The sequence below is a fragment of the Malania oleifera genome, chromosome 1 (genome assembly GCF_029873635.1).
Source record: "Malania oleifera isolate guangnan ecotype guangnan chromosome 1, ASM2987363v1, whole genome shotgun sequence".
In the NCBI taxonomy this organism is placed as follows: domain Eukaryota; kingdom Viridiplantae; phylum Streptophyta; class Magnoliopsida; order Santalales; family Ximeniaceae; genus Malania; species Malania oleifera.
The window spans coordinates 5,037,371-5,109,459 of record NC_080417.1 but is presented as its reverse complement, the minus strand read 5'-3'; the positions used below and the strand labels follow the sequence as shown (position 1 = coordinate 5,109,459).

Sequence of the window (72,089 nt, the reverse complement as noted above, 5' to 3'; positions counted from 1 at the left end):
ACACACAGTCTCCATACTGAGCATACCTCCCCAATGGCATCAGTAGGAACTTCATACACACAATCTCCTTACTGAGCATAACTCCCCAACGGCATCAGTAGGAACTTCACGCACACATAATCTCCATATTGAGCATACCTCCCCAATGGCATCAGTAGGAACTTCATACACATAATCTCCCTACTAAGCATACCTCCCTAACGGCATCAGTAGGAACTTCACACACACACACACAATCTCCATACTGAGCATACCACCTCCCCAGCAGCATAAGTAGGAACTTCACACACACACAAACAGTCTCCATACTGAGCATACCTCCCCAACGGCATCAATAGGAACTTCACCCACACACACACAGTCTCCATATTGAGCATACCTCCCCAACGGCATCAGTAGGAACTTCACACACACACACACACAGTCTCCATACTGAGCATACCTCCCCAATGGCATTGGTAGGAAAGGAATACCACCCACCCGCAATTATTGTGCGGTGTTGACATATCATCACTCATATTTCAGTATATCTCAATTCAATTTAATATAAATATTCTCATCATTTTCTATGCACATTTCATCATCTCATAATAATATATATCATATTTCACATATTTCCATATTTCCCAAAATACTCATATCAGTAATTTGTACAAACTCATTTTTCATGCAAATAATCTCTACTCGCTCATAAATATCACATTTCATTATTTTTCACTAATCACATCAATCATTCTCGTTTCAATATTTTCTCAGAAAATACACATCGTTATATTCCACATTTTACAATATAAGTCACATGCTACACAGTTTTCATTTAATATTCATAATTTAATATTACTCACATGTCACATAATTTATCTAATATTTATATCATAACATTTTCAGGGAAAATACCATATGCTCATTTTCATATATAAATTTAAACAGTAATTCTAAAAATACTGTTATAATTTATTCCCTTACCTAACTTACTGAGAGTCTTGTTAGAACCCCAAATCTCACGCCCTTGGCACCCTAAATTCAAATCCTGCAATTTGCATTTTTCTCAGATTAATTAACCTATTTTACCAAAATAATACACATCTAACCCTCTCTAGGCTCCATATACCTCAAATTAACATTTAAACAAATATTTAACACCCCCACTTAATTTTATAAATTTTACTTGCGGGTTCCAAAATTACACCCGCGACGCTCACCTGAGCCCTAAATACAAAAAATCCTACTTCAACTCTAGATGTTCAACATTTTAGCATTTTTAAATTAATCCTAATTAAGTAAAAATAAGCCCCTTAATAACCCTCGTACCCCAAATTTTGGGTTTTGCCCACAACGACCCCGCCATGAGAATTTCGTCCCTCTAGACTTGTAAAGAATCACCCCTAAATTCTCGTGGTAGTGTCTGTTCGTCAATCAGACTTATAATTTGTAAGATATTAAAGAAAAAATGAAAATTGGCTTACCCCAGGAGATACATCTACGCCGCTCCTACCACCGATCCGCTCCGGTAGAAATGACGGCAGCGGAGAATGGAGCTCAACAATATTTTCTTATTCTCGATCGGGCAAGAATCCACCAAAAAATTGAGGAGAGAAGGAGAGAGAATTAGAGGAGAGAGACCTGCGTAGACTAAAGAAGAAATTGAAGAAGGGGGGGCTCTCTAGTTGCATTCTCAAACTTCAAGCTTCAGGATGTTAAGTTTATATATAATAATAATAATAATAATAATAATAATAATAATAATAATAATAATAATAATAATAATAATAATATATTTAATTAATATTAATAATAATATATTTTACTAATAAAAATAAAAAAATTAATTATTATTTTTAATAAATCCGATTAATTAATTAATTTTATTTATTTATTTATTTATTTATTTATTTATTTATTTATTTATTTATTATTATTATTTTTGGAATCACTCTCCTAATTTTCTATATCCCTTTTTGGGATTATTACACTAAGTACCCCCAAAATCTAATACGCGCGCTTGAAGCATATCCTCTAATATTTGTATCGTCCTCTCACTCTGCCCATCTGACTGAGGATGGAATGTCGTGCTCAATGATAAGTGATACCCTAGAGCTTCCTACAAGCTCTTCCAGAAATGTGACGTAAAATTTAGGTCTCGATCTGACACAATCGATACTAACACCCCATGAGAACGAACTATCTCCTGAATATAGATCTCTACCAAACGATTAAGGGAGTAACTGATCTTAATATGCAATAAGTGAGCAATCTTAGTCAAATGGTCAACAATCACCCAGATGGCATTCTGGCCATGCAACGCCATCGGCATTCCTGACACAAAGTCCATAGATATATGATCCCACTTCCACTTTGGGATAAATAACGGCTGCAACTAACATTTCGGCCTCTAATGCTCAGCTTTTACCTGTTGGCACGTCAGACACTGAGCTACATACTCGGCGATCTCTCTCTTTATACCACTCCACCAGTACGACTCTCGCAGATCTTTGTACATCTTCGTACTACCTGGATAAACTGTATAAAAAGATCTGTGAGCCTCCTCTAGAATGGTCCTCCTAATATCCACATCGACAGGAACACATAATCTGGAATGGAATCGCAAAGCGTCATCATCTGCAACACTGAATTCCTCCCCCTGACCATTCTGCACTCTATCCATCACCTCTGCTAATTTTAGGTCTTCTTTCTGAGCAGCTTTAATTCTTTCCTGCAGAGTAGGCTGCACCACTAAACTGGCAATGTGAGCCTAAGAACCACTTTCAACTAACTCAATGTCAAGTCTCTCCAGATCCATCATGATCGGTTACTGGATCTCCATAGTCGCCAATACTGGTTTCCTGGATTTTCTGCTCAATGCATCAGCTACCACGTTTGCTTTCCTTAGGTGATAACTGATGGTACAATCGAAATCCTTAATTAGCTCTAACCACCTTCTCTGCCTTATATTTAATTCCTTTTGCGTGAAAAGTACTTCAAACTCTTGTGGTCGGAAAATATTTCACACCACTCGCCATACAGATAATGCCTCCAAATCTTCAATGCATGTACTACTGTAACCAGTTCAAGATCATGAGTAGGGTAGTTCTTTTTATATTCTTTCAACTACCTGGAAGCATATGCCACCACCCTGCCATGCTGCATCAATACACAGTCAAGTCCTTTCAAGGACGCATCACTGTAGATAGTATAATCCTCACTGCCTGATGGGATGATCAATACCGACATTGTGACTAGCCTTTGCTTCAACTCTTGAAAACTCTGCTCACAACTGTCGTCCCACTCAAATCTGACATTCTTCCTCGTCAATCGTGTCAAAGGCCCTGACAAATCTGAGAATCCCTCAACAAAACGACGGTAATACCCAGATAACCTCAAGAAACTCTTGATCTCTTGGACATTCCTCGGTCTAACCCAATTCATTGCGGCCTCAACCTTACTAGGATCCACAGAAATACTGTCTCCACATACAACATGCCCCAAGAACACGACGTTCTCAAGCCAGAAGTCACATTTACTGAACTTGGCGTGTAACTTCTTCTCCCTGAGCATCTGCAGAACCAACCTCAAGTGCAACTCATGCTCCTCATGGCTCTTCGAATAGACCATTACATCATCAATAAAAATAACAATGAATTGGTCTAGGTATTGATGGAAGACTCTGTTCATCAAGTCCATAAATACCACAGGAGCGTTCATCAAACCAAATGGCATAACAAGAAACTCATAATGCTTGTACCTGGTCCTGAAGGCCGTCTTTGAGACGTCTTCTACTTTCACTTTCACTTGATGATAGCCGGATCTAAGGTAAATCTTCGAATACACCCATGTACCCTAGAGTTGGTCAAAAAAATCATCTACATAGGATAGAGGATATTTATTCTTGATTGTCACTTTGTTAATCTCCCTATAATCTATACACATCCTCATAGACCCGTCTTTCTTCTTCAAAAATAGAACTGGAGCTCCCCACGGGGATACACTAGGTCATATGAAGCCCTTATCAAGTAGATCTTACAACTAATTTTTCAATTCTGCTAACTCCGTTGGTGTCATCCGGTAAGGTACTTTGGAAATCAGCGTTATACTTGGAAGTAGATCAATAAGGAAATCTACCTCACGATCGAGTGGCAAGCCAGGTAACTCATTTGGGAAAACATCTGTAAATTCTTTTACCATAGGCATGCTAGCAAGTTTCATTTCATTCTCTGACATCTCCTTTACAATAGCCACAAACCCCTAGCAACCACTCATCAGTAGTTTCCTCGCCTGAATTGTGATGACCCAAAATATATATATATATATATATATATAATTAAAGTATAATAATAATAAAATAATAAAAATTGTCATTGAGTTAATATCAATACAGAAGTGTTTTTCTGTAGGATCCTTGATTCCATGTTTGATGTCTAAGAAAGACCTTGTCTAAGCGAGTGCTCAGAGACCATTACGGCTCAGTCGCTCCCTGGAGGTCGACCTGGTCAAAATGAAATTTCATAGGATAAATAGGATAGACACTATTTGTACACATAAATAAGTATATATGCATAAAATAGTGTTTTGACAAACATAATTTGTAAAAATACATTATAAGATGATAATAATATAAGTATCGTATGTGGGGCCCACAAGACATTGTTTATATACGTAAATAAGTACATAAAATAATATTTTGACTGATATAATTTGTAGAAATATTTGGTAAAATAATAATAATATAGGTATCCTATGCAGGGCCCACATGAGTCCCGAAACTATGTGGAGGTTTACACGAGTCTCGAAACTGTGTAGGGCTCATAAAATCGTATGAGGATTATTAGAGTTACGTAGGATCCGTTTGAGTCTCGAAGTGGTGTAGGGCCCACATGAATTTTCAAAATTCAAATTTAATTCTTTTTCAAAAATAAATAATAAAATAAATAAATACTAAAAATAGTTAAAAGTAATAAAATGATAATAATGATTAAGAAAAATAATAAAATAATAAAATAATTAATTAACTAATTAATTAATTAATAAGGTAAGTAGTTAATTAAAAATTTATTTAATGGGAATGGTGGCAAGCACTCCCACATGGCCTCCATCCCCATCCCATACTCAACCCATACCTTGCCCATTCTTTAATTTTAAAAAAAAAAAATTATAATTTCACCCATCTCCCCACACTTTTATAAATTCCATTTCTTTCCCAAAATTTTCCTATAAATAGGGAGCTCTCAACCTTCATTTTTCACAATAATTTTCTAAGGAAGAGAAGGATTAGTGAGTGAAAGAATTTGTGGTAGAGAGAGAATTTTTGAATAAGTTGTCACTCACCCACTCTTTTCGATCTCATTGCTTAAAGATAGTTTTTGTGTTCGTAGCACACGGTAAAAGAAGAAAGTAAGTAAACTTTGATTATATTAGTTTTTTTTATTTAAAATTCATATCCGAGTTTATTTTATAAGTAAATTTCAATTATGTTAATTAGTTCAACAAAATTTCCATGAATTTATTTTTACGCGTATTTAATTATACCAGTTCTATCTTTAATATACTTGCATCTATTTTTGGGTTAAGAAATGTTCTAATCCCCTCAGATAAATTTTCAGCATTTCTTTCTATTCAAAAATAAAATTATATACATTTTTAACACAAAAATTGTGTGACATGAGTTTATTTCTACGTTACATTTTTTTTATAAAAATATGAGTAAAGATGAGATTTTCACGATATTATTTTAAATTACATAAATTATAATAAGATGATTTTAAAACCCCTTATGGCAACAAAAGTTCAAAGTTACAGATGTTCGGTACCGCAGCTTAAATTTTATACGGATCAAAGTGCACCCACACTGTTTACAGAGTGGTTATTTATGTTAGTGGATTTCTCCTAAGTGCACACCTGGTTCCGGACCAGGACTTAATAAGGAAAATCTCACTTAAAGTTTACGTACGTTGATTTAGTTTGGTCGGCCAGCCAGCTAAATTTAGTCTTCGGACCGCACAACCCAGTCATGGGGGTAAACATGACTTACGGTAAAAAGGCCTAAGGGTGGTTTTTATAATATATGTTTATACATATTTAATTACGTGTACAAAGTTACTGATGATTTGAAGGAAAAGTGTAAGTTTACGTGAAAAGGATCATTTTAGTGCTTAAATGACGATCTAAGGAAAACGTATAAAGAAAAGTATATGTATGTTTATCATTAAATATTTTTACAGTTTTAAAGTTAAAAGTTTAATTTAACACTTGTAGTATATGATTGTAAAAATTTACTGTTGAAATAGATGACAAAAGTTTTATATAGAAATTTTTAAATTTATGTTTATTCCAAAAGCAGTCTTGAAGTTATAGTATTAAATATTGTTTTACGAAATTCTTTAAAAGCTCATTTTGGCTACACACTAATAATAATCTTATTTACTTACTGAGCGTCGTCTCACTCCAATCATATTTTATTTCAGATAACTCTGAAGGACATGTCGAAAATCAAGCTTAACAAGCATGCGGGTGGGGATTAGAAAAAAAATAAAGATTTATTAGAAATATTAGTATGGTTTCAGATATTTATGTTTGTGTAATTTTTCTTTTTTCAAAATAAATGATTGTAATATAAATAATTAGCGCTCTGGTTTAATAAAAATTGAGTTTATTTGCTTCCGCTGTAAATTAGTAGTAAAAAGTTAATATCCCAGGCCCCTCGGGGTCAGGGTGTTACATGAATAGTTGAAACTAGCTGAGGCGGGGATTGCACCTATGATCCTACAAACCTAAATTTCACTTTTTCCGGAGGTCTGAACATCACTTCTCGTGCTGGGCAATCTATGCTAGCAAAACTAGCTGCTAGCCAATCCATACCAAATATGACATCAAACCCGTGTATGTCCAGCACTATAAAATCAGCAAACAAAGTCTTCCCTTGGATATCAACTAGACAACCTAGGAGCACCCTACTACACCTCATTGTCAACCCAATCGGTGTAGATACCAACAGTTCAGTGTCTAACAACTGTGTTTTTGCTCCACATAATCTAGTACACCCCGAAGACACAAACGAGTGTGTGGCACCTTAATCAAACAATGCAATAACTTTAAAAGAAAACATAATAATCATATATGTCACCACATCACCTGTCGTCTTAGCCTCACCCGGCGTCAAAGTAAATACCCTAGTTGGAGCCATTCCTTTACTGGCCTTCACATGGCGCCTAATAACCTCCCCGGTAAGGTTAGGGAGCTGCACCATGTGCCCCGGTCTACCGCAGCGATAGCATACCATTCCACCTACCCGACACTCTCCCTAGTGTCTCCTACCACACATCTGACAGGCTGGAGGACCCTGCCCTGCCTGCACCTCGCGTCCTCCAGTATCCTATCTCTGTCCTCTGCCATGATTTCTTCTCCTCCACTAACCTGGTCTATGACCCTGTTGATAACCTATAGATGCAGATCTCTTCCTCTGTCCCTGCTCCTCTGCATCCAACCGCTCACCAACCTCTGCCAAGGCTGCTCTATCGACTAGCTAAGCAAAATTCTAGATCCGCGACACTACCACTTGCTTGAATATACTCCTCCTTAAGCATCTCTCAAACTGCCTCGCTTTCTTTACCTCATCAAGGACAATGTACGGGGTGAAACGAGAGAGCTCGATGAAATGTGCCACATACTGTTGGATGGATAATTGTCCCTACTTCATACTCAATAGCTCTTCCACTTTAGCCTCCCTGACAGTAACTGAAAAATATCTATCGAAGAATAACTCTTTAAACCGGCCCTATGTCATGGCTATCAGAGTCACCCTCTATTGCTCCAACAATCTCACCACAGTCCACCACCCCTCGGCCTTTCCTGTCAGTTTATAGGTGGCGAAGAGGACCTTCTGCTCTTCCGTACACTGTAGCACCACCAAACTTTCTTGGTCTCCTGCATCCAGTTCTCAACGGCTACAGGATCGACTCCTCCTAAAAAGGCTGGAGTATTCATCTTCGTAAACTTTTCGATAGTGCACCCATGGCCAACTGAGGGACCACCCTGGTCTTTGGAACTCCTAGTGATCTTAGCCATAACCTGAGCCACGCTACATAATACAATATCAGAGTCGGTCCCAGCTGCACCGGATGGCCCTGCTCCATCGCTGCCATTCTCATGGGCACTACTTCCTCTTGGATCCATCCTAAAAACAACAAACACAACTTAGAAATCATATCCTTATAATTTACCCGCTTAACCTAGCCTCTTATCTCAACACTCTCAACTTAGTTCTAATCCCCAGTTCTACCATCTAGGAACACAACCCGACAGTAACTTACTATGATTTTCCTGAAATTGTCACCCCAGGAAAAACAAAGAAACTACCATGGAAGTCTTGCCTCTAGACTGTAGAACAAAACCTTAAATCATTTCCTATACTTTGGTATTGTTTCCGCTGCATTCTAAAGTCTACAGAACCTAACAACCTAGGCTCTGATACCAAACTGTGACGACCTACTTAATTTCCACATATTTTTTACATATAATATAATAAAACCAATATCACCAAACTCAGCCGATCATAATCCACCTAGATCCGTGGGTACCAAGGATATAACAGTAACACAATGCGGAAGCCTAAGCAGCAAGAAACATAAAATCATAATATCATAAATACAAAATCATTCATCACAATACTAGAGTTACTACAACCACTGTATTTATATACACACAGTACACAACCTAAAAGATATCTTAGGACCATCCCACAAAACACATCTGACCCTATCAAAACACTTACCCTTTTGGAAGGGCAGATCAACAGTACTAGATCAGCGGGGCTTTACCCACTCTCCTATCAGGGGCTCCTTAAATGTTTATAAAATTTTAGGGTGAGACACCTCTCAGTAAGGGAAATAAACTAACACTAGTGTGTGGCAACATGAGCATTTATGTGGTATACATATAGTCATAAACATAACCAATAAAAATGTATATATATATATATATATATATATATATCATTTTTGGGAAAAACATACATAATCAAAACATGGCAGAACATAATGGTTTCCATAGCATAATTCATCTCATATAAATAATAATACAAAACAAACATCCCTAAAAGGTTAGCCGGTTGTTGTCATGTATTACCCTCATATGACTGGGTTGTGTGGCCCAAAGACGGGACCTGACAATGGTTGGCCGACCACTACCAAGTTAAAAGTATAGTTTGTAAATCCGATGGGTCTGCCAGACCTGATCCGTACACTAGGGGCACTCACACACTTCTTAAAACTATATCAACCATCCAATCTCACACCACTCCGTACAACAGCGTTAACACAGATATCATGATCATGATGATCATGGACATGAAATTAGGAATAGCTTCCCAAGAGGGGGGTGAATTGGTTTTTTAAAAAAAATTCCTTTAGAATTAGTTCTTTTAAGTTGTAAATCTTAGAAACAATCACAATCAATCACAGCAAGATCAAACTCTCAATTTATGTAACAATATATGTGAAAATTTGTTGTACTCAATATAAGCAATGTATCACAATTATTATTTTTCCCAATGTTCAGTTTTTAAAAAACTTTCATATTAATAGGTCAAGGATAATCAACCAACTTAGTCCCTTTCGATTTCCGCAATCAATGCTGATTTATCCAAAACGAATTACCTTCCAGTCTATTTAACAACCAAACATTCAAAATTGAAATTTAAAGCAACCACGCAAATTATATCCTTGAAAAATAAAGAATAGAGTAGAGAAAGAAGAACACAAGGATTTTTACAAGGTTCGGCTTCAACACAGCCTATGTTCTCACCCTCGGCCAAACCTCCAAAAGATTTACTATTACCGTTCCTTTATCACCTGGAACAAAAACAATTACAAGCACTCCTTGGGTAAGGCTAGAGCCCGCCTTCTCCAAACAATCTCCCCTTATTTGGTCCAACGATTCAATACTCAAATCGTCAACAAGCCCTATTATAAAGATAGAAAAACAATACGTACAAGAACTTACTCCTCAAAGAGCTGATTAGTACAAATTTAAAACACTTATGCACTTTAGTAAATTTAAAATATGAATTTCAGAATGATGCTCTTAGAAACTTATCACCGTGGATATCTTTCAATGAAAGAATTAGCAACTTAATGATCAAACACAGTGAGATTCAGCAAGAACTTCTCTTAATTTCGAGCAAGGATGAGAACAATATGAAGCACTTTCAGAAATTCAAAATGAGAGAGAGTATGACAACAGATTGTGAGTTCTTAATGATCTTGGTGTTGAAATCAATGTGTCTAAGGGGTATTTATAGATGTATAAAACCTTCTTGCTTGTTCCCCTAAGGATACTCCGACTTGTTTCCATATATTAAACTTATTTTAGTTTCCAAATATTTGAATTTAAAAAATTATACCCGTTGGAAAACAGAAAAATGCCGCAAGGCAGACAACTGTGAAGTCCTGACAATCGCCTGTTCTTTTAATATAACGATAAAAATCATAGGCAGAAAGGTGGCAGTCGTCTATCTCTTAAGTGGCAGTCATCTGTCACAAGAATATGAGGTGACAGTCATCTGTCCATAAGGTGACAGTCGTCTGTCCATGTGTAATTTTAAGCCTTTCAGTAAAATATAAGGTGGACAGTCATCTAGTGAAACCTACACAATCTTCTCACTTTTCACTGACAGTCGTCTGTCAAAACCTTGACAGTCGTCAATCATGCTTATGTGTTTCAATTTTAAGCCTATAATTTAGCCAGTCATCTTTCTATTAACAAACAGTCGTCTGTCAACTGAATGATTTTCTTTTCTAGTCACTTTTTTATTTCTCTCTCATTGTTACTTGGAATATAAATTTGTTTTAACTTTGAAAACATGTTCTAAGTCATTATCTTAAGGTCTCTAAGTCTATTTACCTAATGAGCTTCAAAATGAAAAATTCATACTTAAATAAACTTAAAGTACTTACAAAGGTATTGTCCTAAGTGCTCAAAAATTCTTCTTTGCTCTGAACTTTCTTTGTTGCTAGTCTCTGATCTTTCATAATAATCTGATCTTTCATCTCTTTAAATCCTCTTGATATTTCTTCATTAAGTCAGACTTTGAGCTCTCATGTTGATTTTCTTTAATCATCATGCTCTTATGATCTTTAAACTTTGATCCTTTCTACATGAGTACTTTCAATATGGATTCCTAAGAAAACACAACACTCAATAGAAGCATGTTAAGTCCTACTTGTTTGTTAGCATCAAAATGGAGTATTAAACCTTGTAAGGCCAACAGGACACATAGCAGCGTACCATGCAAGTGCTAGCTTAGTTCAAGCCAACCAGGTTCTGATAACATATAACATATACTGAAACTGTGATACATGGATATTTCATACCATTAATTATCACATCAATCATATCATTTTGCATATATACGTATATCATGAAAATCACCGGCCCGTATGCCGGTATTTCACATTTTACCATAGCTCAGCCCATACACCAGCAAATCATATCCATAACTCAGCCCATACGCTGTCAAATCACATCCATAGCTCAGCCTATACGCCAAAAAATCATATACATAGCTCAACCCGTACGCTGGAAAATCATATCCATAGCTCGGCCCGTATGCCGAAAAATCATATACATAGCACGCATATACGCCGGCAAAATATATCCATAGCTCAACCCGTATGCTGGCAAATCATACACATAGCTTGGCCAGTACGCCGGCAAATATATCAAAATCTCAACCCATACGCTGGTTTTCCTTTATAAAAATTCTTATCATTAACACATTCCTAGAAAACAGTTTCTCATTATAATTCCTACTCATGCCACACGAAATAGGTTTTTCATATATCTAACATACCATCATTTTCAGCAGTATTCCCAAATATAAATTATATATAAATATATTTATATTCCCTGAAATCAAATGCTATAACATTCTACATACTTTTCATAAAATACTAGCTTAGTTTATCCCCTTACATGAGTCTTGAGAAGCCCTTAAAATAAACAGCCCCTCACCAGCAGGGTTCCCGTTCAACACCTTGAAACCGACATTTCCCAGAACTAAAGTTCAATATTACTACGCGTACTACAGTTTCTACAACTGTCAAATAACCAAATACTAAGTAAAAAGTCTTACCCTGGATTTAGGATGGTTTCCAACTCAGCCCCATCGACGATCCACTCCGGCAGACTTGCAGAGAACTTTCCCAGGAGCGTCATGGTGGCCTCAAATCATCGAACCGGGGAGAATCCAGCCCGAGATCGTAGAGAGAAGGTAGGAGGGGCGTAGAGGAGAGAGAAGGAGGAGTTTCTGAGCAGGTTTTCGGCTAAAAATGAATTTTTCCCCTACTTATACAGTGGCCTTCGTCGACGAGTCACGTCATCTCATCGACGAGGTCATAAAAAATACTCATCAACGAACTCTCTCCTCGTCAACGAAATTCATAATCCCTCAAACCCTTGCTCGGTATTTTCTCATCGACGAATCCTGTCCTCGTTCACGAGCTCCTCTTATACCCTCGTCGACGAATCCCCTGTGTTCATCGACGAGGAGTTGAAAATTTCCTCAGGTTATTAGAGTCCCTCTCTTATCTTCTCTTCTACCAATGTTATAATTAACTTATTATGAATATGTTTGTTCCTTGATTTATCATTTGATATACCACTCATCTACCTTAATATGCACATCTCGCCACTTCTACTTTTTTTATATGTTGTTTTTTGTCCAAAATTTTATTAGATATAGCATAACTAGTCTTGTAGGCGTCCGATAAAACTTTTCTTTTAATTTTATTAGTGTTCTGTTATGGCACATCACACCTGAAGCAATCCTCCATTTTGTCCAACCTACTTTAAATGTATGTACTATATCCTCTCCTCTTCAATTTCTCTCTCTACTTACATAATAGAACCAAGTTATTAAAATCTATTAGTGTTATTGATTTCTTGATATCAAACTAAATATTCCTCTGCCCAACCGGGCCAATTCAAGTGGTAAGGGCGATTTGTGACTTTGGTGACCCCAAGGTCACGAGTTCAATTCCTCCTTGAGGCATTACTCTAGTGAATTACCATGAGTTTGTTAGTGAGCGGGCGGCTTTCACCCCTCAGTTGGTGCTGCACCATAGTGTCCAAAGTGATGCGATGATGGTTGGAGTTCTCGGTTTATTAAATAAATAAATGTTCCTCCTTATATGGTTAAAGTTAAATTTTATATATTCTATTTTTCTTTTTCTTTTTTGCTTGTTTTAGTACCTTAGACTTTAATTAAAGGTTTTCCAACATATATTTAACATTTTATAAGTAGACTTATTAAAAAAAAAAAAAAAAAGTTCAACAAGCATGCCATTTATAACATAATATACATTATTCACAATATTAAGTCAAAAACATTTTGAGAAATTAGTCATTTGGCGCAGTTCTAACTATTTGAATCAAAGTTTTATTTTTACATTCAACAACTTTTTGTTAAGGAGTTTTATTGCATAATCACTTCGAAAACTGACAAATTAATTCTTTAATTTTATATTCCATTCAATAATCACCTCTTGTGCTAACAATGCAATAATTCATTTTATTTTGTAACTTTTAGAAAAAAAAAATGATAATGATAAAGGGTATAAAATGTGTCTCTCTTTTAAATTAAAAATATTATTCATGTAAAAGGGGAATTGGCTTAATCACAAAAGTTTCTTACTACCAAAACTAGTTGTCTGCTAGGTACAAATAAATATTCCAAATGCAATATTCAAAAGGTCTAGAAATAGATTCAACATTTTAAAATTTTAACCTAATTTTGTTTGTTTTTCCTCTTAAACAAGCATCGCGCATGATATTTTTATTAAAATTTTATCTAATAAAGAAAAATATACGATGATAAAGTTATGGCACTCCTAGTTAAACGATCAAAATTTAAGTATTGAGGGTTGTGACTTTTCATTTGAGATAATACCTTGGTATTTAAGTGGCGAAGGATCGAAGAGAGAGAGAGAGAGAGAGAGAGAGAGAGAGAGAGAGAGAGTTTTGGGTTTCTTAATCACTAAGCAATAAAAAATGATATTTATAGACCCTTGACCCGGTCAAATTCATCGACGAATGGTGCCTTCGTCAACGAGCCACAGAAGGCTCTTTGTCGACAAACCTCTTCCTTCGTCGACAAACCCTAGTCTGATTTTTTTTTTCCCTGTTGGCCAAGATCTCTTCATTTCCAAGGCTCTGAATTTCGGCGATGAACCTTATAATGGCATTCGTCGACGAGAACCTTGGCTTCGTCGACAAAGGTTGCCAAATTTACCTTTTTACCCTTTTCTTATTTATTTCCTTATTTTATGGGTTTGGGTCTCTAAACATCTCTCCTAAGACAAATTGCGAAAAAATAAATGGTTGATTAAGGAGGATCAAAACTCTAAATTCTTCCATTCAACTATCAATCAGAGGCAGAATAAAGGTCGTATAGACCGTATGGTGCTGAACGACGAGAGGATATTGGATGGTGCGGAAATAATATATAATGAAGCTGTTTTTTTTTTTTTTTTTTTCAGAATCTCCAGTGGTTGAACCTTGTGATCTCTCCAAGTTAATTCAAAGACAAATTTCAAATGTTGACAATAATTTCCTCTGCGCCAAACCGACGGAAGAAGAAGATAAAAAAGTGGCGTTCTCTATTCTCAAAGAAAGCAGTTTGAGACCATATGGATTTGGCTCTAATTTTTATATATATTGCTGGGACATTGTGATAAAAAGATGTTTTGGATGCGACAAAAAAAAAATTTTCAGTGCATTCCTCTGTCTAGGTTCTTTTCCTCTTCATTTATCGTCTTAATTCCGAAAGTGAACAATCCTTCTAACTTTGCTAAATTCCGGCCTATTAGTTTATGCTCTGTGGCTTATAAAAAATTTTCCAAGATTATTGTTTTTAGACTAACTGAGGTTGTTGATAAATTGGTCTCGCATGAACAAGGTGCTTTTATTCTTGGGCATAGTATTTTTTAGAATATTACTCTTGCACAAAAATGGTTCATTCTTTGCACAAAAAAATGGTTGGTGGCAATGTGATGGTAAAACTTGATATGGCTAAGGCTTATGATAGAGTAAACTGGAATTTTCTTCTTGAGGTTCTTACGATTTTTTGTTTCTCTAAGAGGTTTTGCAAGCTCATAAAAAATTGTGTGGAATCCCTGTGATTTTCCGTTATGAAGAACAGAACCTTTAAAGGGTTTTTTCAATCTACTAGAGGCTTGCGACAAGGGATCCACTTTCTCCTTATTTATTCATCATAATGGAGGAGGTTTTGACAAGGTTGCTTAGAAAAAACTATGAGACAGGTCATATTGGACAATTTAATCATCTGATTAGGGCTCCTTTGGTTTCGAATTTGCTATATGCAGATGATATTCTTATATTTGCAAATGGTGGGAAGATGTCCATTAGAAATTTGGTTCACACTCTGAAGATGTATGAGAAGTGGTCGGGTCAAAAAATCAGTAAGACAAAGTCAGCGTTATTCCTTTCAAAACACATCACTTCTGCTCGAAAACGTGATCTATTGAAAATTACGTGTTTCATGGAAGGTAAATTTCCAGTTATGTATTTGGGTGCGCCTTTGGTTTCTGGAAAATTGATTGCCAAGACCTTGGAGCCTCTTGTGGAGAATATTAGAAAGAAAATTGTATGGTGAAAATCTAAGTTGCCCTCGTAAGGTGGAAGATTGATTTTATTAAGACATGTGTTGTCTAGTATGCCTATACATTTAATGTCTATTATTAATGTTTTGCAGGTCACATATTATCGCATTAACTCTCTTCTTGCTATTTTTTTATGGGGAGAGGTGAAAGGTAAAAGGAAGATTCATTGGCGCTCTTGAGGGAAAATTTGTAAACCTACATCGGAAAGGGGTATGGGCTTGTGAGATCATAAAGAAGTTCAGAAATCTCTTCTCATGAAATTTGCCTTCAGATTGCTCACTTATAACAATCTGTGGGCAAGTTTTTTCAGGGCTAAATATTGCAGAAATGATCATTCATTAATTAGGAATTGGAGACCTAGACTCTCAGTTCTAGAGATCAATTATGGCCACCATTCCAGAAGTTATGGATAATGTTAAAATTTTGGTGAGAGGTGTGAACTCTTCTTTTTGGTTCGATAGGTGGCTGACATCAAGCCTATTATTTGTGAGCACTGAAGATATTTTAAACAAAAAGTAATGTATTAAGGATTGCTGGCTAAACAAAAACTAGAACTCTGATTTATTACTGGAATTGGTTGGTGGTAATAAAACAATGGAAATTTTGCAAAATGTGCCAGCTGGTAAAAGTGGGTAGGATATATTCATTTGGAAGCCTGCCCCTGACGGCAATTTCTCTACAAAAAATGGCATGGGAGGCAATAAGGAGCAGAAGTGATAATTTTGTGTGGAATGATTGGTTTTGGCATTCTTTATTGCCCAGAAAAATCTCAATGTGCTTATGGAAAGCCTAGTTCAGATGCTTGGTAGTAGATGATAGAATTCAGGTCAAAGGAATATCGATGGCATCGGCATGTGATTTTTGCGTGTAAAGAAGTTAGGAAAACACTGATCATATTCTCTCTTTAGGCGAGGTGGCTTCAGAAGTTTGGCGTCGGGCTAGTGTGGTATTGGGGATTCCCATTCCAGTGGTTCCTTCCCTGGAAAAACAGAATTGCAAATTGGCTCCACTATGCTCGAAAATTGTCTATTAAAGGTATCTTAATTGGGCTGATTCCGTGTTTGATTACGTGGTGTCTTTGGAATTGAAAATGCAAAGCGAGAATGGAAGGAGTTTATTAGAGTGCGAATTAAATGTGGAGAAGTGTTCGATACTGAGTTAGTTCTATAACTGAGAGCACAAATTCTTTTCAAAAATTGAAGATGTCGGACATTAAGATTTTGAAGGAGTTTCAAATTAAGCATCAAAGAGTTTGCGTCAGGCCTAGAAAAATTATTTCGTGAGTTAAACCTCCAACAGGGTGGATAAAACTAAATTGTGATGGGAGCTGTAGGGGCAATTGGGTACTTTAGGAGGTGGAGGAATTATTCAGGACTGCCATGGTATGGCAAAAGCAGCTTTTTCAAGCTATTTTGGCAATGGTACAAGCAATAGTGCGGAGTTAAAACCAATATGGGAAGGAATTCGTTTGTGCAAACAACTTGATTATTTTAATGTGATTATTGAAAGTGATTCGCGAATTGTAATTGAGTGGCTTCAAAAGGGTAGATGTACCTTGTGGCATCTTTGGGATTTTTGGGAGGAGCTTGTGGCGGAGCTAGAAGAAGTGAACTTCATGGTGATACGTCAATATAGGAAAGGCAATAGTGCGGCTGATTTTCTTGCTAAAGAAGGAGAAATGGGAAACGATGTCATCTACGAATAACAACATATTTTATCACGTTATCTAAAAGGTATACTTCGGATGGATAGATTGGCTCTCACTTCCTTTTGTCGTTAGTTCATTTTTCGAGCTTTGTTTGATGTTTTTGATTTGTTTAATGTTTTGGGAGGGTTTTATTTTCTTTATATGTATTCTCCCTTAATCAAGAAAGTTTTTTACTACCAAAACTAATTGTCTGCTAGGTATAAATAAATATTTCAAATGCAATATTCAAGAGGTCTAGAAATAGATTCAACACTTTAAAATTTTAAACTAATTTTGTTTGTTTTTCCTCTTAAACAAGCATCGAGCGTGATATTTTTATTAAAATTTTATCTAATAAAGAAAAATATATGATGATAAAGTTAAGGCACTCCTAGTTAAATGATCAAAGTTTAAGTATTGAGGGTTGTGACTTTTCATTTGAAATAACACCTTGGTATTTAAGTGGAGAAGGGTAAAAAAGCAAACTCATTATCCTAGTGGATTAATCGAGTATCCTAAGGACCTCGGACATCATCGTTTCAAAAAAAAAAAATTATCTAATAAAAAAAAATATATGATGATAAGGAGTAGCTCAAATCAAATCTAATCAATTCCTTGCTCCAATGATGATAAGGGATGGTTCGAGCTACACACAGTCAAACCCCATTGAAATGATGAGTTTAGAGTGGCAGAAATCAAAATCAATCAACTCCAAGTACAATAGTATAGAGGGTTGACTTAAATTAATCCTAATTAATCTTTATTTATATATACGACAATAAGGAGCGACTAAAATCTAACTAACCTCTCAAATCGATGACTAAATTAGAATTAAGGTAATTATAAAAGTTGGTTCAAAAAGTTTGAAGCTAAAAATTTGGTACATAAACAAACCATAAGCTAAAGAACTGCTAATTAACGACACAACAAACAGTTCTTTGATTTTCTTCATATTCTCGTCGTATGTATGGTGAGGTATAGCTTGGAAGTCAAAATTTGCAATAAAATAAATAATTTCTTTAGAGTTTTGTTTAATCTAATTTATGTTTTTATTTTGTTCATATGTGAAGCAGTTAAAACAAGCATACAAATGGAAGTATTATCTGTTCAAGTCCAATAATTTGTCCTTTTAGTACTCAATGTCTCACATATAGTAAGCTCCTTCAAGGGGTAAGGTTTTAGGTCGTAAATAAATCTTGAACTCGCCGGTCATTATCAATTCTTATCTTTACATTTGTTGACTTGAAAAATAAGTGAATAAAAAATTAAAAAAATAAATATTTAAATGTTATTACGAGCCATTTTTTTAATTAGGGTATTAAAAAATACCCTCTATTTCGATTAGGACAGCATGCAAATCATCTTATCTATCCAGGATCGAACAAACCCTATCTATCAATTAATTTTTACCCAGAAAAAGAGTCCCGGAGAAGGAACAGTTAGGGACAAATTTCATTGGTAGGATCAATGCGTGAGGGATCTTGCTTCCCCCCCTCAACCTGCTTTTAATATTATATAGAAATATAAAATGGACCGTACGGGCCTTTTTCACCTCATCATATATATTAACGTCTGGGATATGCAGAGGACAACTAAGATTGCGGGGTCAGCGCGAACCATTGAGTCCTCGCATCAGGCAATGTCTCCTGCCAAAAATTAAATTTGCAATTGCACCCACCCAGAGGAGAGAAATTGGATGATTTCTTGAGAGGTTAAATTTGCAATTGCACCCCTATCGCTAATTGTGGAGCATGAACACGCAAAAACATGTTGCCAACAAAGAACAAGCAGCCTGGTAGTGGAGTTGCTTAAAGAAATGCTTAATCCAGTTGGAAAGTATGGTTTGTGTGAGTTGACCCCAAGATTAATTAGAGTGAGAGTGAGAGTGAGAGTGAGAGAGAGATTCTAATAATTGGTGGGTGGTGTGGCTCGAGACTAATGATATGGGATTATGAAATGAAATGACTTTTTGTTTTGTTTTTTTGCAGTTTTATTTTTCCAGAACAGAAGAAAAAAGAGGGAGTGAAATGATTTGAGATTAGATATTAGGGTCTCTCTTTGACCCTGTCTCTGCCCTTCTCTCTGTTTTTAGTGTGGAAAAAAACAGAGTGGGTCCATGACATTGACATGGACAGGGGCTCCACTTGGCTTCTCATGTCATCGAGACCTTCAATTGACCTATATTCATACGGTTTAAATTTCATTATAAGAGAGGGTTGGTGACATAAGAAACAGGGGAGCTTGACCTTGCATAGGCCACAGCCCATAGCCCATAGGCCATACCCCTCATCCTCATCTCCACTAATTAATATTAATTTGTCACTTTTCACACGGTTGTATCATTGTCTCATCCCCCCTTACAGAATCCAAAATGTTAGCGTCACATCAATGTCATGGGCCTCATGCCCTAACTGACCCTATTGCCCCTCTTAAGTGCTCGATGACCAAACTGCCCTTCCATTGCTAAATGCCCAAATTGCCCTTCTGCACCTGCGTTCAATGACCCCACTGCCCCTGGCCGTCAGTACAATTCCCCCGGAGGCCACATGTTTGGCAGAAGGTGCGTTGGGCGTAGGAGGAGGCAAAGCAGGGTGGGGTCAGGGTGGGTGTGCGTGGATTTTGTGCCTAGTGAAGTGAACAGTGCTACATGCATGCATGGACACGAAGAAGGATCGGACGAGACGAGACGAGACGAGACGCGTTGTCATGACTCGTGACTCATACAATATGACAGAATGGGGGAGTGTTTGGTCGTGGGGATAGCGTGGGCCAGGGGTCCGACACTAGGGTGCGGCCCTGGCTCGGCCGAATCCCCAAGCTTATGCACCGTGTCCCCTCCTCCCCACGCACTTCTCCCCATTGCCCATCCCCCCCTCTCTCTCTCTCTCTCTCCCTCTCTCTCTCTCTGCATGCAGAGAAGATAGGCATACGTACATCTCCCTAGAAAAGACATTTCATAAATGGCCTTATCGTGACAGGTGCAGGGCATGCCATTTGCTTACACATTCAGTATATGTCCGTAGATCCATCAAAGCTCAAAGCTCAAAGCTCAAAGTTCAAAGCTCCTCTGTATTCTTTGCTTGATGAGTTCCATAAATCTAAACTGAAATATCAAAGTTGAAGATGACTAAAGAATGGTACAGGAGTTGGTTCATTACCTCAATAGATTAATTGAATATTTAAAGAGCCTCAAACACCATATTGTTTCAAAAAATTAAAAATCTCTATTCGTGATGTTAAAAAACTTAAGTGGTGGAATTAATGTACAGAATATGTTTCTAACTTATTGCTAAATTTTTGTGTTCAAGTATACAAATTATCACATAATAGGAATGAAAAAATTTTATCATTTGTATTATTATAACTCCTACGAGTAATAAATTTTTATTATCATTTTTTAAATGTAAAGTAATATTATATTATAATAATCTCTCTAATTAATTAATATAAACAGAATTTTTTATTAGGTTGTCTTTTTGTCTCATTTTCAAAACCTCCCAGACCATTTTTTTTTAAAAACAAAATTGGTAAATATATAGTAAAATTATAATATAAGTACTTTTAAAAATTAATAATTAATTAAGGAATTATTGAAATTAAGTAGTGGAACAGGTGTTATAATTACAGTAATATATTTGTATTAAAATATGAATCACAATAGTTATGATACATACAATACATTATAACAAGTTCCTATAAGATTTCTAGTATAATCAAGAAATTTTTCATTTAATCTATTAAAGAACATTATTATCTTCTTTGCAAAGTTATGATTTCATTTCACTCTAATCTTTTTTGTAAAGTTAAGATTTCGTTTCACTCTAAATTTCTCGCCACCTTTTTTCCTTTGAACTTCTCTTCACTCCTTTTCTCTTTTGTTCTTTCTATTCTAATAAAAAATACAAAGCAATAAGTGGAGAGAGATTTTTCCTCTTCTCTTCTCTTCTTTCCAATTCTCTCTAACACTAGTACTAATTAATTGTACATCTAAATAATTATTTATTATTTGTAGCCAAATGATTGCTTTTAACTTCATTCATTCCTCCTCAAATTTTGGTATTAATTATCAAATGCTAATTTTAATATTGGTCAGAGCCTTCCCAGTTCTACCGGTGCTTTCGATCAAACAAATAAGATTTATCCCTTACAAATGTACCCTAGAACAAGGTTTAGGGTTTATGGCTCTATCATTTAATAATTTAGAGCTTGACAAACTAAATGATAACCAAATTAATAGACACACAATCGAATCTTAAACCTCCAATAATAATAATAATAATAATAATAATATTAATAATAATAATAATAATAATGTGAGATGCTTGGAGTGATTATCTTATCATGTGCATGACTGGTTTGGGTTCTTTAATTATAAAGCAAGGGTAGACCCAAGAGCCATGGATTGCGGGAAATGCCCTCAACAAAGTTAAGCATCATTATGCTGTTTGTCTTATGAAAATGATAGAATTCTAATTAAAAAATCTTAATTAATAATTACTTTAGTGAATTATTTATAGTCCACAGTTGTTTAAAATAATATATATATCTCTTGTGACGATCCGATTTTTCTACCATTTTTTTATACAATAATAAATAATAACATTTCATCATTTATCACATATCCCTGATACCATATATCAATATAGGCCGACCCGAAATGGGATACCGGGCATCTGACTATCAATACACACAAACTATGCAGCGAAATACGTAAAGTGTTTGGGTTCCAAAATACAATACCAAAGTGTTATAACCTCTACACACATACATATACATCCCCTAAAAAAAATCTACAAAATACTCTGGGAGTCATACAAAACACATCCCCAACTCAAACACGCTTACCCTGACTACTAGGGTACTATGGTCTCCTCTCCCTCGAAGCTCTCTCTCCTTGTCTGTCTTGGTTTCTTGAAATGTTTAAATTCTAGGTGAGACACCTCTCAGTGAGTCGGAATAAATTATTCACAGTATGTGGCAATGTGGGTTTTTCTTATTTCATAACACATTTATTTCAATGATTATATCAACTAGGAAAAATATACAGATTTGCACTCATAATCATATATATATATATATATATATATATATAACATAGTTTCATAAGTTTTCATATCATTTCTCATAATCATATATCATATGCTTTCATAAGCCTTTGTTTTCATACCATTTCTCATGTTCATATTCTACCTCGTGAGTATCCTCCAGCATATAGCATAACACGTCTGTAACTCATGACTGTTCATTCTCATTTCATTCCCCATATTTGTATTCTAGCCCATGAGTATCCACGAGCATATAGCACTACACGTCTGTAACTCATGGTTGTAGCATATCCATACAAAATGTATTCGTATACCTCATAACATCATTTCTATATATATGTATGTATCTCATTTCATTACATTCCTAGTATAAAGCAGTTATTTCATATTCCTCATACCACACAAATTTAATCTGATAATTATAATATAATAATCACAAGGAAAATATCCATATTCTTAATTTCACATACTTTAATCAATCAACCCATTAATTTCCCAAAAATATATGTTATAATTTATTCCCCTTACTTGCTTACTGAAAGAGTTCCTGCGAAAATCCTAAACTCACGCCTGTGGTGTTTCAGAGTTCAAAAACTTTGAAATCATTTCTTCCCGGTTCAATCAACTCAATCCCATAATAATATTCACATTCACATTTCCAAAGCCCATATACTCCAAATAACCAGTTAAACTGTAAAATAACTGATAATTCATCTCCCTTACCTCAACTTTGGAGTGGTTCCTGAAAATCTCAAACCAACAATCTGCTCCGACTAACTTGCTTAGGGTCGCTCCCTGAACCCCGTGATGACGTATGATCGTCGAATCAGACTGAAATCGAAAAGAAATCGAAGAAAGAAGGGAGAGGGTGTCCATGGGTTTCTTTAAAGAGAGAGAGAGAGAGAGAGAGGGTTTTAATTTTGTTTAAATAAATGAGGCTGTAGGGTCTCCTTTATTAAGCACTGCCAGACGAAACCGTCGACGGTTTTCTTGTGGACTTCAAAATTGTTGACGGTTTGGTCTTTAATCGAACCATTTTAACTATTTTACCTATTTACCCGACTTCGGTAACACATAACCATCGATGGTTTTTCTTAGTTCCATGAAATCGTCGACGATTTGGTCTACACCAAACCAAAAGTCCTCTTTTCTTTATTTTCTTATTAATTCAATTTTTCGGGTCTCTACATATCTCACTCTATTTTATAAACTTATTAGCTATTGGTATTAGGGAGTTCATAGTTTGAGTTATGAGAAAATTGATATAAATTTGGATAGAGTATAACATAAATTTGTATCTAATTGTAAAGGAATTTGAATTCGGGTTCAAAATCTACACTCCTAAGTGCAATATTTTTTATTTTTTATTTTTTGTACCTTATTGTTGAGGGTCAATTGTGAAAATCATTGAATAGGAATAAAACAACAATTCTTTTAAAAGAGATAAATAAATATATATATATATATATATATATATATATATATATATATATAGATAACATATGAGATCTAATTTTTCAATCACATTTTATTTAAATTCAAACAAATTAAAAATTAAAAAATTGAATTGCAAATTTTTGAACATTGGGTAAAATTGTCTTTGGAAGCATGAATCTTTAGTCTTGAAGGTAAATTTATCTAAATTTACATAAATTTAATTTTAAAATTTGAACTCAAAACTCCCAAAAATTAAGTAGGTAAGGATTCATTTGCATTAAAAATTTGTTTGAGAAACGAAAAAATAATAATGATAAAGAAATTAATTTATATTGTATTTTATCTATATATGTTAAATATTATTATGAATGAAAATCTATTCAAATTTGACTAAAATTTTGTTAAAAAAATTAAGTTAATATAGAAAGTGTAAAATAAAATTTTGTTTATTGATTTATCACACATTTTATTTTCTTTCTCATTCTTAGTACTGATGAGGACCAAATCCATTCAACCATATGTGACCAAGGTCGAGGGTAATTAGTTCAATGGGAAAATCATTTGTTGCTGAAGAATTAATAGGGTATTTGTATAGCCCAAACAAGAACTTATAGACATAACCTACATATACAAGTAATAACCCCCAAATCAATAAGGGGCAATTTAACTATATAGACATATTTAAAGTAGGAGATGTTCACTTACAAAAAGAATTTTCCAGAACTCGATTAGGGGTGGCAAAACGGGTTAACAAGACAGGTTCAGGCGGATCATAAACGAGTCGGTATTAAGCAAGTTCAGGGTTCGAATTCGGATTTGGGTTGGTCTGTTTATTAACGGGTGACTACTATATAAACTCAAACTCGCCTATTTAATAAATAAATCATAAATGGATCACCCGTTTTAAAAGTATAATTTATTTATTTTAAATTTTTTAAATATTTCATATAAAATGACATATTAAAAAGAAACACTTCATTTTATTTTTAAACGGGTCATAAACGAGGCACCCGGCGGGTGAATCGACCCGAACCCGCCTAACCCGTTTAATAAACAGGTCGGATCTGGGTTGACCCATTTATAAATGGGTCAACTTGTATTAAACTCAAATCTAGTTTAAATGAGCGGGTCAAGCATCAAGTTTCAACCCGTTTTGCCACCCCTAGACTCGATCCCTAATATACTCTCAAAATATTATGATTACTTATACTCTATCCCTATACTTACTTTAACATCGAATTAGTAAGTCTCTAGTAGACCACTGGAGATCTCCCAAACTCTTCCGTACTTCCTCAATTATAGGTAATCGCCACAATCTATAAATACAAAAAACGAAATTTAACTTTTCGCATCAACAATAACCAAATACAAAGAGTAAATCACTTCACATCTTTTTTTTCTTTTTCAAATATTTTTCAAGCTTCAAAATTTTCCTCACAACTATGATTATCCCTCAAGAAAAGATCTTTAAACACACCAAAATTGGTCTTGGCAGCTGTAATATTGTTGTGTTTGTGCATGGGCCAAATCTAGCCTCCTTTGAAAAATTGAACCATATCTATAAACCTTTTTGTTTGGCTAGTCCATTAGTACTATAATAAAATTAAACTACTTAAGTAAGAGCCTACAAAATAGAGGCTGCAACTTTTAAGGATGTAGGGCAACCCACAAAGTGGCTGCAGCAGCCGAAAAGGTGTTTGATCCAGTTGACTTCTCAAACCAATTTTGACATTAGTGATGTTCACCCTAAATGATCTTGAATGATTACAATTGAAAATTTCACTCTAATTAATTATGATGAGAATGATGTGGCATGTTAAGGCGTGTTAAGCATTTTTAATTTTTTTTATTATAGTAATCGAATTAAAGGATAATATTGTTTTTTCAGTTTATTAAAATTCATTTTTTTCCGACTTAAATTGATATTTTCACACCCTTATATTGAGCTTCTTAATTTAGAATTTTTTTAAATAACAATTGGAGAGACCCATTAAAAATAATTCTTAATATAAATGTTAGTATCCAAGAATAAATTAAGTTTTTACATGCCAAACATGATCTTAATTAAACTATTGATACCAATTCCTTAATTATTTAATAGAGCAACTCTTTAGTTAGTTATTTTCACACTTATCTCATGTTTTGGTCAAACTGTGGATTTGGATTTGTACGAATTTAGATAAAGTTTTATACAAAATTATATTAAATTTTGTAAAAATCCATATAGGTCCCAATTCTACCCTTCAAGTCATAATTCATCGACTAACAAAAATTTAATGCCTTATTTATTTATGAAAAATAGTTTTTATTTTTAGTTTTTTTATTTTTTATGAAGTTACAAAAATGCAAAGTCGTGTTGTTTTCAATTTTTCAATATATGCATAAAAGTTAGAAAATATATTTTAATTATTTTTAGACTTTTGTTTAGAAAAGTTGCAAAACTAGAACATAATTTGCTTTTTTATAATTCTTTAGAGATATGAAAATGAAAAAAGAATTATTTTCTTCAAATGAACAGATACTAAGGGTTAATTTTGTTCTTGTGAGAGACGGGTTTTATTTTTCATTTTTAATTTTTAAATAATTACAAAAGTATCACTTTTGTTTTAGTTTTCCAATATTTCTCCAAAAAATATGAAAAATAATAAATAGATGTGTTGTAGTATCAGGCTCATATCAAGTAGAACCCATGTATAGAGAAAGCATACGGAATAAAATAAGGAAGTTAGTCTGAAGAAAACCGTCGACGGTTTTCTATAGGTACATCGACAGCTTCTTTCAGAAGCCAATTAAGAAGAAAACTGTCGATAGTTTGATGAAACCGTCAACGATTTTGTCGGCATTAGATTGTCTTTATTGGCTAGGACTATTAAAAACTGTCATTACATTTTATTTTATTTTTAAGTGAAATTAGATATATAGGTTGGCTTTGTCACCAAGGGCATTATAGCCCTACCCAGTGCTTTCATGATAAGTAATTATTCAAACACCTCTTTAATTTTCTTTCTAAAAGTGGTGTCCTCAATATTTATGCCCACTATATGTCTTTTTCATAATAAAGTTTTTGGGAAAAAGGAAATGTAATTTGAAATTTGTCACTTTGGAAGAGTGAAAAGAAGAAACTTCACTCATAAATGTTTCATAATTATTGTTTAGACAATAAAAAATGATTAAACTAGCCTATAAAATAAATAATGATTATACTTTTTTTACACTTTATAAAAGGATGAATCATCGATTTAGTGCAGTGTGCTGATAGAAAGCTCAGTAAAAATCTTTTATATGTATATTATAATTCTACGTGAAACTGCGAGTGATTAAAAATATTTTTCAAATGAGGTGTGGGGTAAGTATTTTCAATTTTATAGTTACAATTTTAACTTTAGTTAACAAAATGTAACAAGATTGTCTACGCCTGCACTAAATTATGCAAAATTTAAATATTAAATGTTTCTAAAAATTATTTAATTATATTGGTTATGTAGAGTGCATATGATGTTAATCATTAAGTGTACGTGTTATAATGCATTTGATCTTATTAAGGCATTATGATTAGAATTTAATATATGTGTCCGGGTTTGCGAGAATGTGATTAGGAATATGAGATGTTCTATTGTATTTGAATGAAATTTATTTTGTCGCACGTGCATGAATTTCACGCACTAATTAATTTAAATTTGTATAAATTTAGATAAAATTAGATATATTTTTATAATTTTTTAATTCTAGAAAAAATTAATTCTTAAAAATAAGCTATTTTTTTATTTTAAAATTTTTTTTCTAGTATATTAATAGAGATGCGTGACCCACCATTATTAATGGCTAATCTTGTATCCACAATCTTACAACTAAGTATAAAATTATTATTTATTTAAAAAAAAAAAAAAAAAAAAGAAGTTGATTTACAGGTTCAAAGGCTATTTTGGTACTTTCAAGGGTTTTAAAAAACGGAAAGTAATAATTTTACGAGAATACCCCGTGCAAGATAGGCCGGAGAGTGTACGTTCGTCAGCGCGTGGAGGGGTTGTAGTGTACTGAAAAAGACAAAAAAGTACTGCAACGGTCTCTTCTGGATAAATTTCAGAACCTTTGCCACCTCATCCTAACCATCCACGAAGATCATCATCATCCCCATCTCCATCATCATCATCATCATCATGTCATCACCATACCATCGCATCATCATGGTCTCCATGAACTCGTGATATGCATACCATCCCATGCATTCACTATAAAATAAACACTTGTTTATGTGAACGTAAATGCATGCATGATGATCTGTTTGGGGCACGTTTAAATATTGCAACCAATGCTCCTAGTCATGACCCACTTCTCACGGTTCACTATCCATCCATCCATCCACCCACCCATCAACATATATATATATATATATATATATATAATTTTTAAAATAAAAATAATATTTAAAATGGTCAGCTTAATTAGAATTATTAATTTTTAAAACTAAGATATTAGACCAATAAAAAGGATTACAAATAAATAATAATGAATTGCTAAATTTTTATGCTACATAATTGAGTTTATGCATAATTCTATTTCCATAATCTGAAAAGACTTGTATTAATTCTAGGTACATAATGATTATGTAATTAGAATATTATTTAGTAACTTTGGTTGGGTTAAATGTCAAAGCATTTGACATATTTCTTTTTTATAAATAAAAAGTAACTTTTTGCATAATGATTCATTTTTAAATTATATTATATATGCATAGAACTTTAAATAATATTTTTAAATTCATTATAGAAATTTTGAAACTTCTATTTGATTTTCAAGTAAAACAAATGGAACAAGATATAGGTACCATTTTATTTCATGTGTGAAACAAAATGTTTGCTTGGATCATCCTAAGTGCCCAATTTTTTTTTGCTTAGGCAGATATACGACTTTTTTTTATAAAATTTGAATTTAAAATTAAAAAGTGGAATAGATGCTAATTGTGGATGAGTGCAAAGTGAATAAATGGTCCCCACCTCTGTCCCTAATCTCGGATTGGATGCCAAATGTCCGATGACCAATTCGATAATTGGGATTCCTATGATTTTAACCTGTCCCCTCCCTCCGTCCACACGCTCCGACGAGGAAAAAAGATGTCTCAAGTCACGTGAGCCTCGTGACACGCGTATGATATTCACATCACATGGAACCTGCGGATTAGGGTGGGACCACTACTACCGCTGGCTTCTAAGCAAAGAATGGAACGTGTAGCCTTTCGCAACAGAGTCCGCACAAGGACCCATGATGGCCTAGGGCGTTTGGGAGACTTCACGGTTCAGAGTCAGCCACCCAGCCCCAACCCTATTTTGGGTAGACACCATGCCTTTCCACTTTCTTCTATATCACTTGGTGGAGGTGGAGGTGGAGGGGATCCTAATTTGTCCTCTTCACTCCTCAAAATCTCTCTCTCTCTCTCTCTCTCTCTACTTGAAAAAACAAAAGCAGCTTAGTTTTTGGAGTTAGTGAAGGCCTGAAGGGGTAAAAGCTCATTTGCCAATGGAATTACCTCAAGGTAAGTAAAAAACTATTGGAGTGGATAAAGCAGCTAAGTGGTTAATACCATAGCTTTGACAACAGAATTGATTGATGCCCACTTACTACTGCCTATTAAAGCTTTGCTTAAAGCTTCTTTATTGTCCTCCTTGTAATAATTAATGTGACTAGCGTTGCCAAATTCAAAGCCAGCAATTTCAATTTCTTCAATTCCTCCAAAATGAGGGGATCAATAATCTTCGAAATTTTGAGAGAGAGAGAGAGAGAGAGAGAGAGAGAGAGAGCCCTGAACTCAACGCCTAACCATACCAAAAACATTTGGAATTTAGAATTCACACTTTAACATTAGATACAAAATACATTACAAACAAAACCGTATTAAGCATCATTTAAATTTATATACATTCAAATTCAAGACCTAGATAATTAAATTTTATGCTCTCAACACTATATTTGAGCAAAGATAATTAAAATGGCGAAGTATGCTTTTCTTCCGTTGTAAGATAAAATCCCCTACTAAACAAAGAACACAAATCCTTTTGTTCAATTGACGGTGCCGGCTACGTTTCATATTAGCTTTGAAACCAAGCAAGCTACGTCCTTCAAAAAGTAAAATGAATCAAGGGGCTTGAGGCGTGGGTTTGTTTTCATGCACTTTTAGAGCAAACATATTCCTTCGTCAATAATAATAATAATAATAATAATAAAGGATTATAGGGTAGGCCTTAGGCCCCCATTAAACCCCCCCTAGGACGGCGTCGGCGCCACACTACTACTTACCTACCTAGTCGGAGGTGCCATGAAGAACCAAATACCCGAGGGCCCAAGGGCACATGGGCCATCCCCAAATTCAGTTTGAACCTTTCGAGTTAGTCGTCCATTATGGCGCATTGGTCTGGCCCATGGCCCAGATTGCCTTTCCCGGCCCATTGGAAAAATAGATGCCCCAGTGAAAGGAAGGGAGGGCCTGCACGTTTGGCCCAAATGAGCAAAGATCCACTGGGTCAAGTAACCAAGATTGGAATAGAATCTATCAAAAATTAACGAGAGACTATGCAAAAGGGGTAAATTCAACTTCATTTCATCCAAGTTGATTTCGTTCTTGCATACCAAACAAATGATGAGAGATCTTGACTGAAATTAATAGTTCAAACAGGTATGTAAAGAACACAGAGTTACCATTGTAAGGATGAAATAAAAATTTAAAAAAAAAAAAAATGTTAAAAAAATATATATTGAATTTTGCCAGAAGAACTATACTCTGAACAGAAAACTGATCTTGGGATAACCAAAACACAGTACACTCTTCACGGCAATTTAAACCCATTGAAAAAAGTTCAGTTGAATTACACACAATCTAATCTTCAGCGGCATCCGAGAGTCCGCCTACTAGGCACAAGTTCTGCTGCTCTCTGCATACCTCACAGGATTGAAGTAAGGATGGGCCTGCATGCTCAGAAGGCATTCTTTATGTAAGATGATGGAAAGACATAAATTTAATTTTAGAAAATGTCAATGAAAGTCTTTGTTTAAACCAAATTTTGGATGAATATATTGCCCATATTCAAATTCATACTCAAATGCACACAATCTAACTCATTGGTCAAGACTACTTCAGTGAGTGGACTGGAGGGGGGTCACGTTTACCATTGCCTCTTTTGCAGTTGGCCTCTCTTGGTGATCATATCGCAACAAACGGTCAAGGAAGTCAATTGCCTTCATGAATAGAGAAGACGTGCATTATAAATAAAAAACCAAAAAAAAAAAAAATTTTTGAGAACTGATAAAGATGGGTTCATACCTCAGGAACCGCTAAGTGTTGATTAGCAACAGTAATAAACTTGGTCCATGGTTTCCTGCTATGCCTGCATCAGTTCAAAGAGTAACGCGTTTGTTTCAGTTGAAACTTGCCTACTTTTTGCAACTTAAACCACCAGTTGACATGAATCATGAGATCACATCACCAACCTCCCAACCAAGGCTGCAAGTTGTGGGTCTAAATCTATCCGATACTTAGACAAGTAAGCATTTAATTCATCTGTCCCAAGTACCTGTTGAAACAAAAGATAACAAACATAGAGAAGTCAACTTCACATTTTCCTCCCCTTTCATATTTCCTCAATTTTTTTTTCACAATAAACATACTCTAAACCACCCCTCCCATTCCCTCCGAAGCAGGTGGGAGGGGGAAAGAACACCATCAATAATGCAAAAAAAAAAAAAAAAATACCAGCCACATAAATGCGCATACACAATCAATTTTCAAGTAGTTCACCCAGCCAAATTTATTCAAAAACAATTTTACCACATCAATCCAACACATGGGCAAATCAGACCTACACAACGAAGTTAGTTGACCCATTTGAGTTTTGGAATACTAATCAGCTAAAGCCAACAAAAGAAGATGCTCAACAGCACCAATTGGCATGAAGCAGAAATATGTGCCCACACGCACGTGCACATGATTAACATAATTTATCTATTAACACACATTAGCAGATAAGAACCATCAATGAGCTTTCTCATAAACATTTCATTTGCAAAATTAGCTACTTTCAATTAGTAAGCACTGCACAAAATGAAATACTGATGTCACATTATATTGAAAGTTCCATAAAAACCATTCCACATACCTTAGCTATTTTGACCAGTTGATCATAATTATCATGCCCATAGAAAAATGTGTCCTTGCGGAATATCTGCAAATAAAAAAGCTCTATAATAAGGAAGCAGTGTCATAAATGTTTGTGTGTAATCATGTGAGTATCCCCCACCTATTGGTACATGCAAGCAGATTAAAAGCCACTCAATATGACATTTCCAATATCATTTGCCCTAAAAATCTAAGAAAACATTTTAAAATTTCAGAAGCTCACACAAAAAGAAGTCCACTATCAAATGATAAAGATAATTTGAACAGGGTCACTTTGTGGTGGAGACATGACAGATTAGAGTTCTTCCAATAGCATTGTCTTGGTCCACTTACATACAAGCAAAATGCCACCAAATATGTATAGAAGTCATGGTATGCATAGTCAAAGACCACCTCTGCAATGAATAATGAATAAAGATGTTGCCAACCTAAACAGAATATAGATCAGGGATAAAAGAAACACTCACAATTCCAGCAAACATACAACCAAGGCTCCACATGTCTAAAGAGTAATCATAGTCCTGCAGATCAACAAGGAGCTCAGGACCTTTGAAATATCTGCAATGAGAAGATCATCAAGGGAATAACAATATCAGTACGCAGACAGTACATCCAAAATCAACAAAGGTCGTACGTATACTAATTAGTGCAGTCAACATATTTTGAATTCACATGAAATACTGAGTTGGATAAAAATAAATGACAGCATAGTGTAGTCTAGCACTGCTGCTGCTTTTACCACGGACAAATCTTTTAAACAAATTAGAAATGTAACACCTATAATATATTCACAGGTAATGAAATAATTAACTTTCTATCAGTGACTCATTATTGCATGAAAATTTCACTAGAAAAAGAAGAAAAGAAAAGGATAAAGGTCAAACAATCAAATCAACAATGACATCTGTCTCAATCATTCAACAAACACCTCCCCAACACATGCACAAAAACAAACACCAAATGCCAACCATTTAGTGTCAACTCTATAATATCCACCCTGCCATTCCGCTTCATCTAGGGCCAAGTCCTCCCTCAAGCCAAAAATCATCACGTATTTATTCACAACTTCAATCCACACCCCATGAGGCTGTCCCCTTATTCTCCTCATCGAACGTTAAAACACAACCATTTTGTCTTCAGCTAATGATTTCAAAATCAACAATACCCTTTGCTTCTCCCAATGTCTCTATATATAATAAACATTGAAGGGGGGAAATTGATAGCAAAGACGGCTAATAAATGTATTTTGCCCCTAGTGTAATCATTAGAGGTTGCTTTCTGGATTTTTTTGTGAAATCTCTATTTCAAGGGAAAAAAGAAAGTGGAGGAAAATGAATTGTATGGGTTGTTAATACTTTATAGATGTAGTACATTTTGCCTCTGCAATGTGACATTGTCTTTCCTGACTTTCAAAATTCAAATCCCAATTTTAATTTTATTTAAAAAAAAAAAACAAAATGAAAAAAATAGATATTCTTGATTTTTAAATATTGAAATAAACATAAAACTAATACATGAATTTTTAGAAAATTAAAATTTCAGATTTCATTTTCTGAAAAAATTCAATCATATTTATATTTAAAAAAAAAATTCAAAACAAATATATTTTTGTGTTTGGAATAATTTCTAAATTAAAATTAGATTCATATTTTCAAAATCTAAGTACTGATTTTATTTTAGAATTTTAAAATTTCTAATTGAAGAATGTACATATTTTTTTAAAAAAAATCAAAATAAGAATAAATTGATATATGACATTTTTAGAAAACCAGAAATGTCAAATATCAGTTTTTACATAAGAATCCATATTATAAATTTTTTTTTAATCGGTACGAAACAAAAAAAAAAAACTTAAAATCTTGATTTTGCATTTTTAAGAATAATTTTAAAATACAACTAGCAAGATTTGGATTTTGATGTTTTGAATTTGACATTTCATATATATTAAAAATAAAAAAGAGTTCAAAATTTGAAAATACGAATTTCTGCTACATGCCGCTGCATGCCCAATTCTATACTCTAAATGCCCGCATTCTTGAAAATTGTTTGAGACCCCTAATTTAGTCAAAAATTCTATACACATGTGTTTATGGTTCATAATAATTGAGCCTGAAAACCCTTTCTGTTTTTTGCAATTTAAAAAAAAAATAAAAATTAATGGTTATAAATAAAATACATAAACAAGTAGTTCAATAATAGATTTTCCTTTCCTTTGGGACCAGGCATTTGAAGTTATTTAAAAGGGTGATTCAACCAACAGGTAGTCAAGTCATACTTTTGTTGACAGCTACACAAGTCCAAGTTCCTTTTTTGGGATTAGTCAGGTACTTATTATCTAAATGGGTTAGTCAATTATGAAAAACTTTGAAAATAAATATTGTGCAAAGCAATGTTCAGTACATGGACTTTTGAGTTGCCTATTAGGGGAGGGAAGGGTTATATTGTTAAAGAAATTTCCAATTTTCCAAGTAGCAAGTTTCTTGTTAGGAGATGGTGGGCATGAAGAACTTAGATCCCTGAAGATAGACATGAATAACGACGTAAAAATCATAACTAGGCATTTTTCCTTCTTAGATAGTGATACCAAGACTTTAGATGATAATAATAATGATCAAGGCTGTTCTCATATAACCTTAAGGACTGACATTTATGTTATAATCAATGAATAGCTATAATAGGGACATTTAAGGATGTAACAAAACTTGTTTTAAGGAAACGAGAAGCAAAATTTAAAATGAAAAAGGAAAATAGCACATATCTTCTTTTAAATGCGTTTTAATGTGAGCTTTGTTGGTGCCGAGTGCGCGCAGCGGAAGCCTCACACAAACTCACGAAACAATCACGAAACAAGCAATGCAATCACTCAGTGATGAACAATACGAAAGAAGCAATCACTTAATAATGAGAATAAACCAAAGCAATAATCAAAGACACAAGATTTACATAGTTCGGCAATTTGCCTACGTCCGCGGGAGCAGCAACTGAATTTTCACTATCAATAATGTCAAGCTTACAACTAGGATTACAAAATATGACTACATATGAACCCTATGCATATAGAAAACTTCTACTATATCTAAAACATTTCTGTAGCGATCCCCCCGGAGGAAAATCCTCCAAAATCTCTCAATCTACTGATCTCTGATTCAAAATTCCGTAACGTGTGCGAGCATAACCGTCGATGGTTTAGAGCAAACTGTCAATGGTTTGAAGCCAAGAAGAATTCCCTGCATCCTACCTAAAATCGTCGACGGTTACACTCAAACCGTCAAGTAAATCGGCGACGATTGCCTTCCTGCAAACTTCTCTCTTGTTCCTCGCTTCACAATGCTTTCCCAATGCATGCGTTCCACTCAAAATATGAGCCACAAACCCAACAATCTCCACCTTGGCGAATATTCACCACTTAGGAAAAATCCAAAAGCATAACCCCGCTACTCCACCTGGGCCAGTAGATTGGGACCTCCTCCCGTCTAACACCTGGAGACGTAAACCAAGTCCAAGCAATGCTTGAACTTGTCCATGGTAACAAGAACTCCACCTAGCTAAACACCTAGCTCCTTGAATGTTCCTTTAAACCACAATGCCACCCTGCCAGCCTCAACCACTGCCAAGAACTCCGATCCAGTTGTAACTAGCACAACTTGAGACTGTACCGTGGACTTCCAACAATTAGGCCTTCCCACAACACACCCTATTGTAGGTCTCTTATCATCCAAGTCCCCTGTGTAGTCTGCATCCTCCACAAATCTCACGACTGACGGATCACTCTATTGCCCGCTGAAGTACCCCACTGCACTGGCGTAGGAAACCTTTAAAATGTCCCAAACATCACCGTCTGTCCTTGAGTACTTGAGTGGTAGAATGTTTACTTTGATTCGCCACCAATGTACCCCCTGAGATAACCACCATCTCCCTGCAGTTATGACCACAAAGCCACCCTAAGATAATCTCAATCTCTCTATGGCTTTATACTTGCGAATCTCCAACCCAAGAATCCTCTTGGTTGCACCCAAAGCCTCCATGTCCACTTGCATAAAACAATAAAATAATTGTCCACTTGCATCCTATCACCATCTCCCCCTCTGCGAGCTCCACCAACCCCCCCCCCCCCCAGGGTCTGATTCTTATACAGTAACTTCATCTCCTCCACCATGGTGTCTATCCACCTACCCCCTTCTCTTGGTCGTGCATTGCCTCCTGAAAGGTAGTAGGATCCTTCCTGGTAGTAATGAATGCATAAGTCATCAAATCATCAAATTTATACCTGGGCAGTAGCCTAACAGTGCATCTAAGCCCATTGTAATCTTGCTCGTCTCTTGAGTTTGAACTCCCTGCATTATAACCAATGTCATCTCTGCCCTGAGTCTGTAACTTCATCTGCATCACAATCTCCTTTCTACTACTGTTTATACTGTGATACTGCTGGTCTCTTGATCTAGAGCTCCTTGCACTTCTGCCCTAAGTCTCCAACTCTAGCACAACATGCTCATTGCTGCTGCAGCTTTCTGACACCCGTTTCTCTTCACCTACCTGAATACGTCGCACCATGCCTTTAACACCAAAAATCATGTCTCCACCCGATCACCACCCTATTTGCCATTAGATCACCCAACTTGAATCCACCTTTCTTATACCCTAGAAAGATGTACCGTCCGAACATTGCACCAAACATAAATCTCACCTCACTAGAAACATGCATGACTAGACCTCCAAACTCTCTCAAACCAGAGTGGTCTACCGCATAACTTGTCCAAACCTCTCCTACAACTCTTCCATCTAGTGATACCCTTGGCGATCGATTAATCGAGAAACCCGCTATACTCGATGACTTTACCAAGAAGTTCCTTGCAAGCCCTACATACACCATGCCATGCTCGCAATACTCCTTAAATACCAGCGTACTCAGCTCCAATGTCTGACCTGAGGAACTCTCTCCTAGTCTAATACTCCACCTCAGCCACAAGTTAAATCTGGCAAACATCTCCAACTTGTGCTGCATGAGGTACGCCCAGACCTTTCGTGATAAACTCACGAAGTACCAATGTCCAACCTGTGATGTTATCCTCACCGGTCCCCAAACATCCAAAACAATGTAGTTAAGAATACCCTCCGTTTTGTGTGTGGTTGTTTTACACAAAATTCTATTATCTGACTCAGAACTTTCAGATGCAACTCCACCTACAACTGTGTTACCCAGTCGTGTATAGAGATTCCCCGTTAACCTCTGTCCATTCATCACCATCAAAACGCCTTTAAACACCTTCATTGTCCCATTTTTAGACTTATAACTATACCCGTTACAATCCAAAGTGCCCAATCATATCACATTCTTCGATAGATCAGGTACATGCCTTACACCATATAAAGTCCTTAACAGACCATCATACATCTTGATTCTGATATCACCCATTTCGATAACTTTGCAGACAGCATCGTTTCCCATCAGAATGGAACCAGAACTCACCAATTTGTAAGAGATGAACCAGAGTATGTTGGGCGTCATGTGAAAAGAACATCCCGAGTCTAAGATCCAAGAATCTGTGAGGCGTTCTGAACCCAATGAAACAGAAAGCATCTCACAATCATTGCTCCCTAAGTCTCCTTCTCCCACTACATTAGCAGATTTTGACAAACCCTCTTGAGTTTTTGCATTCCCCTTCTCCCACTCTGAACACTCCGATTTTATGTGCCCTATTTTCTCGCACTTAAAACAGCCAACGTCCTTCCTCCTCCAAGATTGTGATTGAATTTTATTACTACTAGATCTACTCCAGGATTATCTCTCCCACGATCCTAATTACCCTTCGCCACGAGGCCTTCACCTTGTAAGCTCTCATCACTGGCCTTCTTCCTCTGATGGAACCCCAACAATGCACTCATGATATCTTCCAACTCCACGGTATCTTTCCCCTGTTGGGCTTCTTTCCCCTGTTGGGCTTTGTGGAGCCTAATTGCGTTTGATCCGGAAGATGGCCCGTTTTGTAGCCCATTGGGAACCCTATGCGCAGCATATAAAACTATTATTTTTTGGTAATTAGGCTTGGCCGTCATTTTGAGAGCGAGAGAGAAAACATTGTATAGCCTCACTCTCTATTTTTCTTCCTGATCATAGTGAAATTCCTGCAACTCCGTGGACGTAGGCAAAATTGCCGAACCAAATTGTCTTTTGTGTGTGATTATTTTTCTTTGGTGTGGATTGTTTTTCTATTTTTGTTTCTCACAAGATCTGAGAATTTCGTGTTAATTCCCTACATCCCCCATGTCCGAGTCGTAACCAGATTCTCATACGTAGGTGACGTAGGTAGGGAATTTAGCAGCATCAAAGCTTTGTCTTCTTCCTCGAACTTCACATCAACTCACCTCAAATCACTAATGATCTGATTGAATGTGTTGATGTGCTGAGTCAAGTCCGAAACATTTGCCATCTCAAGCCAATCTAGTTTTTGCTTAAGATGCAACTTGTTTGTCAATGACTTGGACATGTACCGACGCTCCAGTTTTGGCCTAACTGCTGTCGGCGATTCCTCATCCATGACGTGATACAACACGTCATCGGCCAGACATAACCTAATAGTGGACATAGCTTTTGCTTCCAACTCCTTCCAACTTGCGTCGTCCATGCTTTCTGGCTTCTTCCCGTACAGAGCCTTCACCATACCTTACTGCACTAGTAAGTCCTTCACCCTCCTCTACCAAAGTCCGAAATTTCCCATTCCATCGAACTTATTAATATCGAACCTCGCAGAAGAAATCCAGGCCATTGTGAACCAATAGCTTTGATACCAATTCTTGGTGCTGAGTGCGCGCAGCGGAAGCCTCACACAAACTCACGAAACAATCACAAAACAAGCAATGCAATCACTCAATGATAAACAATATGAAAAAAAGCAATCACTCAACAATGAGAATAAACGAAAGCAATAATCAAGACACAAGATTTACTTGGTTCGACAATTTGCCTACATCCATGGGAGCAGCAACTAAATTTTCACTATCAATAATGTCAAGCTTGCAATTAGGGTTACAAAATATGATTATATACGAACCCTATGCGTACAGAAGACTTCTACTATATCAGAAACACTTCTGTAGCGATCCCCTCGGAGGAAAATCCTCCAAAATCTCCCAATCGACTAATCTCCGATTCGAAATTCGGTGACGTGTGCGAGCGTAACCGTCCACAGCTTGAAGCTGAGAAGAATTCCCTGCATTCTGCCTGAAACCGTCGACAGTTACACTCAAACCGTCAATGGTTAGACCCTCAAACCATCAAGTAAACCAGCGACGATTGCCTTCCTACAAACTTCTCTCTTGTTCCTCGCTTCACGGTGCTTTCCATTGTTCATTAGTGCACACGAATTCGAGTGCCACATCCTCCTTTTGCACATGGTCACAAATAAAATGATGTCTAATTTCTATGTGTTTGGTTCATGAATGTGATATGGGGTTCTTTGAGATATTAATTGCACCAGTGTTATCATATTTTAAGGGAATCGTGTCGTAGTGCAATCCATAGTACGTGAGTTGTTGTTTCATATAAAGCGTTTGAGCACAACAACTCCCAACCGCTATGTATCCAACCTCGGCTGTGGACAGTGCAACTAAGCTTTGCTTCTAGGAGAACCAAGAAACAAAAGATTGTCCTAAATAATGACAAGTGTCACCAGTGCTCTTTCAATCTACTTTACTACTGGCAAAGTCAGCATCTGAATAACTAACAATCTCAAAAAAGGTATGCTTAGGATACCATAATCCTAGTTCAATAGTCTCAATAAGGTATCTAAGTATCTTGTTAACTGCTAACAAGTGAGACTTTTTAGGTGCAACTTGAAATCTAGCACACATACAAACACTAAATATAATATTAGGCCTCTTAGCACTTAGGTACAACATGCTACCAATCATGCCACAATAGAGTTTGACATCTACAGGTATACCTTGCTCATCTTTGTCTAACTTCGTGGAGGAGCTCATAAGTGCTCCTAAGATTTTACCATCCTCCATATTAAATTTCTTGAGCAAGTCTCTAACATATTTTGATTGGCATATGAATGTTCCATATTTAGCCTGTTTTATCTTAAGTCCAAGGAAGAAATTAAGTTCACCCATCATGCTCATTTCAAATTCATTTTGCATACATTTGGCAAACTCATTACACAACTCATCATTTGTAGCTTCAAAAATGATGTCATCTACGTAGATTTGTACTAGAAGCATGTTATCATTTTTAGCCTTTATAAATAGTGTTGTGTCTATCTTCCCTCTGGCAAACCCATTTTCTAATAGAAAACCACTAAGCCTCTCAGACCAAACTCTAGGAGCTTGCTTTAATCCATACAAGGCCTTAGTCAATCGATAAACATGATTAGGAAATTTATGGTACTCGAATCCTGGAGGTTGTTCCACATACACCTCCTCATTGATGTAGCCATTTAAAAAGACGCTTTTGACATCCATTTAATATAATTTGAAATTCTTAAAAGCAGCATACGCTAATAACATACGAATGACTTCCATCCTAGTCACAGAAGCATATGTTTCCTCAAAGTCTATACCTCCCTCGTGGTTATACCCTTAGGCTACTAGTCTAACTTTGTTTCTAACCACTATTCCACTTTCATCCTTTTTGTTCCTATAGACTCATTTGGTTCTAATAACAATGTGATCATCAGGTCTAGGAACTAAGGTTCATACTTTGTTCCTCTCAAATTCATTAAGCTCTTCTTGTATCGACAATACCCATGATTCATCCTCAATGGCCTCATTGACATTCTTAGGCTCCTCCTGAGACAAGAATGCCTCCGCATGCATTCCACTCAAAATATGAGCCACAAACCCAACAAGCTTCTTCTTGATAATTTTTTTTTCTCTCATTATATATTTATTGATGTGCATTTTCATGACCTTTTGAAAAAAAAATAATTTGATATTATGCTTTCTTCATACCAAGTTATAACATCTAGATGCAAAAATCAACATTAAAATATTTGAGAAAAACAAAATTAAGCTCAGTCTTCCAATTCTCAAAATCAACCATAGGCAACAAGAACCAAGGCTCATATGTAGAAACTTTCTGCCAAAGGGAAAAAAGAAATGCTTAATAGATGTTGCGAACCTCAAAGAATTTCATAGAGCATACAAAAAACTATTTACATCTCAATAAGTTATGTTCAGTAGCTCATACAAAAACAAAATAAAGCCCAGAAGATTCAAGTTACAACAACAATAACAACAACAAAACCAAGCCATAGTCCCACTAAGTGGGGTCGGCTATATGAATCATTTTCCGCCAATTTATGCGATCATGGACCATTTCTTTTGATAGATTCAAGGATATTAAATCCTTAATCACTATTTCCTCCCAAGTTATTTTAGGTCTACCCCTACCCCTTCTACTGTCCCCCACAGTAACTAAGTCACTCTTCCTCACAGGTGCACTATGTGGCCTACGTTGCAAGTGTCCATACCATCTAAGTCGTCCCTCCCTTATCTTATCTTCTATAGGAGCTACACCTAACTTACCACGAATATGTTCATTCCTTAATTTATCTTTCAATGTTATACCACTCATCCATCTAAGCATTCTCATCTCGGCAATTTTTAATTTTTGGATATTACGTTTTTTCGTCGCCCAACATCCCAATCCATATAGCATAACTGGTCTTATAGCTGTCCTATAAAACTTCCCTTTCAATTTCAAGGGTATTCTACAATCACAGAGCACACTTGAAGCACTTCTCCATTTTACCCAACTTGTTTTAACTCTATGCGTTACATCATCTTCAATTTCTCCTTCAACTTGCATAATAGATCCAAGGTATCGAAATCTACAAGTGCTATTTATTTCTTCATCATCAAGTTTAACTTTGTCTCCAATATTCCTCCTATCATTACTAAAATTACATTTCATATATTTTGTTTTATTTCCACTTATCCTAAAGCTTCTAGATTCCAAAGTTTCTCTCCATAATTCTAACTCGGCCTCTACTTCGTCCCTAGTTTCATCAATTAATACAATATCATCTGCAAGCAACATACACCATGGAACCTCCTTTTGAATACTCTTAGTCAATTGGTCCATCACTAAAGCAAAAAGATAAGGACTCAAAGCAGATCCTTGATGTACACCTATGGTAATTGGAAATTCTCTAGTTTCTCCATCTATAGTCCTTACATTAGTCATTACTCCATCGTACATATCCTTAATGACATCATTATACCTACAACATACACCTTTTTTTTCTAAAACCTACCATAGAACTTCCCTAGGTATCCTAGCATATGCTTTCTCAAGGTCAATAAATATCATATGCAAGTCCCTCTTCTTTTCCCTAAACTTTTCCATTAATCTTCTTAAAAGATAAATAGCTTCTGTGGTAGACCTCCTAGGCATAAAACCAAACTGATTTTCTGAGATCTCGGAAGATTCAAGTTACTGTCATAAATTCAACCATGCTCCAGTTTAATGCAGAAAACAATTACAAAAATCAGTAATTTAGAAATTCAATAAAATATACTCTTTGAAATAAGTGAATTTTCATAAAATTTGCAACATTCATTTACGAATCCATTTTACCTTTGTTTGGAAGCATGCAAACCAATGAATTGTAATCTTTACTTTAAAAAATCTAAAAAATTGAGTCCTCTTATAACAAATCCAATCAAAATTGATAAGCTTGGCAAATGAATTCACAAAATAGAGATAACAATTAGTTCTTGCTAAATCAAGTTCCAAATGTGACCACATTTTAACATATAGTATCCTATACATACACCGCAAACGATTCCACTTATCAATTCATTTACAAATGAAATGAACTATTTTCATTTGCATCCCAAACATAGTCCTAATCAATTAAAATTTTCAAATATTTGTAAATACTTGTGCCCTTTAGTATTGTCTTGTGTGATTTTTTATATGCCAAAATCAATGATAAATCTAAGGAAGAACATTTTTCAGCAAGAAATAAAATAATAATAATAATATGTACCTTTAAGCATTGAGTTGGGCACGTGCAATCATGTGCCCCTCCAACTAGTATTCAATATAATCCTACTGTCATACCCTTGATCACCATTGGCATGCCATGGCATGTAGAGTTGTAAACTCATGTGCCAAGGTAATAGCACGAGATGGCCAGCCATGGATTATCCTGTGGCATTCGATGAATTGACACTCTATGTTGTTAAGGAGGGAGCACATAGGTGCTGAGTTGCTTACTCAACCTGGTCAAAGATGGACATGGTTGGAGCCATGGTCTTTGACAGAATTGCTACAATGGCGGTTTCAGTTGGCATGCCGGATGGTTGCTCAGGTATATGTCAAGTGCCTCATTGACATATGGTGCTAGCTTATTTGTGGGATATGTCATGGTTAAAGTGAAATCATGCATGACACATGGTGTTGACCACAGGCTGTGTGCGGTATCAATGACGGAGGCTGCAGTGTTGAACTGTTGACCAGGCAAGGCGGTTACTTGATAGTTCCTTGTAGGGGCTGACATGCATGATTGTCTAAAGGGATAACTTGGGGGTTGACATAAAGCAATGTTTCTAGCCACAGAATTGTAGAAATATTCGGTTATACCTTGTTGGCATATGTTGGTTATGTAGAACACAACCCAGGCAAATGGGGTTGTCAATTGTTGACCCAAGACAGTTGGGGGTGTCATCAGTATAAATATGACATGTGGGTCGCATGGAACATCAGAGGGAATTCGTGCATGATGTTCCCGCACATGTTATGAATATGTGATCTTTGTCTTTGATTAAGGTTGGGAGGTGTTGCTCCTGTAATATCGTTGCCTTTTGTATGTCATTCTCTTGTTACACACTCGCAGGCCTCACCAACAAATTTGACTCTGTTTAATTGGCTTAACCAAGTGAGACTTGGTGCCATCACAGTGTCAAGGTGTGCTATGAAAACTTCGACTCTATGACACCTACCCTCATTTGTCTTGCCATGCATCTGTTCTTAATCCAAATATCAGCTATGTCTATTTTCAAACTATTGCTGAGATTTTTCACTCATTCATAATTTTTTTAATAGCGCACAAAACTTGAAGGGTTGTTTTGCATTTTTCTGTTTTTGGCTTAACAGTAAAGAAATAGATTATGGCTACACATTTGAGTTAACGTTGATAATCTACGATTGCAACAAGCAACGGATCGAGCTTTGTTTTAATTTAAGGGCTTTAGCCTTCTTGCAGGGGTGACCCCTTGGCCGGCTTTGTTTTAGTTTTGAAAATATTAACCAAGTTGCCAGTTTTAAGTTTTTAGCTTCTACTTCTGATTTTTTTTTGTCTCTAGTTCTCATTTCCATAATTTTATAACAATGATACCAAACTGCCCCTGACTTCTATCCAATGAATCAAACTTACTCAAACACATAACAAATGTGCTTATGGCAAACAAATCCTGCTTAACTTGCAAGATTTGCAACATTCCTTCATTCCTATTCATATCAAAACCACCAAATTCTGAAGTGTACCTCCAAAATTATAATGTAAGACTTATAACCACTACAATCTTGTAAATTAAAACTGAACCTTTCTACATGAACTGGGTCTTAGACATCAAGATTGCAATTGTTCACAACCCAATTTAACAAAAGTGGATCCAATCTCCCAAAAATATTCAATTTTTTTAAATTGAATAAAAAAAATACGTAATCCCCTGAAGGTATTCAGTTTTAAAAATCCAAGAAAAAAAATGAAAATGCCAAACAAATCAAATCTCAAAATAGTAATAAATAAAATAAATAGAAAAAGTAAGCAATTTTATTATATTTATTTAGAGAAACCTTCGCTATGCTGAGTTAAATATTTAGTAAGCAACCACATTATGCACTTCAAAATGCACCAAGCTCTGAAATAGCAAAAAAACTAAGGGGTCATTTGGTATGAGTGTCAAAAATTACAGCGCAACGAAAACTACAAACAAAAATCAAAAACCGTAAACAGAAACTAAAAGCCAGAAACCAGCTACCTGTTTGGTTAATATTTATAAAACTAAAACAAATTTAAAAATTAATTAAAAAATTCTCATTTTCATCTTTAAATCAAATAATATTACAAAAGTATGATTAAAATAATAAAAATGCAAATAATACACATTAAAAATACTATAGTAAAAATAAAAATTATTATAATTATTTCACTTATTTTTTACACTTCCAAAATTTACTTCACAATACAAATTTTATTGGACATGACAATTGAAAAATAGTGAATATTTTGTAATTGACTTAATTATTATTTTTTTGAAATTTATGTATATTTTCATTTTAATTATATTTTAAATTTATATGATCATTTTTTAAAAATTTTGATTTAGAAGTGTATAAAATGAATGATTTAATACAAAATAACTATTTCTAGATATTAAAAGTTCTGGCAAAATTTTCAGAACTGGCAATAAAAATAAATGCATTCTTATAATATGTTTCTTCACTATGCAGAAACAGAAACAAAAAACCGAAAACAACAACGATACCAAGCAGGCCCTAAGGAATCAATGGTTGAAATACTACAATTGGATAAAACTCTAGATGCCCAGAGGTGAAAGGGATATAGTGTGCAAACAAAAAAAGATAAACAAAGTATGACAGCATTTTGGAAGAGAGAAGAAACAGTTACAATAACATAAGGATCATTATTATTAGGTGCTTCCAAGAAACCAGTGGGAAGAAAACCAACCTTGAAGCAACACGAACATTGTATTCTTTCCCAGGATGATAGAACTCTGCAAGCCCCCAATCTATGAGACGTAGCTTGCGCTGCTCATGATCAATCATTACATTATGGGGCTTCACATCTCGATGCATGATACCTTGTGAGTGGCAGTAATCTAATGCCTGCATATAAAGTTTCAGAACACATGAAATTTCTACTAAGCAAACAAGTTCAACAATTTTTATTGATGAAAGTTAGTGGGAGAGGTGGATTATCATGCCAGCTTTCCTTTCTAAAGGTAAATAAAAACAAGAAACCTGATATTGCTTTGTTTTTTAAAAAAACCATGCATATGCTATCTTGTAAGACAACCCTACTCCAAGCTTAGACAATGATATAACTTCCCTCAAGTATGCTTCATCAGTCTAGCCAAAAAAAAAAAGTATGCTACATCCATGACAAAAGAGAATGCTTAAGGCTAATAAGGATCACCAAATACATAAGCATAATGATAGCCCCTGTTACATCATTCAAATGAATGGTTGAAGCTTAAAAGGTCAATGAAGAAGGGCATTATTTTTTTTAAAAAAATTCCACTCATAACGCATATTTTTTTCTAATTTAATGATTTTAACCATTATAAAGATATTGATAAAACAAGTGGAACATAATGAACATTAACCTTCCATTCATATATGTACTGAACATGAACATTTTAGCATTGCTTCACTTGCTTAAAAAAAGTCCCATTAGAAAAATCAAGAGTAAGTCAATAGCGAAACAAAACTATGTTCAATCTGGCCCAGTCTAATGAAACCCACACCAAAGGCCAAAAAGCCTTAGTAGACTCATTTATCAGAGTATATAATCAGTTACAATATGCTTTCCTTTTTCTAGGTGTTTTTCTGGTCAAAATTTTTCAAGTTAAATTTTCCTAAAAATCACATGCCTGATTGGATTGGAAAAAAAAAAAATTCAGTCATCTTTGAGCTTTCACAAAGGCGATAAAAGTGATTTGCATTGACACTAAATAATGCATTTTTTCTTTATGTTTTGCTTAGCAACATCCAACTTTCACAGACAACTCATCTGGTACACATTAAACCTATTTCCAACCATTAATGGTTGTTTTTCCTCGTCTTACATCAAAAAACAATTATAAAATTATTTTTTTTAAAATGAAACAAAAAGGAAGGAGCAAAAAGCATCTTCTAGGACCAAATGAAATGAAAAATATGAAACAAGAACTAACTTGCATCAAAAGATTTCTCAATGGTACTGTTTGATTCGCAGGATTCTCACATATGGTTGGTGGCACAAACTTACATTCCCTAGGAATAAATGACTCCCACAAAACATGGGGATCCTATTCTCATGCTCAGCCTTGGGAGTCTTTTATTCCCGTAAAATGTCCCCAATATTTAACCGCGTATGACAAAAATAACCCCTAAATATATTACTATCACACCATATTGTAGACTAAAATTTTTTAAATAAAAAATAAAAAAAATAAAATACTACTACTATTATGTTGTGATAATATTATATTATATTTCATTATTGATTGTGTTTTTTTTCCTATTATATTCATAGATGATATAATAATGTACAGTATCTTATAACATAGTTGTTAAAATCAAGATCTCCAATTCTACTTTACCAAAACAATCCCAATCCTATATGGCATTGCAAATTGGTAGAACTGTAGTAGTATCATAGTGTTACTGGTAGGATCACAATAGGATCGTAAAATCAAACAACACATTACATATAAAATTTTTCATTAATAACTCAACTTTAGGCTTGATGTTTGCACTATATAACTTGTACCAGGAATGGATAATTTAGAAGCGATTTTGCTTTATATAATATAAACAAAATAATGGAATAAAAATTATTTTTAGATTGATGCTCATTAAGTTATTCAAACTTCCAACATTAGTACTTGGGTTGAGGATGAGCAGAATAGCAAATATATAATACACCAATGCATTTCACAATAATAATGACGATGGTGATGATTTTAATGATGAGCTTGATGAAGTCACACATGATCTCTGTCATACAAATGAACCAAATATTGACTTGAATGTTGAGCTAGCTTGATAGTTTCTTTTTTGTCATTTGTTTGCTACACATATACTAGTTGTTTATGTTATATAGCAGTTTGATGACTAACTGGTGTTATAAAATTATATATTTTTTATTTTTTTATATAAGTATTTACTCCTTTTTTCATTACAAGTTAGTTTGGCCAAGTAAGGATCACAACATTTCTTTAACACCTGATTTTTTGTTATATGAGAACTCTACCATATGAGCTACTTGTTATTTTCCAAGTCTTGAACACTTAGCAAACAATCTATCAGGTTTATAATATTTAAATTTAAGAAAAATAACAGAAAAATGCATTTTTAAATATTTTATATCGCTAGCAGAATCTCATAATCCTTGATCCTATCCTGCCAATCCTTCTAGCAATCCCATGTAAGATCCCGTTATAAACATCAGCAGCAGCAAGCCTTGTCTATATATTATTATCAAGCACTGACATAATATTTTTAAGAATAAATTGTGGTCTATATTGTATATAAAAGTATAAATAGTGTGAATTACTTCGTAGATAAAAATATCCTTCTCTTTTAAAAGTAAGACATAACATTCCTAAATGAGAAATAAATTTAAACTAAAATTAGATAATTTTGTATTTAGGAAGTTCATTTTAGATAAGTTAAGATTTTAGCTTAAAATAAAATTCATTTGATTTAAAAAATAATAATCAACTAATCATCTAAAAATGCTAAATAAAGAAGATTTATCGTTTATAAAAAATAAAATAGGTATACCTTTTTGGCATCTTCTCAAACTATTACAAAGTGTATAATATCATTAGCATAAGCAATAACTTGACTAATCAAAAATAAATACTAAGAATAAAACTGTAAACCTACAAAGGTCAAATTTATGTGAAATTAGAAGAAACTCACTAATTTTACAACTAAGTGAATAAAAAAAGCAGTTATTAGATCACTAAACATTCAGTTAAAAATAAAAGAAAAGAAAATTTATGAAAATGCTAAATACAGAAAATTTTATACATAAAAATGTAGAGCAAGTAAACCCCTCTGACATAACTATTTTAAAGTTACAATTAAGATAAACAATAACCTGACATTTTTTCCTTTTGTGAACAACAATGACTTACGCACCAAAATCCAAAATTGTACAGCGTACATGATTTTTGGAGACAGAAATAACAATAATGTTACTTGCCAAAGATTAATATTTGAAATAAAATCATAAACCTATAAATACCGTTCAAAACAAAAGTCAAATTCATTTGAAATTAGGAGAAACTCAATAACTGACCATCAAGCGAACAAAGAGCAATAGCCATAAAGGTTTAGTTAATGTATCACAATCTATTATATAAATATTTAACGACTAATACATTCAGGAATTGTATACCAAAACTAGTGAATTTTGCTCCCAATTCCTCTTGTACCACTTAACATGTAAATTAAAGTTATTTCAGTATTTTGTAAATTAAAGAATGACACAAACCAAAAAGAGCTAATATTGTTCCTATAAAAAATTAAAATTTATAAAAAAAAAAATTATTTTATCCATTCAAAAAAATTTTAAAATTAATTATTGCAATCTCACATATTAAAAACGCCACATGCACATCATATAAAATTAAAAAACTACAATTTTTTTATAAAAAGACAAGACCTTACATGATTTCTAAAAAAATACATTCTTCTAGACAATGATAGATTGACGAAGGACTGCTTTTGCCGCCTTTTAAAAAGTTTTATAAAAAGGCAAATATTTTGCATTTTTCTCAAAAAAAAAAAAACAACATTTTTTGGGACAATGATAGTGATGGAGGACTACTTTTGCCGCCTTTCAAACAGTTTTATTGAAGGGGTAGATTTTATGGAATTAGGGATTTATATCAGTTTAGGAATATTTGTTTATTTTAGTAATTTTTAATTAAATTGGGATTATTTTATGATTTTTTTATGGTTCCAGAATTATTTTGTAATTTTGGATAGTTTTATCTTTGAGGTTTCTTAGTTGTCTGCAAATATAAGCTTATGATGTAAGGTTGAAGGACTTTAGATGATTTGTTGAATTTCATGTTTCTATCTCACAGAAGCCTCTCTCCCCCCTCCCCCTCACGTCTGATTCTCTCTCTCTCCTTCTTCTCACATCTCTTTCTTCCTTCTTCTTTCTTCTTCTTCCTCTTCTTTGGTTTCTCTTTCGATTCTCTTTCTCTTATCTCCCTATTTTCTCTCTTATCCGCTTGTTTCTCTATCTGTTCTCTTTCTTGTCACTGTCCTGCATCAGATACCCCTCAACTTTTTTTTTAATACACTAGACATACATATCACATAACAAAATATTATGTTTATAACTGTGTTTAAACTTTTAAAACACAGTATCCCTGTATTTATTCTAATAACCTAATATATTTAAACATAATAACACAATATAGCATTAATAACTTTATTTTACTATTTTGTGTACATAAAGATTGTCTCATTTGATATCTTGGTCTATAATATATATTTTTTTGGAATTTCAATTTTAAGAACAAGTTGATTTACTAGTTAATATTATAAATATCAAATCAAGATATGTGCGAATGTGTAATACAATAAGGTATTAACAATTGATTTAAAGTGGCATTAGATATAACTCTATTAGAATTTTTTTAATAACAAAATTAAAATTTTCTAATAAATTTTGGTAAACACATGTTTAATCTTTCTTAGATTTTGATTTTAACAACATATGTTTATTATAATAACTACAGATTTTGTATCCACAAACCAATTTCGCATCATCACTTCTATAAGGCTACCATATTCGTCCATATCAGTAACAGTAACACTCTTTAGATACTTCACTTGAATGCATCCAACATTTCATAAGAAGCACGGCCATGGTTTTAAAAATGTATTTTCCATATTTGACACTTTTGAGGCACTTTTTAGACACACTTTCAACACTTCTTCACCAGTAATACACCTTTATTTTATTTTATTCATAAAAATAATAATTACCCAAAAAAATACGAATTTGGGTTTAAAAAGAGCTACAATGAACTTATTTGCATTTTCAATAGAAAAAAGGTATATGTTGAGATTTTTTACAAAATAAAAAGAAAATAAAAAAATGTTAGATTTTGTATATAGAGCACGACAACAACAACAAAAAACCAAGCCAAGGTGATGTGGGACAAGAAGCAAGATTTTGAGAAGATCCATGTTGGAGACTACTTAAGAAGAACTGTATTGAGAATTGCTGGGTGTAATTAGTAGTTTATTATGTGTTTAGTTTAATTAGTATAGTATTGTGTATTTTAGGGGCTTTTTTGTAATATTTGTGCAATGTTGGGGCATGTTTGTTATGTTATTTAGTTTTAGGGGTTTATCTGTAATTTCATGTGTGTAGAGGCTTTCTTATAAATAGTGTGTGAAAGCCATGAATCCATGATGCAGGAATTATTGATAAATTTGAACTGGATTTGAATGTGAGTTCACCCCTACTACATCCTCTCTCTACCCCCTTCCCCTCCCTTCCTCTCTTCTATTTCTTCTAATCACACCACCAACACCATTGTACTCCACATTCATTGATCTCCCTTCACCCCAAAAATCATTTCCAAAAATTCGCCGCCACTGACTCACACGCCCCACGCCCCGGCGACTGCAAGTGGATTTCTGCCAGACTCCCCTGCTGCAGCCAGAATCACAAGAAATTGGCTCCCAGCTATGAGAAATTGGTGTTTTCTCCACAATATTTTGATATGCAGCATGGTATTTTGATCACAGAGACAACATAATACAAGCAGGTAAGATAATTTGACACAAAACACAAGAAATTTTAGAATTATTGTACCATCAGCACTTCGGAGCATTGAGTTGTCACTGCCAGCATAACAAATCAGCTCGCATCACTGTGTTTGCGAGTTTTCTTTGTGAATTTGTTTCATTTCAGCACAAAAACCAATATCAAAGATGAATTGAAGACAGTTTTTGAGAAATTAAGTGCAAGGGTTGTGGGCAAATTGTGTTAAGGCTTTTGGCAATATATAGTTGCAGTATATTTGAATAAATCCAGCAATATGATGACAGCTTACTGGAAAAACGAATGGCTTTTGTCATACTCTAAGCATAATATCAAGTCATTCCAGACCTTTTTTAAGTATGGGGAAAAAGTATGCAAATTCATTTTTGATGGAAGATGCCCTATGAATGTGATTTCTAGAAACAGAGTTATTCATATGAAACTTCATTCGTAACCCCATCCAAAGCCTCATGACATATCTTGGATTGATCACACTAAAATATATGTTTATGAAATATGTTTGGCTCCTATCCAAATGGATGACTATTTTGATAATGTTTGGTGTGATATCATATCTATGAAGATTGGTCATGTACTCCTTGGTTCTCCTTGGTTGGATGATTTGGGTATGACTCAAGGACGAGCACACACGTCTTCCATTATAATGGAAAGAAAATCATTTTGAAACCTGCTCTATCAGGACAAAGAATTTGAGATTATTGATCATGTCAACATTACAAAACTTGAAGACACTACAAGCAAAGCAATGAATGTGTTCAAAGACATCCAAAGTCCTTCAAACATTTCTATTGTAGAGGTTGTCATCCCCGATGAGTTCATTGATGCTATTTCTCGATTCAAGTCTATGGTACTGCCAATGGAACATGGTTTCTTGTCTCATTCAAGTGCTAGCTTTCAAAGAGTCCAAGTTTTCTGCTCCCTTTTGATCCTCCAACATTTCAAAATTTGAGGCCAATTTTTTTCTAACTGGGGGAGAGTTGATGTAGGACAAGAAGCAAGACTTTAGGAAGATCCATGTTGGAGACTACTTAAAGAAGAATTGTATTGAAAATTGTTGGATTTAATTAGTAGTTTATTATGTGTTTAGTTTAGTTAGTACAGTCTAATGTGCATTTTGGGGGCTTGTTTGTAATATTTGTGTAATGTTGGGGCATGTTTGTAATGTAATTTAATTTTAGGGGTTTATGGGTAATTTCGTGTGTTTAGAAGCTTTCTTATAAGTAGTGTGAGAAAGCCATGATGTAGGAATTACTGATGAATTTGAATAGGAATTGAACGTCAGTTCCCTCTTGGTAATCTCCTCCCTCCCCCTCCCCCTCCCCCTCCCCCTCCCCCTCCCTTACTCTCTTCTATTTCTTCTAATCTCTCCCATGAGTACAGAACCTTGATGCTGCCCCTGCACCACGGGGTCAAGTACATGAATCTTTTTCCATCAATTTATATGAGTGTGGACAATTTCTCCAACTTAAGGGGAATTAAATCCTTACTCAACATTATATTCCAACCTATTTTATGCCTACCCCTGCCCCATTAACAATAACTAGCTTGCTCCTCACCAATGCACTATTTGGCCAACCGCCAACATTGCAGATGCGCAAACCATCTAAGTTGCACATCCCTTATCTTGTCTTCTATTGGTGCTATGCCCAACTTGCAGCAAATATGTCCATTCATTAATTTATCTTTTAATGATACATCACTCATCCAACTTAGCATTCTCATGTTAGCAACTCCTACTGTTTGAATTTGTTGTTTCTTAGTTTCCCAACATGTATATAGCATAGTTAGTCTTATAACCGTCCTATAAAACTTCCTTTTTAACTTTAATGTTCGTCATCTTTAATATATCTAAATATAATGTTAAACAAATTAGTTTCCCTAGCTTTTTTAAATATTAAAATATGATATTACACAAATTTAATTTGTGTATCCACATCAAGTCATGTCCTCATTTTTCTAAAGCGATAACAGTATTTTCTAATTGCAAAAAAAATATAAATTCTTATTCAATACCTTCAAGTATTTTTGTTTTTAACTTATAAACTTGATTATGAAAATAATTTATCAACTTTTTTAAAAAAAAAAAACATCTAAAGTATATTAGAATTATCTAAATATCTAAATACATAAATTAAAATTATTCACTTGCAAACACGTGCGCACACACATGGCATGTTTACTTATAATATTAAGAGAGTAAATTCCACGACTAGTCTCTGAAGCTTCACTAAATTGCACTTCATTCACTAAAGTTTAATTGGTGACAATTGATCCTTTTAATTTCATATTCAAGCTAGTTTAAGTCCCAAATCTCTTCAAAGCTGAAATTGAAATTTTAAGTATCAAAATGTCACAATTTAAATTTTAGGGAAAGAATTGGAAATTTTAGTAGAACTTTAGGACTTGTTGAGTAATTCTACTTTATAAATTTAACCTACTATAATATAAATTAAAATTATATTATTTTAAAATAACCAATGCTACTACATTAAAGTATATGGTTAACTAACATTATTCTAAGAACCAAGAAAATGTCAAAGGAATGGAGGAAAAGCACATTAAAACCTTTAGACTAAAGCAAAGGCAATATTCAAAATTGTTAATAACTATCACAAAATTAAGATTATGAGTCATACAATGAAACTTTGGAAAAGGGTAATTGAACAAAGAATAAGACTAGAAGCAAGAGTTTTAAAGAATTAATTTGGTTTTCTGCCTAGGAGCTTAGGCGCAATGGTAAGGTTGTCGCCGTGTGATCTGGAGATCACGGGTTCGAGGTGTGGAAACAGTCTCTTGCAAAAATACAAGGAAAGGTTGCATACTATAGACCCATTGTAGTCTGCCCCTTCTCCGGACCCCGCATATGCGGGAGCTCTGTGCACCGGGTTGCCTAGGAGATCAACAATAGAAGCTATTTATCTTTTAAGAAGATTAATGAAAAAGTGTACAGAAAAGAAGAGGGACTTGCATATGGTTTTATGGACCTTGAGAAAGTATATGATAGAGTACCTAGGGATGTTCTTTGGTGGGTCTTAGAAAAAAGGGGGTATGCAGTAGATATACTGAGGTCATTAAGCAAATGTATGATAGAGTAATGACTAGAATTAGGACTACAGTAAGAGAATCTAGAGAATTTCCAATTACAATTGGTGTACGTCAAACTTCTACTTTGAGTCCTTATCTTTTTACTTTAGTGATTGATGAACTCACTAAGAATATCCAAAATGAGATCCCTTGGTATATATTGTTTGCAAATCACACTGTCTTAAACGATGAAAGTAGAAGTGCAATAAAATCTAAGTTAGAATTTTGAAAAACCGCTTTAGAGTTTAAAGGTTTTAGGATGAGTAGGGGTAAGATAGAATATATGAAATGCAATTTTAGTAAATGCAAGGATGAGTAGTGGAGAGAAGATTAAACTTGATAATCAAGAAATTAATAAAACTTATACATTTCAATATCTTGGATCTATTATACAAGCAGAAGGGGAAATGGAAGAGGATGTAATACATACAATTAAAGCCGGTTGGGTAAAATGGAGGAGTGCGTCAGGTGAATCACGTAATCATAGAATACTCTTAAAATTAAAAGGAAACTTCTACAAGATGGCTATAAGGCCAACTATGATCTAAGGCTCAGAATGTAGGGCAACTAAGAAACAACATGTACAAAAAGTAACAGTTGTCGAAAAGTGAATGTTAAGATGGATAAGTGGTATAATATAAAAGGATAAATTATGGAACGAGCACATATGCAATAATTTAAGCATAGCACTAGTTCAAGATAAGATAAGCGAGAGGTAGTTCAGATGGATTAGGCATTTGAAACACAAGCTTAGTAGTGCATTTGTGAGGAGTGAGTTATTGTTTCTAGCATGAAAAGTGGTTGGAGTAGGCCTAAAATAACTTGGAATAAGGTAGTGAGGAAGGATTTAATAGCTATTAATATAGTAGAGGAAAATTCTCTCAATATTGTGAATTGGCGGAAAAGGATTCCTGTAGCTAACCCCACCTAGTGGGACTTAAGGCTTCTTGTTGTGGTTGTATAATTGATGACAATATCATATAATACTATAACAATATAAAACAATAGAATAATATTATTATAATAATATAGTATATAAATTTATGTATTATGAAATTACAAATATTCTTCATATATATATATTTTGATGACGCGAGAACTCTAGCCACCGACAAGCCACATTGGACCCCCCGGTGCGGCACCAAACCCACAAGATAATGGGCCTGCCCCTCTACCCTTCTCCACTTAAATACTAAGGTCTAATCTAATATGGAAAGTCATAGCCCCCAAGACTCGAACCCTGGTCATTGATCAGGAAAGTCTTGAGTTTACCACCTGAACCACCCTTGAGGGGCAATATTCTTCATATAATAGCTACACACCAGTGGGATATACCAATAGTCGTACCATTACTCATATGTGTACCTTCTCAGGAATCTAATAATGCAAACTAAACAAAAATATTCCCATGAGACATGCATGACATTTCATGGAATTTTACAATCCCAAAAACGTCATTCTACAAGGACATCTGAGATCTTGGTGAATCAAGCACCCCAAGGCCCAAGCAACATGAATTAATTTACACCAAAAGATTTCTCTTCCAATGGAAAAACATTTGAAACAGCATACTCCTGATTGCCCTTTAATCAATGTTATGATAGAAAAAAGGTGCCTTTGAAACCATGAAACTTCTAGATCATGCTGATACAGAATTTGTCAACATTATCATCCTTTTACCCTAAATGGTTTGAAAAAAAAAAATGCAAATTTATAAATTTCAAGAATATTCCACATTCCAACGAAAGCTGGAGGTGGTGGGGAAGATTACTGTTCAATAAAAAAATAAAAGACTTAAGCTCCAGTCTCATGATATAAAACATATTAAATTTATGCGCTTCGATCTTACAACATTTTGAGTATTGCAGAGAAGCATTAATTTATATGAATTATGTTATCCATCACATCAAAATCTGATGATTTAAAACATGCATTTACATGCTTCCATCTTACAAATATTTAGCATTGGATACTGGATATATAAACATTTAATTTATATGCATCATGTTCTTCACCTGATCAAACAAGAAAAGAAGAGTGTGCTCACCTTTAGAAGTTCATAGATGTAATATCGAACATCATAGTCTGAGAGTGTTGGATAAAGCACTTTAAAATCTGTATTATTCACATATTCAAATATTAGACTAGGGGTCTTTGACTGCTGATCTCTAACAATATCAAGCAATTTCACAATATTCGGTCCTCCACAAAGGTTCTGCAGTATTTTTATCTCCCTCTTGATCTGCAATCAACAACATGTTAATGTTCATAAGTTATTCTTAAAAATTATGCTATACAATAGATGTAAAACCTCATATGCATGACAACAACAGCAAATCTGATGCAAATTACTAAAACTTCTTCTCAAAAGAAAAGTTCAGGGAAATTTCACTTTTAAGGAGGGTTCTCCAGCACAGCAGAAGTTCATAAGCCAAAACTGGAACAATTTCGGCTCTTGACATATTGGGTGCGCATACAAACAAGTCAGTTTGACAGAAAGCCTCATATTCAACCCTTAGGAGCCTGCTAGATGAAATTTCATGTCAACTCACAAATCACACAAAATTTATTGCTAGTAGAGAAAAAAATTGTCTTGAATAAAAATTTGCATCAAGTCTCTGGGAAAAAAAGATTTTCCTCGTCATTTTAAATCATTTCCCCACAAGGCCTTAGGAGGAATTGCTTATCCGAACAAGCAGAAAGAGGATGGTGCCCAAATTTTTTAATAGGATTACAAATCCACAATCAATTAGGGACATTTAATTTGCAGTCTTACACAATGTTTTAAAAGGTGAAGGCATAAGGAGAGATGTTTTAACCCTTAAGAGACGAGGTGTAAGCCTTAAGGTGTTAGGGCACAAGCCGTTTGAGAATTTTACTTTTAAATAAAAATATGTAAGCAAATTAATTATATTTTTAAAATAAATAAAAAATTAATAAGATCACAAATATAATACAAAAAAAATTAAATATACTTTGATAACTACTTGTTGGTCATTCAAAAATTGCTAACTTGAATTCATGACATCAATTAGGGGTGGCAAAACAGGTTCACGGGCAGGGTTCAGGCGGGTCTAAACGGGTTTGAGTCCGGGTTGATCCGTTCATTAACGGGTCACTACTATGTAAGCCCTAACCCGCCCTCTTAATAAACGGGTCACCTGTTCAAAATATATAATTTATTTATTTTAAAAAATTTTAAACATTTTATAACATATTTTTAAAAAAGCAAGCAAGCATGACTCCACAAAATAGAAGCACCCCACCCGACTCCTCACGGCCGTGTGCGAGAGAGAGAAATGGAGAGTGAGAGATGGAAAAGAGAGAGACAATATAGTGAGAAAGGGAGAGCGAAGGGGGGCAGCAAGGTGGCGATGTCAAGCGAGGATGGCTGTGACTAGAGGTGGCGTTGCGCTGGCGGCAGCGGCTAGGTCCTCATGGCCGTGTGTGAGAGAGAGAAATGGAGAGTGAGGGATGGAAAAGAGAGTGACGAGATAGTGAGAAAGGAAGAGAGAGCATGAGAGAGAGAGAGAGAGATGAAGAACAAGGGGCCGCTGCATGCTGGAGAAAAATGTATGGTTGCTTATTGATTTGTTTCTCATGAACCAAATAAGAGAGCGCAGTTGCATGCCCCACTTGAATGATGGCACTGGCAGTAGTGTCCAAGCAAGCTAGTTTTAATCGTGTCCCATCACTACTAGTTTTGCGCCCAGCTGCAACTCAAAAGATTGCTTTTACTTTTGCAGTTTCTGCACAACTGGGTGGGTTAAGGACTTTAATGGCTATTCAATACTAACAACACTGGCTGATTTATAGTAACTGGGCACCTGCCAACACAAATGAATGGAGAGCAGAGTATATATATATAAATAAATCCTTGTGTGTAGGGGTGGCAAAACGGGTCATCAGGCAAGTGACTCAACTCGAACCCACTTAACCCGTTTAATAAACGGGTCAGGTCCAGGTTGATCCGTTTATAAACAGGTCAACTTGTATTAAACCCAAACCCAAATTAAACAGGCGGGTCACGGGTCACTTGTCGAGTTTCAACCCGTTTTGTCACCCCTAACATAAATCATGGCAAGGGATAACTATACTGTTACAAAGTTTAAATTATTTTCATGGTCTAAGTTGTAACTCAGTCATTTTGGAAAGGTTGAAGTTCAAGACTTTTAGAAATCAACTCATACCATGACATTTTTTTTTAACATGTAGTTGAAATTTTGTAGCCAAATATAATTTGAGAATCACACACCCAAAATGCACAAGCCTCAAATAGAAAAGCCCAAAAGGCATGTCTTTTGTACAAATGCATAAGCATCAGCATGTAATGCATTAGTGTTTTTGGAGTTTGGTATTTTAAAATTGAGCCTCAATTAGGCATGCCTTGCCTTGAGGCGAGCATCAAGGCAAGCCTTGAGTAAGCCTTTTAAAACATTGGTCTTATATTTATAATGCAAGATGTGACATGCCATAATATAATTTATAGTGCCAAGTGTGAAGTCAATTTACAAAGAAGTTTTTTCTTTCTTTTTTTTCTTTTTTTCTTTTTTTTGCCAGCTTTTCCACAAGCTTCTATGGAAATAGAATTAATTAATAAATAAATAAATAAAATGTTGGCCCTATATACATGTACAATACATCATTCTCTAGCAGGTCTGCCACATCATTCTATAATGGGTGAAGTATAAAACGTTTTTTCCCAGTTTTACCAACACTATCAAGAATTACACTTCCCTATAACACAACCTAAAAAAGAATTTTCACTAGCACACTTAGAATCTAAGCTTTTTGAGGCACCAGTAGTTCTAGGTATGGCAACACCATCCCTACGTTCTCATTGCTAAGGGTTCCAGACCATATAATCTCCAGGTGGTACAAAGTACAACTATTCCAAAGGTAGGTAGTAACCTAACTATTGATAAACATGCAATGCATCGCTCTCCCCAAAATTTGACAACAGCCTTTTACAGCATAGAGTGGCCATTGATCAAGAAGGGCTCCACGGAGGGGAGGGGGGAGAATCATATGAGAATCAAACTGCATTAAAAATCTGGCAGATGATTGGAATTGAGAGCTATCACTTTCGACATCGTAATTCATTCCAAGTCGCAGAATATATAAGTTGTTTATAGGAAGGATGAAGGGGAAGGGTGATGGGTCAGAGAAGACTTCTGGCAATCCAGAGTAACACAGCTGGGCTTGTGTCAGTCCTATTTCTTCAAGGTACCATGCAATTTCGCAGATAATAAATACAAAAATAATCCAAAAACTTGTAAATTTAAAAAATTGATATTCATGAAAAAAAAAAAAAGAGCATAATTGGAAAGATTTTTAAGGAACAGTCAGTCTTGGAGAACTGCAATTGTAAGGACATAATAATGTCATCCCAGACCACACACAAAAAAAAGTCCATGGTTTACGGGCTAACCTTCTTCTTCTTCACTGGTTTGAGAATCTTGATAATGCATTTCTCGTTATTGGTGGAGTGAACGCCCTCAAAGACCTCACTGTATTTTCCCCTCCCAACTTTCCTCACCACCTCATAATCGTCCTGCTCCCTATGTAAGCATTCAATCAAAAACATAAAAAAATAAAAAATAAAAAAAATAAATAAAGATGATAACAATAACAACGACACAAACTTCGAACTCCCTTTCCTCGCACAACCATACAAGAGAATTGGAATTAGATCCTCCAATTTCAAAGCCAGTGCCCTACTAGCGTACGACTAAGCAGCTTCAATCTTCTATTGTTCAACGCATGAAATTGTAACCAAACAAACAACTCAAAGACAATAAAGAAGAAAGAACTTTTTTTCTTCAGCTCTATTCAATATACGCTTCCTCTGCTATCTCATCAACCAGTAGCGAGGCAATAAAATTCATTACACTCACTCACAAAAACAGCAATTTATTAAGCATTACCGACATACCCCCACTGGACGGCGAGGGACTCGTAGTCCCAATACTCTTTGGGGCGGGCCAAATTGACGTCGGCATAAACCCTAGCCTCCGAGGCGGCGCCGGGGCGGCGAAACGCTTTCTCGATCCTCTGCGCCATCTTCCCCTCTAGCAACGGCAAAGGAGGGCGGTGCAAGTGGCGCAGACGTTGGTGGTCTTGCCGGGGCTGCGCGCCGGAGAGCGGCGTCGAGGCGACGCACCGGCGGATGACAAGAGGGGGAGGCGGCAATCGAGCTGGAAGCAGGAGGGGGGTGAGAGGAGAGTCGAGAGGGAAAGGAAGGAAGGAAGAGAGGAGTTTATGGTGGAAGAAGAGTTGCAGTTGCGGCGGCCTTACGGCCATCAAATAATGGGGAAATCGGTATACCGGAGAGGCAAGTGCAAGACAACCTACTTTCCTTCATATCTTTCTCTCTCTTTCGTTCCTTGTTTTTTTCCTTCTTAGCTTTTGGCTCTTTCTTTTTTCTTTTCTTTTTTTTTTAGCTTCGAATTTATGGCATCCAAATTTAAGAAGACCTGGCTCATTGAGTGCTTTAATATTTTCACCCTTCAATCATTTTTAATAATTAAAAATATTTTTTTGTGTTCTTGTAAGTATTTGGTAATTATTTTATTTTTGCAACTTTATTTTTTTAAAACTAATATAATTTAAAAATAAGAATTATTTGGCATCACCATCAAAAAATATAAAAATTTATAAGTAAATTTAAAAATTAAAAATTAAAGATCAAAAACTAACGACATGTTTAGTTAAACTTATTTTTATTCTTGAATCAAATAACAATAAAAATATAACTAAGATAATTAAAATAAAAAAATAGAACATAAATTAAAAATATTCAAATATGAAAAATAAATTATTAATTAATTATTCTATTAGCATATGCCTGTGTCATGCACGAGACATGATCTTAACATATTTTTTTATAAAATTATTATATTATCATATTTTTAAAATATGAATTTCAATTTTGTGGTCAACTCATAAAATTTAACTATGTAATTAGACATAAACCTAAAACATTTTTCATACATTTCAAGAATTTTTAGGAATATTTTTTTAATAAATCTTTGGTATTGGGTTGCTTTGTAAAAATATTTTTATATTTTTTTAAAAATATTTTGTATAATCTCTACTAAATAAAAATTATAGTCTATATTAGGATAATTGAATTAAAATTTGAGTTTGAATTTTTATTTTTTATATTTTTTAATCTATTAAAATAACATATAGTAATTAAAATAATAAAATAAATATCATGATGGTTCAACTTTAAGGTAAATAAAAAACTTTCAAAATAAATTTGAATTTTCTATTGAATAGAGATCCAGTATTACATTGAGAAAGTTGACTTTAGTAATTTTTTTATGTTTTGCCAGACATAATAAAATAATAATAGTATAATTCATTATTTTTAATTTTAGAATAAATTGAAAATTTCTTAATTTAAATTCAATATCTATTTCATTTTTCACATTTCTCTTGAGTGGTTGGCCATGGTTGTATTCATTTTTTCTTAGTTGCTTTTTGTATCTATTTCAATTAAATAAACTGATCGATCACTTGTCAACATGTTAGCATGAGTGTGGTATTAAACCACCATTATTGACATGGTAATTTATGACTTTTTAAAAAATTCATACACATATGTTTGCATGCGCCATATGTTGTTTGCTTTACAATATATATATACTTTAGTGGGCACACTTCCCACCATATGTATCCCACATAGTTAGGAGCGGTTCTTCACAATATAGGGCTCTAGGCAAATGATTTAATTAGACATCCTTAATATTTTTATTTAATTTTTATTTTTATTTAAAATTAATTTTTTTAGGTACGTCAAATAATTTTTGCTGCACTGCATAGTCTGCATGTGTACTCCACCCACCAAACACGTAAATTCCATAAATAATGTTAACATTATTATATTAAAAAAAAAATTGTGGGCCCCAAAATTTTTAGAGCCCTATGCAGACACCTTAGTGACCTTAATGAAGAGCCGGCCTGCACATAGTTAAGTTTTTTTGCATTCAATTTATCACATTCACCTTATTATGTTGACTTTTGTACTTACTAAAATACTAAAACTTCCTCACAATTCTCTTTCACAATCACATTAAAATATCTTAAAATAGTGTTTGAAGCATGAATTCAAGTATTTAAGGGTTTGTTGGGTATCGTCACTGTTTCTTATTTTCTGTTTCTATTTATCCACAGTGAAAAAATAATTTATAAAAACAAGTTTGTTTCTGTTGTCAATTTTCTAATTTTGTTACCGGTATTCAACTGTTTACAAAAAAAAAAACTAATAACCAAATTTTATAGTTTTCAATTATTTTGATAACTTGCTGTCATAAAATTTAATATCCATAAATAATTTTTTAGATTAAATTATTCATTTTATACACTTTTAAATTAAAATCAAAATAAAATGATCATATAAGTTAAAATATAATTAAAATAAAAATCTACATAAATATTAAAAAATAATAATAAAGCCAGTTACAATATAATTTTACAATTTTTCAATTGTTATGTTCAATAAAATTTTCATTGTAAAGCAAACTTTGAAAGTGGAACAATTAAGTAAATTAAGTAAAATTATTCTGATTTTTGTATAGTTGTTTTGCTACATTTACATTGAATTCATGATGCCTAGCATCACGAAGTATGACACATATTGGTTTGTTTAACCCGGCTTTTGTGAGAGGGAATAGTCCTACTTGAACCATCCCAATATGAATTCTATCATATTTTGTCCTAAGGGACTCTAGATCTTCAACATCTAAAAGTCTCTTTTGTTGTCGTGCTTCATTTGTGACTAAGAGATTGATTTGTTGATAACTTTGATAAAATATTTTTCATTGTTTTCAATTGATCCTTTTTGCTTAATAATTTGACTTTTTGTTTTTGTCATCTTCCAAATTTTATTTGAATCTTGATTTGGTATATCTTTACCATTCCAGTTTGCAAGTCTTCTTTCAATTTTTCCCAAAGAAATTTGTAGTTCTTTTTTATCTGATCTTTTGTTTGGTAATTCATCCTGTTTATTTTTTACTTCTTTTATTAACTTTCCTATATTCATAATACTTCGAACCAACTTATCCATCTTCTTTCTCAAGTTCTCTAGTCTTTGCAAATTTTCTTTCAACTAATCGGGAACACCATCGGGACTACCCTAATGTACTCCTGGCAAAGCGGGCTGACCAACGAATTTTTACTAGCTTACCAACGCTTAGCGGAAATCAAACATACAAATTTTAAAAACTTTTAAAAGATCAATGGATTAAACTGGCTCTAATACAAGTTTTTAAATTCTCTCTTCTCCCTTTTTTTTGTTTTAGGACTTCTGTCAATGTAATACAAGTAAGCTTTCAAATAAATTCAAAGTTAAGCTTTTGTGTCTTATTAGTATGCTCAGCTTTTGTGTTTTATAAGTATGCTCTGTACTCGCAGTCTATGATTGATCTTGTACAACAGAAATTTGTTGCATCCATTTGCATCATTCAAAACCCATATTGGATACCAATAACCTTGTAGTGACCCAGAGAATTTATAATATTTAAATAATAAAAGAAAGGGAAATGAAACAGGAATAGAATGAGGTAGCTGACTTCATCGACGAACGCGCAATTTGGATAGGATAATCCTAAGAAATTTTCCAGGCCTTGTCAACGAACACAGGGGTTTCGTTGACGAGGGTTTTTTAGGATCTTGTCAATAAAGTTCCGTCTCGTCGACGAGAAGATACCGAGAAAGGATTTTTGGAAGTTTGAAATTCGTCGACAAGGGTTCAAGTTCGTCAACGAACTTTCTACAAGACTCGTTGACGAGGTGACGTGGCTCGTCGACGAATCCCGCAGTATAAATAGTTCTAAACGTGAATTTTCAACTCATTTGTGCACATAATTCACCCTCTCTCTCATCCTTCGGTTTCTCCTCCTTCTCTCTAAGATTATGGGCCGGATTTCCGTCGGCTCAACAATCTGAAACCGCCACGACGCTCCTGGGAAAGTTCTCCGCAAATCTACCAGAGCGGATCGTCAGTGGGGCTGAGGTGGAAACCATCCCAAATCCAAGGTAAGGCTTTTTACTCAGTATTTGGTTTCTTGACAGTTGTAGGAAGCGTAGTACGCGTAGAAATATTGAACTTTAATTCTGGGAGATGTGATTTTCAGGGTATTGAGTAGGGAACCCTACGGGTGCAGGACAGATTGGGACTTTTCAAGAATCAGGTAAGAGGATAAACTAAGCTATTAATTTTATGAAAAATATGTATATTGTTACAACATTTGATTTCAGGAAAAGAAATATATTTATATATGATTTATATTTTGGAAATACTACTGAAAATGATAATTTGTTAGATATATGAAAAACCTATTTCATGTGGCATTAGTAGAAATTATAATGAAAAACTGTTTTCTATGAATGTGTTAATGATATAGATTTTTATAAAAGAAAACCGGCGTGTGGGCCGAGTTTTTAATATATTTGCCGGTGTATGAGCCGAGCTATGTGTATGGTTTGCCGGCGTACGGGCCAAGCTATGTGTATGGTTTTCCGGTGTACGGGCCAAGCTATGTGTATGGTTTGCTGGCGTGCAGGCCAAGCTATGTCTATGGTTTGTCGGCGTACAGGCTTAGCTATGTGTATGATTTGCCAGCATATGGGCTGAGCTATGGATATATTTTACCGGCGTATGGATCATGCTATGTATATGATTTGCTGGCGTACGGGCCGAACTATGGATATGATTTATTGGCGTACGGGCCAAGCTATGGTAAAATGTGAAATACTGGCGTACGGGCCAATGATTTTCATGATATATGTATATATGCAAAATGATATGATTGATTTGATAATTAATGATATAAAATATCCATATATCATAGTTTTAGTATATGTTATATGATATCAGAACCTGGTTGGCTTGGTCTAAGCTAGCACTTGCGCGGTACCGCTGCTATGTGTTCATGGTCATCATGATCATGATATCTGTGTTAACGTCATTGTACGGAGTGGTGTGAGATTGGATGGTCGATGTGGTTTTTAAGAAGTGTATGAGCGCCCCTGGTGTACTGACCAGGTCTGGCAGACCCATCGGACTTACAGGCTGTACTTTTGACTTGGCAGTGGTCGGTCAACCATTGTCAGGTCCCACCTTCAGGCCACACAACCCAATCATGTGGGGGTAATACATGACATTAGACAGCTAACCTACCAAAAATGTTTTTATATTATTATTATATGAGATGAGTTATGCTACGAGAATACATTATGTTCTATCATGTTTTGATTATACATGTTTTATTAGAAATGTTATTTATACAGTTTTACTGGTTATGTTCATGTTTATATATATATATATATATATATATATATATATATATATATATATATCACAAAAATTTTAAATTTGACACACACTAGTGTTAGTTTATTTCCCTTACCGAGAGGTGTCTCACCCCAAAATTTTATAAACATTTCAGGAACCCCTAATAGAAGAGCGGGTAAAGCCCCGCTGATCTAGTACTGTTAATCTGCCTTTCCAGAAGGGTAAGTGTTTTGATAGGGTCAGATGTATTTTGTAGGATGACCCTAAGATATCTTTTGGGTTGTGTACTCTGTGTGTATAAATACAGTAGATGTTGTAACTCTGGTATTATAATGGATGGATTGTGTTTATGATATATTGATTTTATGTTTCCTGCTGCTTAGGCTTCCACATTGTGTTTCTGATGTATCCCTGGTACCCACGAGTCCAGGTGAATTATGATTTGCTAGGTTTTGTGATATTGATTTTATTATATTATGAAAAAAAATATGTGAAAATTAAGCAGGTTGTCACAAACCTGTGATGGCGTAAGGCTAACTTCCGATAGAATGAAAATATGGAGAAAATTTTTTTTTATCATACATCATGAATTTTCAATTGATTGTTGTCTGATAATCCTTTTTATAATATCAATTGTTTGAAAATATTCAAGTTGTTTATAACTTTCCTCTTTTAAAGATATCCAGTATTCCATTGTGCATGATTAAAATTCGAAAACTTCCTCACAATTCTCTTTCACAATCACATTAAAATATCTTAAAATAGTGTTTGAAGCATGAATTCTAGTATTTAAGGGTTTGTTTGGTATCGTCACTGTTTCTTATTTTCTGTTTCTATTTCTCCACAGTGAAAAAATAAATTATAAAAACGAGTTTGTTTCTGCTGTCAATTTTCTATTTTTGTTACCGGTTTTCAACTGTTTGCTAAAAAAAAAAAAAAAAAGCTAATAACCAAATTTTGTAGTTTTCAATTATTTTGATAACCTGTTGTCATAAAATGTGGTTTCCGGATTATTATAATTTGATTAATAAAAATAGAAGAGTTGAATAGATACTAACATCCAAATTAGATCGTTACAACAAAAATCGTATCAAGTATTTCTTACTTCATTATATATATATATTATTGTTTATTTGTGGTTCGTAAAACAAGTTGAAGATACTTTGATTCAGATGAATCAGAATCACTATTGACAATCAAAGCAAGCATTTTCCTTTTAAGTTTATCACTGCAATTTAAGTCTTTAATCTCTTGTTTTACCTTACAATCTTTACTATAATGCCATTTCTTTCCACATTTGAAACAAGTTATTTCTCTTTTATCTTTATATCTTGACTTACCTTTTGATAATGGTTTGGAGTAATTTTCCCTTTTTTGTCTATAATAATTTTTATGATAATTTTTATAATATCTTTTAGAGGATTTTTTATAATGGGACTTATGATGCTTATGTTTCTTTGATGGCGCTTGAATCTTTTCATACCCATACTGAGTACAAAAATCTCCTAATTCACTCTTATTCCTTTTAAACTCACTTTTCATTTGGGATTGTATTTTAAGTTCCTAACATAACTTTAATCATTCATGATTAATGACATTAATAATTTGACCATAAGTGATTATTGTATAGTTTGTTAGTAAGGTATCTTTAATTCTATCCCTTACTCTCATTGGTATCTTAACAAAAAAAACTTATTTGACATGAGATTCAAACTGGGGGAGAATGAGAATTTGAAAATTTAAATGAAAATAATGAAGAAAAAATTAGAAGTGTTTAGAAGACTATAGCCACAAGTATTATTCAAGATCAAATTGGAAATGTCAAAATAAATTTTCAATCACTACTAACAAGAAGTAGAAGTGTAGGACAACAAAGTTAAAAAACAACAGAAGATTTAGGAAGAAAAAGTATTTCAAGTGTTTATACTGAACCTAATAAGTATTATAAACTTAAAAGAACTAATTTTGAACCAGAAATTCGTCAAGGTTATTATTTTGAATAATCTAATTCACCAACAATGTCTCAAGCTTTAGATGAAGAACAGAGAGAAACCTTAAAAGAAAAATGTCAAAGGAAAAATTTATTAACCATAAGTAAAAAGTTTGAACCAAATATGGAAGTTTTAAGAGAAGATTATAAACATAAACTTAATCAAAAGGATCGAAATAAATTATTTGAGAAATATAATAAAGAAGAAAGAGAAAAAATAAGAGAAGAATGAATAGAAGAAATGCAAAAAACTCATAAAGATATTTTATTCTTCAAATATTTAAAAGATAGACAAACTGTAAATATTATTCATAATAATAAATGGAAGTTATTAGCTAATAATTATATTTCTCCAACACATCCGCCAATTGATTCTTTCAAAATTGCATATAAGGGAACAAAAGTAATTGCATCACCATTCAAAGAAGTTAAAAATATTAATAATGATTTTGATCAATTAGTTAGTCAAAATAATTACGCAAATCAAATGCTTCAATCAATTGCAAACCAATCAATGAGAATTGAAAATATTTTAGAAGGAATGTCAGAAGTTAAGATCAATAGTACTTTTGAAAAGGGAGAATCAAGTAAAGTTAAAAAAACAAGAACCTTTATTCAAACCTTTCTCAATGACTAATATTAAATTTTTCTTTGAACCTAAAGAAGATCAAATTACAAGAAAAATTGAAGAATTTCTTAAGAAAAATAATATAAATACCCTAACAAAAGAAAGAAGCTATTCATAACTTGGAAAGAAGCTTTAGAGAAGAAAGTTATTTTGAAATTAATAAAATAAACAATAATTCTTGGAAAAAATAAAAGTGTTAGAACTTATTACAAAATTTTATATAAGGGAACAAAAGTTATTGCATCACCTTTTAAAGAAGTTAAAAAATACTAATAATGAAGTTGATCAACTAGTAAGTCAAAATAAATCAAATGTTGCAATCACTTGCAAATCAAACAACAACAATAGAAAATCTTTTAGAAGAAAAATCAGAATTCAAAACTAATAGTACTTATGAAAAAGGGGAATCAAGTAAAGTTAACAAACAAGAATCTTTGAATGTTTTAAATTCATAAGTATGCTCTGCAATTGCATCCTCTTGGATGATTCTCTGCAATAGAAATTTGTTTTTATGATTTGTTCATGTTTGCTTGCTTCATGATTATTTGAAAGATAATTTGTTTGTTTGATTGCTAGCCTTTGATGTCTGTTTGTTTTCAATAAAACTTTATTATTTGAGCCATCCTGTACGAATTTGGTATAAGAGCCAAAACTATTCAAAATTTTCTTTTACTTTTTTTGAAAATTGCATCCTTTTGTTCACTTAAGCGTTGGTGAGCCAGTGAAAATCTAATGGTCAACCCGTTTTGCCAGGAGAACGTGTGAGGGTGGTCCCGGTGGTGGTGTCCCGATTAAGAGTTTTAAAGTTGCAAGATAAGAAAATTTAAGAAAATTGTGGATAGGTTGGTTCGAAGTATTAAAACTATAGGAAAGTTTTTAAAGGAAGTTGAGTTGAAACAAAAAGAATCTTCATCAAACAAGAAAACAAACAAAAAAGGAATTCAAATTTCATTAAACAAAATTGAGAAGAGATTAGCAAATTGGAATGGTAAAGATTTACTAAATCGAGATCCAAAAAAAATATGGAAAATGACCAGATCAAGAGCTCAAATAATTAAACAAAAGGGTTCATTAGAAGCGAATGAAGAATACTTAGTCAAAATTGTTAATAAGTCGGTCTCCTTAGTTATGAATGAAGTTAAACAACAAAAGAGATTACTAAGTTTAGAAGATTTAGAAGCCTTTAGATCAAAATATGATAGGATTCATATTGGGATGGTCCAAGTAGGACTATTTCCTTTAACAATAGCAGGTCTTAACAAACCAGTCTGTGTCTTACTTAGAGACGTCAGACATTATGAGTTCAATGATTCCTTGTTAGGAATGTTAGAGTCAAATATTACCGAAGGACCAATTTACTTTGAATGTTATCCGGTCACAAAGCAAATCTTCATGATGAATCAATTTACATATTATTAACATTAGATATTCAAACAAAAAATTATAATTTGGATTCAAGATCATCAAACTTAGAAATGATTTACAGAATTTATTACAAAGTAACAACTTCAACAATTTTTCCAAATGCTATAAAAGAAAGTCCAAAAGGTAAAACTCTTTTACTCCAAACTAATAATGAGAAAACATCGTTGGTATCTTAACTAAAGAAACTTCTTTGACATGAGATTCAAACTAGGGGAAAATGGGAGTTTAATAATCTTAATGAAAATACTGAAGAAAAAGTTTGAAGTGTTCAAAAGACAAATGCTACAAGCATCATTCAAGATCAAATTGGTAATGTCAAAATAAAATTTCAATATCTATTAACAAAAAGCATAAGTGTAGGTCAATCTTCAAGATCAAATATAACAGAAGATTTAGGCAGAAAAAGTATTTCAAGTGTTTATACTGAACCTAATAGGTATTATAAACTTAAAGGAATTCATTTTGAACTAGAAGTTCCTCAAGGTTATTTGTAACGACCAACTTAACTTAATAAAAAATGAAACATAATAAATAAAATAGTCAACTCGAACCGTGGGTAGCGGGGACACTTGTCATACACAGCGGAACTTAGGCAGCAGTAAATGTAAACCACATTCATCAACCATAAATTACATAATACCAGAGTCTACTATATTCCCAAAGATAGTGTGTTTATACATACTATCTCCAAAATATCAAAATAAACCTAGGATCTTACAACAAAAATCTTTTGATCCTAGATCAAAACTTACCCTTCTAGCAGGGAAGCTCAACTCACTCAGCGGCAGCCCTGACACGCCAGTCTCTCCGGGTTTCTTGAAATAATTTAAACTTGGGGTGAGACACCTCTCAGTAAGGGTAGATAAATTAAAATCAATTGTGTGGCAACATGAATATTAATGTTGTAATACATATACCGTACATTTCACATAACATAAAACATAAATCGTAATATGGTTAGATAAACATATGATTTCATATTTCCAAGTAATCATACTAATCATGTATTATCTGATATAATCTATAATACTGAAAACTACCCAAGATGAATAGCTAGCTAATGTCATATATTACCCCCCATGACGGGTTGTACAGCCCGAAGGCAGGACCCGATAATGGCTGACCGACCACTGCCGAGTCAAAAATGTCTATAAGTACGATAGGCCCGCCACACCCTGGTCCGAACTGCCAGGTGGACGTCTACACTTTACACTGAAAGCCACATCAACTATCCATCTTTCACCCCTTCGTGGGGTGGTTAGCACCAATTAGCACCAATCCGATCATAGATATATGATCTATAAGTTACGGTATCGTGCTCCTAAAATTGAACTAAACTAGCATCCTGGTTCTGATAACATATAGTACATAAACATATAATGTTTATCGTAAATCAAATAATAACATGTTCTGAATCTTATATTAGCATAATAATTACGGTCTCGCACCGAAAACATAAATAAATACGACCTTGCGCCAAAAACATGAATAAATACGGTTTCGCGCCGAACATATCATTTATTTTGAAATCATCATTTACCGTGTTTATTATGTTATTCTCGAAAATATTTGTAAACATGCTTATTTTGTAAATTTAACTTGACATGGTATAACATATATATATAAAATAATATTCACGCCACACGAATTGAATGAAATCATATATTCCGTTCTGAAATCACATTTCCTATACAATTGCAGTATTTTCCCAAACTTACATTTTCTCAATTGTACTCATATATAATCACATGCTTTCTAAAAATTATTCTACTATTAAATAATAATAATTTCAATGGAAAATAATTGTTTTAATTTATCCCCTTACTTGGCAACTAAAAAGCCTTTCTATAATACTGGTCTTACACCCGTAGGAAACCCTAAGCAGTACTCTGAAAATAAAAATTTTTAGAACTAAACTTCAGTATTTATTCGAGTACATCATTTCCTTCGACTATGGAAAAACCAAATTTTGAATAAAAAGCCTTACCTCAACTCAGGGATGGATTTCAATGGAGTTCCACCGACGATTCGCTTTAGCAGATATGCAAAGAACTTCTTCAGGAGCATTGTGGCGGCTTCAGATCCTCGAACCGGCGG

At 34.2% G+C, this 72,089-nt stretch overlaps 1 protein-coding gene across 1 annotated transcript; it reads right to left on the bottom strand.

Moving 5' to 3' along the window:
- Window positions 1-30,405: 30,405 nt before the first annotated feature.
- Window positions 30,406-61,100, bottom strand: LOC131150630 (casein kinase II subunit alpha-like). The gene is made up of 10 exons (XM_058101479.1): window positions 60,583-61,100; window positions 60,079-60,208; window positions 56,695-56,889; window positions 45,705-45,862; window positions 32,472-32,562; window positions 31,985-32,050; window positions 31,320-31,402; window positions 31,153-31,216; window positions 30,999-31,067; window positions 30,406-30,797 (listed from the first exon to the last, which is right to left on the bottom strand). Exons 1-10 carry the CDS (start codon window positions 60,948-60,950, stop codon window positions 30,741-30,743), a joined length of 1,281 nt encoding a protein of 426 aa, XP_057957462.1. The 5' UTR covers window positions 60,951-61,100; the 3' UTR covers window positions 30,406-30,740.
- Between the last annotated feature and the right edge of the window lie 10,989 nt (window positions 61,101-72,089).

Bases quoted from the DNA above. Each gene is read 5' to 3' on its own strand.
- LOC131150630 (XM_058101479.1), bottom strand. From the start codon at position 60,950: ATGGCCGTAAGGCCGCCGCAACTGCAACTCTTCTTCCACCATAAACTC. The intron at 32,051-32,471 runs GTGAGTGTTTCT...TTTTATTTGCAG, and splicing joins GTTGTATGTTTGCTGGAATT to ATATTCCGCAAGGACACATT. The intron at 31,217-31,319 runs GTTGGTGATGTG...GAACTGATGCAG, and splicing joins CTTGCAGCCTTGGTTGGGAG to GCATAGCAGGAAACCATGGA.